This window comes from Lepidochelys kempii, chromosome 2, assembly GCF_965140285.1.
Source record: "Lepidochelys kempii isolate rLepKem1 chromosome 2, rLepKem1.hap1, whole genome shotgun sequence".
NCBI classification, from domain to species: domain Eukaryota; kingdom Metazoa; phylum Chordata; order Testudines; family Cheloniidae; genus Lepidochelys; species Lepidochelys kempii.
The window spans coordinates 174,276,761-174,348,849 of record NC_136381.1 but is presented as its reverse complement, the minus strand read 5'-3'; the positions used below and the strand labels follow the sequence as shown (position 1 = coordinate 174,348,849).

Sequence of the window (72,089 nt, the reverse complement as noted above, 5' to 3'; positions counted from 1 at the left end):
CAAGTTACAAAGTTCCATGAAAGTGCCCTTACGCATGCAAAAGTTTCGCAGCCACTGGGAATCGTCCCAGACCTGCAACACTATGCGGTCCCACCAGTCTGTGCTTGTTTCCCGAGCCCAGAATCGGCGTTCCACAGCATGAACCTGCCCCATTAGCACCATGATGCATGCATTGGCAGGGCCCATGCTTTCAGAGAAATCTGTGTCCATGTCCTGATCACTCACGCGACCGCGCTGACGTCGCCTACTCGCCCGGTATTGCTCTGCCAGGTTCTGGTACTGCATATACTGCTGGATAATGCGTGTGGTGTTTAATGTGCTCCTAATTGCCAAAGTGAGCTGAGCAGCCTCCATGCTTGCCTTGGTATGGCGTCCGCTCAGAAAAAAGGCGCGGAACGATTTTCTGCCGTTGCTCTGATGGAGGGAGGGGCGACTGACGACATGGCTTACAGGTTTGGCTTCAGGGAGCTAAAATCAACAAAGGGGGTGGCTTTACATCAAGGAATATTTCAGGCAGGACTTCACGGAGGGTTCCAATAAGAAATGGTGCACCTAAGTTATTGTTCTTATTGGAACAAGGAGGTTAGTCTGGCCTCTGATTGATACGTGGCCAGATTTACCTCGCTGCACCTTCTTTATGAGTGACTGCAGTGTGACCTAGAGGAATGAGTCCCCTAGACAGGGGAGGGGGGAAGCAAATGAGTACAAAACAAATATGGTCTATTTCTTGTTTCGATACACTCCATCTATCTTTTACACCTTTGGCTGGCAGCAGACAGTGCAGAAGGACTGCATGCCATCCACATCTCAGGGCTGCTCGGCAAAAGATGGTACAATACGACTTCTAGCCATCCTCATTTCTTGCCTGCCTGGCAGAAGACGGTACAATATGACTTGCTAGCAATCCATATCTCCTGCCTGCTCACCATAAGACGGTTCAATAGGACTGACTGCAGGACTAAAGAGAATGACTTGATCAAGTCACTCCAAATTTATTCTCTGCGCCCATGTCTGTCCAGGTGCTCCCGGCTGACGTGGCCAGGAGCACCTCGGACACGACGATGACGGCTACCAGTCGTATTGCACCGTCTGCTGCCACAAGGCAATGGGTTGCTGCTACTGTGTAGCAATGCAGTACCGCATCTGCCAGCACCCAGGAGACATACGGTGACGGTTACCTGAGCGGGCTCCATGCTTGCCCTGGTATGGCGTCTGCACAGGTAGCTCAGGAAAAAGGCGCGAAACGATTGTCTGCCCTTGCTTTCATGGAGGGAGGGAGGGAACGGGGGCCTGAGGATATGTACCCAGAACCACCTGCGGCAATGTTTTAGCCCCATCAGGCATTGGGATCTCAACCTAGAATTCCAATGGGCAGGGGAGACTGCGGGAACTGTGGGATAGCTACCCACAGTGCAACGCTCCGGAAGTCGACTCTAGCCTCGGTACTGGGGAAGCGCTCCGCCGAGTTAATTCACTTAATGCACTTAGAGCATTTTCTGTGGGGACACACACACTCGAATATATAAAACCGATTTCTAAAAAAACGACTTCTATAAATTCGACGTAATATCATAGTGTAGACATACCCTTAGAGCTCAATTCTCACTTAATGTCAATCAGTGTAGCTCCATTGCCTTAAATGAAGCTGTGCCAGTTTACAGTAGCTAAGTACCTGGCTTTAATAAATTAACCTGCAGAACGCATTTGACACAAGATATTGTTAAGAGCAAGAGCTTAGTGGGATTGAAAAAAAAGATTAGATATTTATACAAATAATTAGTTACATATAATGGATATAAACCCACTACTGGGTTTCTTGCACCTCACTCTGAAATATTTGGTATTACAGTATTCAGTGTCATACAAGATACTGAACTAGGTGGACTACTGTTCTGATTCTGTATGGCAATCCCTCAGATTTATTATGTGAGAAAGATTTGAACGATAAATCCCATTAAAAAGTCCCTTCCTCTCCTTAGGACTCAGATAAATCTATAAACAGTTTTATTATTGCAGCAGTTTACAAATTGTTTGTCAGAGAAACACTCTCACAGAACGCGATTAACAATGCATTTTCAGAGATTTCTGGTTTGACTATTTTTATGTGATACATGCCTAATTGTCTTTGCCATGTGACTTATTTTGACTCTATCTTATTAGCATTTAAACATCAGTTTTGCAGAACACTGGATGTTCATCGTTTCATATATTATAAAGCATTTTTTTAAGTATCCTGTGAAATTGTGTTGGGTACAAAATTAAAAGTTGTTCACAACGGTTTTGAAAGTGAAAGAGGAACTAACCATCAGCACTCAGTATTGCTAACTCCAACCATTCAAAATCAGGAGTCAGGTCCCAAAGAATCGTGAGATTGACTTAAAAATCACGAGATTTAAAAATAATAATAAATGTTGGGTCTTTTCATTTGCTTTCGAAGTTTTAAGACTTCAGGAAACATTTGGCTCATGTTTTCAAGCTTTTCTCTGCAACCAGTAGAGCTAAAAGATTACTTTTTTTTAAGATTGTCACCTAATCAATTCACTTCAGGAACTGGGATTCTAAGCAAGATTACCAGAAGCACTCGTTTGCAAAAGCAAATATCACAAATATCACAAGAATCATGGGAGTTGGCAACATGGAGCTCTACTTCCCCAGAGCCATTCCTGCCCCTCTTCTAGGCATGCCTTGAGCAATCTGTATGGGGTAGCTGGTGCAGTTGAACAAGAAAGTCTTGGCCTCCTGAGACAGGCAGGCTGCTTCCAGCCCCTCTGTCTGTACATTATGGGGCTGGCTGTAAGATGTGAGGACTTCCCTGGCTTGAGTGAAGGGATGAGGAGTCTCAAAAGGTGTCAGGAAATCCTGCTCCTGACACTTTCTTGCTCACCATACTTCCATTGGAGGAGAGGGGGTGACTACGGTGGAGGAAACTGATGTAATAGGGAACTGATTAGGTTTAGCAAAAGTAGGAAGGCACAGGGGGTAAGTGAGCCATAACCTAGTGACAGCATACCATACGAGGATGTTTCAACCACCCACCATAAAGGGAAACGGAGATTCCACCTCCCACAGAAAAGTCCCCGACAGAGAATTCAGAAGGAATATAAATACAAAAGCAATGCTTGTTGTTTTATTTAAATTCCCAGAAACCCTGCCAGAAGGAACTTCCCATCCCTTCTCCTCACCCCCATTTTTGGGGAGCAGGAAGGAATAACATAATTATTCACAGAAAATGCAAAATAAACCAGAAGAGCCTGAAAAGTTAACAGAAAACTACTGCAGGCCTGAAATAAAAATCTCTGCCTCATACTAAAAGGAATGGTCAGCTGGCAAATAGATTGCCCTTTAACTTTCCCAGTGAGGACTTTCTATGCATCCCCTCCTCCTGGCATGAGGATTCTGGGAGCTTTTAACACTTCCCAGTTTTTTGCCTTCAACAATGTTCCCAAACCCATGAGCTGCAGATGTAGAAATAAAGAGTGGCAGAATCTGTCCTGAACACTTACTGTAGTTTTGAAGTATGCTTGTGTTTTTAAGGCCCTGATCCTGTGAAGACTTATGCATGTGCTTATTTTTATGCACTTGGGGATTTTGTTCAATATCTTCATAAATGATCTGGAGGATGGTGTGGATTGCACTCTCAGCAAATTTGCGGATGATACTAAACTGGGAGGAGTGGTAGATACGCTGGAGGGGAGGGATAGGATACAGAAGGACCTAGACAAATTGGAGGATTGGGCCAAAAGAAATCTGATGAGGTTCAATAAGGATAAGTGCAGGGTCCTGCACTTAGGACGGAAGAACCCAATGCACAACTACAGACTAGGGACCGAATGGCTAGGCAGCAGTTCTGCGGAAAAGGACCTAGCGGTGACAGTGGACGAGAAGCTGGATATGAGTCAACAGTGTGCCCTTGTTGCCAAGAAGGCCAATGGCATTTTGGGATGTATAAGTAGGGGCATAGCGAGCAGATCGAGGGACGTGATCGTTCCCCTCTATTCGACATTGGTGAGGCCTCATCTGGAGTACTGTGTCCAGTTTTGGGCCCCACACTTCAAGAAGGATGTGGATAAATTGGAGAGAGTCCAGCGAAGGGCAACAAAAATTATTAGGGGACTGGAACACATGAGTTATGAGGAGAGGCTGAGGGAGCTGGGATTGTTTAGCCTGCAGAAGAGAAGAATGAGGGGGGATTTGATAGCTGCTTTCAACTACCTGAAAGGGGGTTCCAAAGAGGATGGCTCTAGACTGTTCTCAATGGTAGCAGATGACAGAACGAGGAGTAATGATCTCAAGTTGCAGTGGGGGAGGTTTAGATTGGATATTAGGAAAAACTTTTTCACTTAGAGGGTGGTGAAACACTGGAATGCGTTACCTAGGGAGGTGGTAGAATCTCCTTCCTTAGAGGTTTTTAAGGTCAGGCTTGACAAAGCCCTGGCTGGGATGATTTAACTGGGAATTGGTCCTGCTTTGAGCAGGGGGTTGGACTAGATGACCTTCTGGGGTCCCTTCCAACCCTGATATTCTATGATTCTATGATTCTATGATAAATCTTGGCTCCCATGGGAGTACTCACAGTGCACAATGTTGAACATGTGCATACATCTTTGCAGATGTAATCTTAATTGTCTTTATAAATGACAGTGGGAATGACAAAAAATAATGTGCAATCTTATTAATGAGGGATAGTTTTCTTCTAATGGCTGCCAGCAGTGGGTGAAGTCCTGGTATTTACTCTGTGCTACCCCAATGACGTTTATGTGTAATGTAGGCTGAGTGTTGAGTTCACCCTTTCAAACAGAAACTTTGGCACCTGCAAAAAGGTGAATGAAAGCTTCTAGAAGTGATTAAAGTGTAACATCTTTCTTTCACATTCCCCAGTTGTTGCTATCATTTCCCTAGTATGGGCTGAATTTGGTCCATGAGTTGTGGGTGTTTCAGTGTGAATATATTATAGTTCTATGTATTTCATCTTTGTTTTGTTTTCATTAAGAACTTAGACAACTTGTGTACTCCTATGTTTGCTTTGGATTTTTTTCAAAAAATCTCAGTTGTCTTGTGATAACGTAACCTTAAAATAAGTGTGTCCATGAAAAGAAATTGTTTAGGTTTGTTTTAGGTTGGTATTGGAGGCACTGCATCACACCCCCCACCCCCTTACTGCAAATATTGTAGGTAGGAAGAAAATGTGTTTTCTTGCCGCAAGCTGTGTGTACAGAAATCTGTCTGTTTGCCTTGTGAATATGAAGTCATTGTCAAACATCAAACTACATTGAGCAGGAGGAAGTGTCTTCCACACAGGAGGAAGCCAAAAAGGCACATTAATATTGCATGAATCAAAAAGGCCACAGAAAATAGAAAACATCATCCTTCTCCAAATGTTATTTGATTACATGTCTGGCTGCAAGTTATTCTCCTCGTTTACATGGTTCCAACAGTAAACTAATACAAGCACAAGAAAACTAACTTCTCTACAATGCTGCACTAGGGATCTGCAACCCAAGTGAAAAATCCAAATGTTTGGAATAGTATTCACAGAAATTTCCAGAATATTCAGGTGCCGCACTCAACGCCTCACCCCCTACACTCAGCTGTTCCTTTTGTTTTCCAGAAATTTACTATTGATGATGTGGGTGAAGGGATTGGAGTCATTCATGGGCTTTCCTATCCTTTGTTCCAGAGATAGGCAATCAGTGGTTCTCCAGAGATCCCCACTGGCTGCTTCTTCTAGAAGCCATAGAGGATGCATGATGTGGCACCTTGAGTATGGCCACTGGAGATCCCTGAAGATTTGTGGAGAACAGAAGCAGGCTGGTTGACCACTGCCCCTCCAAATCCCTCAGACAGGGATGGAGGCAGCCTGCCTCCAGCAAACTACAGCAGAGAGAGCAGGAAAGGCAGAGGTGAAAGTAAGCCGGTACGCCCCGGTATGGCATATCGGCAAGAGCCGTTGCACCGTACTGGGGCAGCCTGGCTTCCCCAGGAGGCAGTTTAAAGGGCCTGGGGCTCCCAGCAGTGGCTGGAGCCCCAGGCCCTTTAAATTGCCTCCAGAGCCCCGCCGCCAGGGGCTATTTAAAGGACTGGGGCGGTAGAAGCAGGGGAGCCGCAGGCCCCTTAAATAGCCCTCAGAGCCCTGGAGTAATGGGGGATCCAGGAGCTATTTAAAGGGCTGGGGCTCCAGCTGCCTCTGACGTCCCAGTCCTTTAAATAGCCACTGGAGCCCCGCCCCTTCCCCAGGTCTCTGACAGCTAATTAAAGGACCAGGGCAGTAGAAGTAGTGGAGCCCCGAGCCCTTTAAATAGTCCCGGGAGCCCTGGGTTGCTGCTGCTACCCCAGTGGGGGAGGGGGGAGGAGAAGCGGGGGCACTTACCTTACAGGGTGGGCTGGGGCTGGCTCTGACCCCCTCAGCCCTGCCCCTTCTGGGGCCAAAGCTGGCCCCAGCGTACCGGTAAGTCAGTCGCCTTACTGTCACCCCTGAGGAAAGGCTCTTGCCTTGCTAGTGAGACACTGCACTTACTGTTCAGGTGTCTCAAGCTCATGTTACTTAGAGAACGGATGGGGTTTCCCTAGGTATAAGCCATGGCCTATGTAGGGAATCATAAAATTGGAAGGGACCTCGAGAGGTCATCTAGTCCAGGCCCCTGCACTCAAGGCATGACTATATTATCTAGACCAGGGGTTCTCAAACTGGGGGTCATGACCCCTCACGGGGTCGTAAGGTTATTATGTGGGGGGTCACGAGCTATCAGCATCCAGCTCCAAACCCTGCTTTGCCTCCAGCATTTATAACAGGGTTAAATATAAAAAAATGTGTTTTTAATTTATAAGGGGGGGGTTGCACTCATAGATCTGCTGTGTGAAAGGGGTCACCAATACTAAAGTTTGAGAACCACTATTCTAGACCATTCCTGACAGGTGTTTGTCTAACCTGCTCTTAAAAATCTCCAATGATGGAGATTCCACAACCTCCCTCAGCAATTTATTCCAGTGCTTAACCACCCTGACAGTAAGGAAGATTTTCCTAATGTCCAACCTAAACCTCTCTTCCTGCAATTTAAGCCCATTGCTTCTTGTCTTCTCCTCAGAGGTTAAGAACAATTTTTCTCCCTCCTCCTTGTAACAACCTTTTATGTACTTGAAGCATGAGCTGTTAGAGTTGGAGGAAATGATGAGGTGAGAATCGGCTGGTAAGTAAAATCAAATGTGTGTTGTGGCTCCAGAATGCTGTACAAAACCCCTTGATTTCAAAACGACCATGACAATCACTAATTAGCCACTGGGCAAACCTCTTCGATCCTGACTTGGATGTATTACCAGACACAAACCCATATACATCATCTGTTTGTAGCTAGTTTACAATTACATATGCATGGCGATTATTAGATTGCCATAGGGGCAACAGGACCCCTTGTTAAAGAAACTCTACAGAAGAAAAATGTGGTGCCATCTATTGGTGAAAGGCAGAAATGGAAAGGAATGTGTATTAAAATCCATCTGCAAAATGATGAAGGGATTGCTGGGTTTTTAGGTGGAATTTCAAATGAAAATCTTTGACAATAGGTTATTTTTTGTTCACTTCACCTTAGTATTGGTTTAGGAGTGTATTGTTGCTACACAAACTGTTCATCGTATTTGATAAAAGCCTGAAAGAAAATTGAGTCCTTCAAATGGAAAGCAACTAGTAATACGTGTGAGGCTCCCCAAGGGTAGCCAGGGTTGTAAGGGTCCTCACCACCCTCTGTGATTGGTGTGAGGAAGTCTTGGCTGTGCCTTCTGTGGATCAGCTCCTGGAAACTATCAGTGTCTAGCAACACAGGCTCTACTTCCCAGGCAGGCAACCAGGCATATATTTTTTAACAATGAGGGTAGTTAACCATGGGAACAATTTACCAAGGGATCATGGTAGATTCTTCATCATTGACAAATCAAGACTGAGTTTTTTCTTCTGAAAGATATGCACCTGGAATTATTTTGGGAACGTTCTGTGACCTGTACTATATATAGATGGTGACAATGGTCTCTTTTCGCCTATGAATCCTTACACAACATCCATATATATGTTTTGCAATGATATTGATGACCAGTGTGACACTGGGTTTTATTTGAGATATCACATGACATCCTTTAGTGAACTAGAAAGTACATAACAGAGTCAGGAGATTCCTGAAACCCCTGTGAACACCTATATGCCCCTTTCCAGTTAGCACTAAAAAGTTGCTGAGTTACAATACTACACCAAAGTATAGAGCAAGTTCTATTTTTTTAAATTAATTTTTTTTATTTTACTTTTCTGTTCTTCTCCAGAATAGCAACTACTGAAGTAAGAGACTGAGCTGCAAGTTGGAGCTGCGCTGAACAAAGTTAGATCAGATTGGGCTTGCCGAGGAAAAGCGGGACCTGACCAGAATTGTTCTAAGAGAAGAGGAAACAGAGCGGTGTCACCCAAAGCAGAGCAACAAGACCAGAATTGAGCCAGATTTGATATATTTAACCATGAAGAATGGTCAGTAATGATCTTCGGGATATATATATTAATAAGCAAGTAGTGGTGTCTCTCTAAGTTCTTAAATCAGTGCTAATTATAACAGTATCTGGACACTTCTCACAAGCAAGTTATTTCAAGGATACCAAGAATCACATGGCATGTTGCCTCCTACGTCCTCATATAATGGACCTTGCTTCTTTGGTAGACAGAATTTTAACCAAGAATGAGGAGTATTAAGTGGTTTAGGTACATGTAATGAAATGGAAGGAATGAGGGTAGGGCTCAGAGGATGTGAGAATAACCAAGTTGCTGAATAAACTTTTCAGAGTATTCATGTTAAAAGATTGCAAACATGTCCTGATAAATATATCACCAATAGACTTAGCGATAGGGAGACTGTAATGGGGTGTCTAGCCCACACAGGACTGACAGGGGCTAGGACGGCCAATTAACTCCACAGGCTGCACCTGCGGGAGGAGGCATGGAGTTGGGAACTAATTGAAAATAGGCTCACCTGAGCAGGAATGGATGGGGGTTATAAAGCCAGGTAGCTGGCAACAGAAAGGGGTTGCTGCTGGGAAAGGGCAGTCACTCCCTGGGAAGAGGGAGGAAAGTTAGGAGCTGGTACATCCAGAGAGAGGAGCGGAATCAGAATGGTAGGAAGCAGTCCATGGAAGGATCAGCGAGGGCTGGGAGATGAAAGCCAGGGCCGGCTCCAGGCACCAGCATTCCAAGCAGGTGCTTGGGGCGGCACTGTGAAAGGGGCGGAAGTCCATGTGCCATCAAGGCGGTGTCTTGTCTTTCCGTGGCAGCGGCAATTCGGCAGCAGCCTATTTCCTCAGGCTGCCGCAGCGGCAATTCAGCTGCAGCTTTAGTCTGCAGGCTGCCACAGCGGCAAATCAGCGCCATCCTGCTTGGGGCAGCAAAAACGGTAGAGTCGGCCCCCACGAAAGCCAAGAATTTCTGGATTGAGGATCCCTGCACTGGAATCTGGCGTAGAGGACAGGCCCAGTTTCCTCTACCAGCCCCTGAGAAGGCAGCGAACTTCAAGACTGCCTAAGTCACGGTGGGAGTAAGAGAGCATTTGAAGGACTGTACCTGGAAGGGAGAATGCTGAGTGACCTACACTGAAGGCTAAGTCACAAAGAAGACACTGCATTTCCTGGAGTGAGAGAGGGGTTGCAGACCAGAGAGAGATTCGGAGCAATAGCATTCCAACCATGGAAGGGGACATCGAGCTTGAGAGCTAATCCCCAGAGTGACCAGGAAGAGGTGCCAGACCAGTGGTGAGTGAAATCCCTCGTGACAGAGACAAAGAAAGTACTATAACTAAATCACTGCGCCTAATAGTTTACAACCCAGAATATTAAGTGAGCTCTGTGAAGAGCTGGTAATGTGTTAGCAATTGTCAGACACTAACATTCGCACAGTATGCTGGATGCCACACCACAGCACATTTCAACCTCTATTATATTTTCCATCATTCAGGTACAGTGTCAGAAGCTGAAAGGAGAATAACCAGCAGTCTAGGTTGCTGCGATGTGAGGCTGACACAAACATGACAGTAAACTCAAAAGGGATTGGATTTTACTCATTCAATACCACTTGTGTACATGTTTAAACAGTTTTATTCATCTCAAATAACTTGTCTTGGCAATAAGTCAATCCTGCATGAACACAAAGAGAAAAATAATAACAGATAAACTTTTCCAAAGCCCTCCTTTGCCATCAACTATTTTTTCGTTATACTTAGTTATTTTAAAACATATAATAAAAAGTGGAATGCAGTTTGAAATCCCTATCAACCTTTAAATCATCTTGCCTTGCTTTTTAGCTGCTAGTCATGTGTGTTGAATACATAGCTACAAATGGGCAGAGGCCTTTTTAATCATGTGAAGGAAAAAAAACAACATCTGAGATATACAATAGGTCAATATTTTTCAACTTAAGTGTGCTTAAAAATAGAATTCCCTTTATTGTGCCCAGCATGTATCTATTGCTAATTGTTGGCATCTCTTACAGCACACAGCTATCCCTTTATAAGAAGGCTGGGTTAAAGAACAATGGCAAGAAACTGTGATATTTTACTCCAATCCTTTGAGGGGCTTAATGCATTCCAGTCCCACTGCCCATTAGAACACTCTCAGCACCTTTCAGGATTGGCCTTTTGTGACACCAAGGGTCAGATTGTCAACTAGTGTAAATTGACATAGCTCCACTGTTTTTGGTTGACCTGCACTGAGTCACACCAGCTGAGGTTCTGGCCCAAGTCTGCAAAGGACTGTTAGGTGATTTGAGCCCTGCAGAGCTGTATTTACAGAGGAAGGTCAGTATATTGACCTTGAACAACAGTAAAGCTCCCACTGATGTCATTAGAGTTGCACAACATGAATGAAGGGCAGGGGCTGTCTGGTCACAATAATAAATCATTTAACTATATTTAGGGCTCTTTTAATCTGTCATTCTTGATTCTGCAGCTTCTCTTTGCCAAGGCTGAGCACTCTGGCACCTGTGGGGTCTGATCCTACTTAATGTCTTATCAATTCTGTGTTACTTGCACCAGCGAGCTCATAATTAGGCCTGCCACTCCACCTCTGCTGCCCCCCCGCCCCCGCCCACCTTTTGCCTCCCCTGTGTGGAGGCCCATGTAACACGATCGTGATTATGTCAAGCATTAAATATGACTGAATTTTATGACAATATTTGAACTCTGTGATCTATTAAAATGAGCAATCCACAAAGCCCCAGAAACTATGACACAAGTACACTACCGGCAAAAAACCCAAGGGGATTCATTAGTGATGCTCGTGCCACTCCAGAGGCAACAATAGATACTCCAGAAACAATGCTGACATATCCATGGTTAAGAGAAACAGCAGAAGCAATGACAATTAAGGAGAAATTGCATCTTTGTTTCCATTAACCATCTTCAATACCCATTGAAGTAACACCCACCAGTAATGCTCAGCTTCTTTTAAGCAAAGTATAAAAATACATTACAACCCTGAGAATGACCTATAGCACAGAAAAGCAAAATATAAAACTGAACAGTCAAAAGCTAAAGCAAAACAACGAATATTCAGGAACAATCATGGACCACTCCACAGAGAGAGGAGTGGGTGATTATAATCCCCAAGGGTTTCAGAGTAACAGCCGTGTTAGTCTGTATTCACAAAAAGAAAAGGAGTACTTGTGGCACTTTAGAGACTAACCAATTTATTTGAGCATAAGCTTTTGTGAGCTACAGCTCACTTCATCGGATGCATACTGTGGAAAGTGTAGAAGATCTTTTTATACACACAAAGCATGAAAAAATACCTCCCCCCACCCCACTCTCCTGCTGGTAATAGCTTATCTAAAGTGATCATTCTCCTTACAATGTGTATGATAACCAAGTTGGGCCATTTCCAGCACAAATCCAGGTTTCTCCCCCCCCACACACACAAACCCACTCTCCTGCTGGTAATAGCTTATCTAAAGTGACCAAAGTGGTCACTTTAGATAAGCTATTACCAGCAGGAGAGTGGGTTTGTGTGGGGGGGGGGAGGGGGAGGGAGCGGGGCGAGGGGAGAAAACACAAAAGCTTATGCTCAAATAAATTGGTTAGTCTCTAAGGTGCCACAAGTACTCCTTTCCCCAAGGGTTTGGGGTTCATCTTATTTATACAGAAGATTGCTTCTCATATGTTTCTTAGTGCCTCAGGCTGGCCCTCTGTGCAAGGGTGTATTTCATTCACAGAAAATAACTATAGGAGCCTGGGGTCATATGTAACTTCTTAGGGGGGTTGGGGCATTGAACTAGGAGTACTGTACAGTAAAAGATATCCTGGGGTCATATGTAACTTGATAGGTTGCTTTAAAAAGTTATGATACATGGAATAGCATACCTTTCTAATGGGAGGTGGAGTTTAATAAAGAAAACTACATATACAATCAAACTGGCTTTCATATAGCTTGAGTCCTAGCTTTGTCGCTTGAGTCCTAGCTTTGTCTCTCATATTCACCACTGGGTTATGACCAGATGGGGTGGGGGCAACAGCTTTAATAAACTGGAATTTTTGGGTTGGGCAAAAAATTGACAACTCTCTCTACCAGCAGGCAACACTTTATATATATTTGTGTGATTTGCTTTCAGCCGGGGCTTCTAGCACAAGTTCTTGCAGTGGGGGACCAAAATCATATTCCTCACCACATATTCATAAAAGTTGGCAGCACTATAATTGTCACATACACCAGGGGATGGACAAGGTGAGTTCAGAAATGAGAAGACAGATCAGAACACACAATATAATCTTCTTTTAAAATCTCATGATTTTATGGGGCAGGAGGTCTGACTCCTGATGTTTGAATTTTGGTGGTTGTCAGTACTGTGTGAGAAGGGGTATAAGAATTCGTTCCCATACAAAATTATCCATAATAGGCCATTTCTTCTCCAATTTTGGATGAGTAACAGAAATTAACTGTAACCCTGTAACCGTTCATACCGCTTACTATAATAGTTATCAGTTATATTGCTAAAGTAGTCCAAGTAGGAAACAATGCATCATTTTTGGCTCAGATTATTTTTTTTAAAAGAGAACTGATCTCTGAGATTTGTTGCTCTTCTATGTAGCAACTTCAAAAGAATGTATATCTGAACATCTAGACAATATCTCCTATAGACCACATGCATTTAATTGTAATGTAAAAATTATTAACTTGGGTCAAGTAATTTCACAATTTGATGACTTCTTTCCCTCTCTCCAGCATTTTATGTCTAATTATTTTAGTTTTTCCTGGGCTATCTATTCAGTGTTCCATTTTTAATTCATGAAATTTTAATTTTTCATGAATTTTTCCTAAGTACCTCTCTAAATATCCCATACTATCTAAAATTACATTTTCCTTAAAACAGATGTTAATGACCATGAGCCACAGACTCAGATATTAAAAATGACAATGCTAAGTCTTTTAGTCTGTCCATTTTTCCAAAGCATTTCCTACATTTTATTTTCTAGTGCTTTGTCCAGTAGTTTTAAGTTTCTCAAGTGATGGCATCTTCCTCCAAGAAAAGTACATAGAAAGATAGGATACTGCTAGAAGATCAGGATTATAAAGTCCATGTCCCTGATTCTTTTATCCTTTATACTTGTTTTTATATCAAATCAATACCTGATCGACAATGGTGTAAAAGTAGACTCAGAACCCATATTACCAGTTACCCTATTTCAAAATTATTCAATATAAATTAGGGATGTCAAGTGATTAAGGAAATTAATCGCGATTAATCGTGTGATTAAAAAAATTAATTGTGATTAATTGAGCAATTAATCGTGTTGTTAAACAACATAGAATACCATTTATTTTAAATATTTTGGATGTTTACTACATTTTAAAATATATTAATTTCAATTACAACACAAAATACAAAGTGTACAGTGCTCACTTTATATTTATTTTTATTACTAATATTTGCACTGTAAAAAATAAAAATAATTGTATTTTTCAATTCACCTCATACAAGTATTGTAGTGCAAACTCTTTATCATGAAAGTTGAACTTACAAAGGTAGAATTATGTACAAAAAAACTGCATTCATAAATAAAACAATGTAAAATTTTAGAGCCTACAAGACCACTCAATCCTACTTCTTGGTCAGCCAATCATTCAGACAAAGAAGGCTGGTTACAATTTTCAGTAGATAATGCTGCCCTCTTCTTATTTACAGTGTCACCTGAAAGTGAGAACAGGTGTTTGCATGGCACTGGTTGTAGCTGGCATTGCAAGATATTTACGTGCCAGATGCGCTAAAGATTCATATGTGCCTTCATGCTTCAACTACCATTCCAGAGGCCATGCGTCCATGCTGATGATGGGCTCTGCTTGATAAGAATCCAAAGCAATGAGGGCCAACGCATGTTCATTTTCATTATCTGAGTCAGATGCCACCAGCAGAAGGTTGATTTTCTTTTTTGGTGGTTCGGTTTCTGTAGCTTCTGCATCGGAGTTTTGCTCTTTTAAGACTTCTGAAAGCATGCTCCTCAACTTGTCCCACTCAGATTTTGGAAGGCACTTCAGAGTCTTAAACCTTGGATTGAGTGCTGTAGCTATCTTTAGAAATAGCACATTGATATCTTCTTTGTGTTTTGTGAAATCTGCAGTGAAAGTGTTCTTAAAATGAACAGGTGTGGTTTGAGCATTGGCCTGCTACACGCAGGGTTGTGAGTTCAATCCTTGAGGGGGCCATTGTAGGCTCTAAAGTTCTACAATATTTTGGGTTTTTTTAGTGCAGTTACGTAACAAAAAAACCCTACATTTGTAAGTTGTACTTTAATGACAGTGAGATTGTATTACAGTACTTGTATGAGGTGAATTGAAAAATATTATTTCTTTTGTTTACAAATATTTGCACTGTAGAAATTATCATCAAAAATAATATAAACTATGTATGCTGTGTTGTAATTGAAATCAGTATATATGAAAATGTAGAAAAACATCAAAAATATTTAATAAATGTCAATTGGTACCCTATTGTTTAACAGTGCTATTAAAGCTGCAATTAATCACGATTAATTTTTTGAGTTAATCATTTGAGTTAACTGTGATTAATCGACAGCCCTAGAATTTTTGTTTCTTCAAGAAACAAAATTCACCAAAACTGGAAATTAGCAGCAGGGTTGGATTTCAGTATCATTATAAAATATGTATATGTCAAGAACACAAAAATTATTTATCAGGAATGAGATGAGTCTCTCTTATTTTTAGAATCATCTGTCATTTTAGCGTACTTTATAGAGAACTCTTTTGAAGTGAAATATCTAGTGGCTGGATTCTTCTAAAAATCTATTCTTGAGCTTTGCAGAATATTAAAAATAATATTATACTCTTACCTAAAGAGTGTGGTTGTTTTTAGAGTGCTGCTTAATTCAAACTCAATACTGTGCATACTTTGAATAAGCAGGTATCTTTTGCAAAATATTAGTAAGCATTTGTACATAACATCAGTCTCACAATAAATTCAGACATTTCATACTTAATACTTATTTAATTATTTTGGGCTGATTGTATTTCAAAAACATAAGCTCTCTGCTATCTGGGAGAAACCTGTAATGACACTTGGCCGAGATATCTTCAGATAAACTGAAAAGCCTCTCCTCTGGAACACTGCTCCGCTCCAAGATAAGACATCATGATTAGGAAACCTGATTGCATAGTTTCCACTGTTCTATAGACCTGACAGTGCAAAGAATGCAGGGTTTTGTCAGGTGCAACAAACTTGGTATTTATAGACCTCGTGGTTACTGGGACAGAAACAATAAATGATTTTTTTCCACTGAGCAGCTCACTGGACCTGCACTATTCATGTGATTTTTTAAATTGGGGGCTAGATATGTATTTCACTATCTTATTCACTGAGTTCAGTATTTGGAATTCTTCAGCAAGGCTCTGAGTGGCCACTTTGGCTTTGCAGAGGATTATTGTGGAGCTGAATGGGTACAGTTCAAAATGAGACTCTAGCCCACAATTGACTGTGTGACCTTTCACCACTTCAGTTATTCTGAACTGCTCAGTAGTAGACTAAGCTTTTTCATTCTTTCCTGAGGTTGCTATGTCTGCCAGATACCATTCTTCACTGCTCAGGTTGAACAGCAGTGTTCTGAGTGTTCTGCAGCTATAAGGATAAAAGAAATGCCAACTTAATTTGTGCATACCTATCTGGTTAGCTTTTCAAGGAGCGAGAGTGTTGAAATGAGTCTTGGCAAGATGGGATGGAACTAGAAAGGTGACACTTGACTCCTTGGCATAGAACATACCTTAAACTCTTTTTATCTGACTGGTACTTTAACATACAGTAAATCAAGTGCTCATGATGGCTTGAATGAGCTAGGAGACAGAGATGCTGTGCAGTTCAGAAATGGTGGGAAAGAAATGTGTAAAATGGCTTGCCCAAGTCAAATTCTCCATAGACAATTATTTTCACAGCATCCCCACAACAGGAGTGTAACAGGCCTTTGAGACTTGTGAGGGAATATTCTTGGCCTGGAAGTAGCCTATTCCAGCTTTTGCCTCTTGAAACATACCTCAGGGGCAAGGGAATTGGATCACTGAGAGAGAGGAGGTTGTCTTCAGGAGATAGTCTGAGGCCATGGGAAATCCATACCTCTACGGCTCAAGATTCCATTTAATAGCATAGGGCTGATCTCCCTCAGTGGTGAGGTATTAGGCTGGCTCAGAGTAGTTTCCAGCAGGCTTTTCTCAGGAATTCAGGCATTCACTGGCTCCCAAACTGTAATCCTTGGAGATAAGAGATCATATAAATCCTGCCCTGTCTTCCTATGAGTAGAGAACTGAAAAGAAACAGGTTGTGTTTCTGAACCCACTTTCTTTGTTGTCTTTTGGAATGGTTTTGAAGCAGAACCCTCTAAAGAGGCTCTAAAACAATTTCCAAGAAAACACTGTAATTACTTTGTATTGCCTTGTTCAGTGAACTGAAACAAAGCCCCAGGCTACAGGAGGGTTTTCCTTTATAGATAAACTCCATGTGTGTGGTGTTTACTTTTTGTTTGACCTGCCACCATACCTAATACACTAGTGCAGGTTGTGGACATAACAACCCACGTTGTAAAGGTATTTACTGCTGCAAACTTTGGTTATGTTTGTGCTATTACCTAAGGGAAGAGCATGGTATCCATTTCTTGCCATATTTTGCAGCATGTTAAAAAAAAATTAAAAATAGTGGCACCATTGTGTTTTCAATAGAAAAAAATTCAGAGATGATCTCCTCTCCTTCTACCTGAAGGAGGCAATATGCAATGTTGCTGAGTTTCCTTGGCACCATTGAAAACAAACCCAACATGTACTCCCTAAAATTGTTACATTGCAATTTAAAAATAGATTTTTGAATGCTGTCAAACGTAGCAGCTTTTAAGTGTCCTCACAATCCCATGTTAAGAGAGACCTAGTTTGTTTTCTCGTCAGCCCATGCAACTCATTCAAGGAGAGAATGCTTTTTAATGTCCCAAAATACAATGCTCTACTCTATGCAGCCAAGTAGACAGAGGCACATAGCAGCAGTGGGTGTAAATTGGCATAGCTCTGACGTTGGTAGAGCTATGACAGTTTATACCAACTGAGGATCTGCCCACAGTATTTCAGATGATGCTCATACTGTATCACAGAATAAGCAGACCATGTCTCCATGAGAGAAAGCTGCAAGACAGAACATCTCAATGATGTATTTGTAAAGATGAGATTGCTTTATTCAGATAAAAACCAAGGGCTTAGTCGTGGCTTTGTTACAAGCCCAGAGTAAGGGGCCATGTGGTGTTCTGTGCCCCAGGAGTAACCCAAAAGGGAGGGAGACTATGACACACTTATACCCCTTTACACCTTTGCTTTAGTGCACAGGATGGGACATGATCTGGTCCCAGTAAGATACACTGTAGCAAACATGTCAGTATGTGGAATGCTTCACAAACAAAGAAAGGCCAAAAGTATGGTGGACGAGTGATTCTATCTTTTGTTGTATTATAGAGGGTAAGCTCAATTTTGATCTATAACCACCATTGATGAATACCGTCATAAATGGTGTTAGCAAATTATATTGTTCCCTCTATCTTAAGCACGTTTGTTGCTTTCCACATACTCAGGTGTTTGTCCTTAAGTGTTTCTCAGCTGTTAAATTTGCTCTATCAGCAATTGCTGCATCTTAAAAACACTGTGGCTAGATGGATTTTTTTCTTTATTAAGCTGATCTTTTTAAATAAATAATTTCTAGTAATAGTAGAATAACCGTATAATTATTTAATTTCTTTTTTAAAAAAGTCAAAGGAAAGGGAGAAAAACAGTGGGGAAGAGTCATGGATTTTATTTGAATACTCTGTCTCTGCACATGTACAGAGCTGGGTAGGCTAATATAGTTACAAAGGCCTACAGCTATCTAAAGGAGGGAGTGTGGTAGTTACTAAACATTCTCAGCAGTTGTTTCTGAAGCAGTTCAGAAAGCTTCCATTAAAGTCAAGTAGTCTGGCAGGTTTCACCATCTGAGAAGTGAGTCAGTTGGAGCTCGGTGGAAAAAGACTAAAAATATGGGAGTTGGAGACAGCTTTGTGGTTTCAGTAACTGCTTGACAGGACCAAGAGATGTGTCTGCTGTGAAGGATGTTTCACAATTCCTGTAGCACTCTGAATATGGCCTGCAGATTCCCTCTCTTCCTGGAGACCACCAAGACATTTAACTGTTAGCTCATTGACTGGAATTTGCTATGGGCTCAAGGACCTTCTGATTCCTTTGCTGATACTTCCTCAGCACTCCCTTTGCCTGTGATAGCCGCAGTCTTCATATTAAAAATATAACATCCATACTGGAAAAAATATACTTCTTCCATTCCCCAGAACAAAATTAAAAACAATAATTCTCAGATGTATTATTTTTCTATTACCATGACACCTGGAGCCCCTGATCAGTGTCGGGTCTTCATTGTACTAGATGTTGTACAAATAGTGTGATAGTCTCTGCTCTTAAGTTCTTACATAGACAAAACGGAAAAAGTGTGGGAGGAAGAGACTGGGAAGTGAGGTACAGAGAAATGTAATGGTTTGCCCAAGGTAACCCAGGAATTCTGTGGCAAAGCTAGGGATTGAACCCTGCTCATGAATCCCATTTCCTATATTACCCTTACTCCCATCTCCAAATTACTGAACAATGCAGAAAACTTTACAAATTATCCCCCCATGTCACTATATATTTGTGTGGGCCTGTGGCAGGGTGTCCTCAAAATGTCAGCTGAACATGTCAGAAAAGATAAGAGGGGACACATCTCTTCTAGATACACACTTACCTAAAGAATGTTCCAGCATGGAATGCCATGAGCTAAGGGCTTAAGGAATGCATACCTCATGGGGTTTCCTCCCCGATCATCTACCCTTCATAGTTACACAAATCTGAACTTTCTCCCTAAACTGCCTGACAGAATATACTTTCTAGTTCCCCCTCCTGGATTGTTACACAAAGCAGAATGTAAAGTACAAGTCAACATTTACAGCAGGAGCAGCAGTGACTGTTGCTATTAAGGTTGCATAGGAATTTCCATTTTAACCTCTCATTTCCAGTCACTGAAAAGTTTCTCAGATGATCAACTTTTGTGTTGAAATTTTCGAGGTAAAAAAAATTGGGTGGGGGGGGGAAGAGTATGAGCAGCCTTTGAGTAAAAAGAAAGTGTATCATTTTACCCCCCCATCCTCCCAAAACAAATAGCATGCCCCTTTTTAACGCTTATGTAGCAAACATAGAACAAACAACTGTCATGAGTCTAAGGAACTGCATGCACTGTAAATGCAAGTGCGTTTTACAATGAACTTTTCATTCAATTCATAAATTGTGCAACTAAGAAATGCATCTCTGAGCATAGGTATGAAACTAACTTTGCTACATGGTGGAAAATGTACTGAAGGGGCTGGGAGGGTCTACTGTTCAATATTTAAACATGTACAGGGACCGTGCCAATGGCTTCACACCCCCTATGGAACTTGTAAGGTGTGAATGGACTAGGGAAGGCTGCCTCACTCTTTGTACAGTGCACAGTGTTAGGATATAGATATTCAGGCCTGTCTGTAAAGGCCTAGACTCTAAGAATTTAGGTGTATTCTTATCACTTGGCTAGTTATAGAGATTTAAAGGAAAGAATCAAAATCACTGTCCGCTGGTGTAAGGGCCTTCTCTTACTGTGACAGTCTGAGGCCCTGTTCTTAGGCCAAGGCCTTTGGCTAAGCAACAGAGGCAGCCATAAGCTCGGAAGCGACCGGTCACATCCTCACATTCCAAACTAGTCACATTGAAAGAAGGTGCTATTGGGCTGTTGGGAATACAATCCTGTCCTGATAGTGCCTATCACCTCCAGAGAAAGGGAAGTGCCTAGAAAATGTAAAAGGAAACTTAGTTTGATAGCATCCTGTCTGGCAAGAACTCACTTATCAATAGCTGGGATGTGAAATCCTCATTGTTCTATCACTGTGGTCCCCATTTCCCTATTGTTTGTCTGTATAATCTCTGTCTGGTTCTGTGATTGTTCCTGTCTGCTGTATAATTAATTTTGCTGGGTGTAAACTAATTAAGGTGGTGGGATATAATTGGTTACATAATCATGTTACAATATGTTAGGATTGGTTAGTTAAATTTCAGGAAAATGATTGGTTAAGGTATAGCTAAGCCAAACTCAAGTTTTACTGTATAGTCTGCAGTCAATCAGGAAGTGAGTGAGTGGGTGGGTGGGTTGGTTGGTGTGGGGGGGATAGGAACAGGGAATGGGGGTGGGGAAATTGGAATCATGTTTTGCTAAAGGGGGAAATGGGAACAGGGACACAGGTGTAAGGCTCTGTGTTGTCAGAGCTGGGAAGGAGGATACTAAGGAAGGAAACTGGAATCATGCTTGCTGGAAGTTCACCCCAATAAACATTGAATTGTTTGCACCTTTGGACTTTGGGTATTGTTGCTCTCTGTTCATGCGAGAAGGACCAGGGAAGTAAGTGGGTGAAGGAATAAGCCCCCTAACACACAGGTGTTAGGGAAGGTTGATGCATGCATAGGAAGATATATTCAAGGATTGATCCAAGGACCCTTGACTGCAGGAGTCCTTGCTTCAACCACTGCAGACCTTGCAAGGTATGTAGAAGGTAGAGAAGGCTGTTGTGTGCTTTATAGTTTTGCAAAGGGGCTTTCTGCTCTAATGCACTTTGGAAATTCCATAGCTCCTAGCAGTGTGTAGCTAAAGAGTCCCAGATCATAGAACTTACATACACTGTTACAAATGTATTGTAAGCCTCTAGAACTTTGACATCTTGGATAATGAAGCCCTGTATTCTCATGTTCTTTCTTCCATCTTTTTTCACCTAAGAAACTTCATAAAAAATCTAAATTCAGAGAATGTTCAAATTTGGGTGCATGACGTGAAGCACCTAAATCCCTATTTAAGTACCTAAATAAATATGGCCTGCTGATTTAGAAAAACGCTGAGAGCCCAGCAGCTCCCACTGACTTCTGAAAATCAGGCCATTAATTTAGGTGCCCAAATATGGATTTAGGTTGATAACTATCATTTGAAAATGTTTGCCAAATGGGTATTGACATAATAATTTATACCTAGAGAGGAGAATCTGTGTTATAAAACACCTGCCAAAAAATAAATGTGTGCTAGATCATTATTTCAATGAAATTTATGTTAAGTATAAAATAAATTTAAAATATGACTATCCAAAAGCCTGTGCTTTTGATTTCTGATTTTCAGAAATCAGTGTGAGCTGCTGTGCTTTTGGATGGGCGTAATTCATAAAGTCATGTGTCTGTATACCAGTATATATGGGAACAGACCCCAAATCCAAATGATGATAGAACCTGGTGATATTCTAAACAAAAAGAACTCTTAGCCTTGCTTGTAGTAGTTTCCATTGCTTCATACTGACTCAACAGACATTCTAGGCCTCACACATGCAGACAGACAGACAATTCTGGGATCTTATTATGAAGGTAAGTCACACAGATTGTAGAAAAAGTGAAAGATATTGGTGTAAGCTCTCTGGAACAGGGATTTTTCTATTTCTGCAATGTCAAGCGCATGATGATGGGCTGTACAAGAAGCAAATAATAAGACTACAAAGCCTGAACAAATGTCCATAGAAATCAATGGGAATCTTTCAATGGACTTTGGATCAGAACCAAATTGTATATTTGATTAATAACGGGTTGGGAATACTGATGTCACATTATCTAGTAGAAACAACAATGTTTAGTAGCAGCAGTATTGACCTTGTTTAGCAGCAGCAGTACTCATTTAATAGCTGCACCTTTTACCACAAGAACCTTTCCCATGCAAGCCACGGGGGAAAGTAATTACATTTAATGGTGGTTTCCAAACAAAGATATATGGTAAGTCATAGGAAATAGTCAGCGGCCTAAATCATTTGTGGATAAATTATCCACAGGCCAAAGGTTAAAGTACTGTAACTCAAATATAAATTAAAACTAAAGCCTAAAGAGCAGTGCAAGGCTTAGGTTCCTGGAGGCTAGCATAGGGATTGTGTAAGGCTTCTTTGTATCTATGTGCTTAGGAACTCACCTGACACATCTAATTAGCTGCAGCTGCTGATCCCATCAGATGCGCTGCATTTGGTGAATGAAGCCTGTCGCTGTAAGCCCTCCACAAACAGTCTGCTTTCAGACATTTACGACATTTTGAAAAGAGCAGCACAAGGAAAATGTGATTACACCTCTCCCACAATATCCACCTTATCCTGTCCTGACAGGGAGGCGGTGATGGGGTGTGAAAACACTGTACCAGTGACAAAGGAGTAAAAAAGTTCCTGTGGGTAAGGCAGTTTCTGCCCCCTGGCCCTGTCAGTTATGTGGCGGTGGAATAGGGGTTTAAAAGCAGAAAGTGCCAATCAGTTGGTGGGCAGCTCTGGTAGAGAGTAGACTATAGGTCCCCAAAGTAACCCCCTGGAGAGGATCAAGGAAACTGCCCTCTGATTCCATGTCCCTACAAGGAGGTAGTAGGCTCTGATATACCAGCCCAGGCAGGTTAGGTCCAGCGGGTCCCACAGTGATTGATACTGCATGCCTTCCCCACCTTTATGCTAACAGGCCTTGGGGAGTAGGAGTCAGATGGTCCCATCCCCTCCAAACATACACACCGTTTGGTGAGGTTTAGTATTGAGGAGACATGTGGATCGAGGCACCCCCCACAAGCTTTGCAGCACTCAGATAGCAGGAGGCACCTCTGATCAACCTGCGGATGATCACAGAGGCACTAAACACCTCTGCTCTAAATTCTATTCCCCGTATTGCGTTAGAAATAACTGCAGAGTTCAGTGTTTAAAATGGTATGAGGAATGGCAATGAAACAATAAAATATTGACCCACTAGCAAGTTCCAGAATATGAAGACAGCAAAGAAAATGAATGGAAGAGCCTTCAGATGCTCTTTTTTAAAATGATAGAAAGATTATTGGTCTTGTGAGAAAATATCAAAGTTGTGTTTTTATTTTTACTCGTGCTCTTTTAAGCCAGAGGCAGGTATAGGCACATAACTTCCTGCTAAATAGATGGTCTTGTTTCATCTTTTAATCATTAGTAGTAAACAATAATTGAACAGTAATTTGATGGTGATGGGTCAATGGAAATAAAATTTTACTTTGAGTCATGCCTTGTCCGCTTTTGACTTTATTAAGTACCTTTTAATTGTGCTCTTGATAATTCTGTGGCACATCCCCAGTGCATTCCTTTTATTGGAATTTCAAGAATTCCTCTTCAAATTTGATATTTATCTCACTAAATATTGTCCCTCAGTATGCAAAGTAGAACAAACTGTGTTGGGCTTTTTCTTCCCAAGTACTTCCTACTGATGCCATCCTAGCAGAAAAGAAGTTTTAGTACTGTTGTTGTTTAATATAAAGATCATTAATGGAACTATGAGGTTTTTATGTTTTCTGTTTCAGATTTCTCTCACTCATATGGTTTGAAATGCAGAATCCTTTCTAGCAGAGAAAGCGATGGAAAGCAGCAGCAGCAGCAAGTTTAAAGCAACTGAAGACTGTACTCAGGAGATGCTGTGATAATCAAAAAAGGTTCACTTGAAAGGTAAACCTCAGAAATTCAGCCTACTTTATAAATGCTTTTCCTACATCTGGAATTTGTTCTTCATTGCACAACAGAAATGGTTATCTGAGGATATTAGAAATTATGGTTATTAGTTCTCTCTTTCATGTATTGAAAACTTTAAATAAGCTGTCTCTACTTAGTCACTTTGGATGCTGCAGATCACTCACGATATTTTTTATATACTTCAATAAATGCTACTGTATAATTCTCATTGATGCATTTACAGGGAAATGCTTCCTTTTTTTATTTGATATGGCTGTGAGTAGAAAATAAATGCATTTGATTTGATAAGGCTAGAGGAATATTCCCAGAATCCTAGTCTTTTCAGGGGCATTGAAAGAGTAGGAATAATTCACTATTCCACCAAGTACAGTAAACATTTTACTTTTGACATTGCTATTGGTCCATTCTCCTGTAATGTACACGTAGACCTTGTCCGGACTAGGATTTAAAGGTGAGATTTTAGAACTGTGACATTCTGCTCAGTTCACCCCAAACTGTAAGCCACTGTGTCACCCCTCTGCTTAAGCAAGTGAGAGCTTTGAGACTGTCACATGCAAGATAAGGTGTACGCTGGCAATCAGTGAACCCCTGTTCTCCCAGAGATGACTCTCTGTAGTATCCAGTCCCTCTCACTGGACACTTACAGAAATTAAGTTCGCTGCCTTCAAAGAGACGGTGCACACATCAGTGTTTCAGGTTAGCTGAAGACTCACATTTCACTTTAATACAAAGCACTAAGATAGTTTTGTAATAAAACAAGAGTAAGTTTATTAATGAATAACAGAGATTTAAATGATAGTAAGCATGAGAAAAAGAGATAGGCATGGTTACAAACAAAACAAAACAAAACACGCTTTCTAGTGACTAAAACTTATTTTTAGCAAGTTACAATTTTTGCCTAAGCTGCTTTCATACCCAGATCAAGTTACCAGCATCTCCTGCTGCATAGTGTAGGGCATCCAACTTTCATAGGATTCTAGGGTGCTGAACCTTACTTCTCCTACATGATGGATAATTGTTGTCTTTTTTTTTTCTCCCTTTATATTACCCAAAGTAGTTTGTCTCTTCCTCAAGCCCCAGGCAGGTTTCCTGGGTGCAGACTCTGTCCCCCAGCATGATCACTAAACTGTCTTCTCTCTGGCCTTTGTTTATCTTATATGTAAATGGGCTCTCATTGTCTTCTTCATGTAAACCAACTGGTCACACAGGAAAATCAGTATTCTTCTCTCTCGGACAGCCTACGTTTAGGTACTTTGTTTTTGTAGTTTTTTGTCAAAATATGCCCCCATTCATGAAATCTGGCTCAAAATGGGTTAGGATCACATTCCTTATACAGTCTTTAATCAGGCAAAACTCTCATTAACATCAATGGACGTTTTGAGTGAGCAATTAACACAGGGTTTATGTGAATAATGCTGATAATAGTTGCTTTTCTGCTATCAGTAACTTAAGCCGAGGCTCTGATGCCTTAAGTCACATTGCATGGCACCTTATTCCACAAGTAGTTTTACTGATTAGGCTAGAAATCTGAGCAAGAGTATGTATCTTCTGTTGTATTGTCTTTAACTTCTTCCCCCCCACCCACTGACTCATCCTTTGTATTATTCTTTGTGGTTCACTGTATCTCTCTATAAAGCAGAATATATATTTTATTGAAGACAGACCACAGATACGCAGACATGGGAAGGAAACTCAGTATAAGTTTTATAAAATTTTTTTATCTGTTGCAAGAATTATCCCTGGCAGCTTCCCCGCACCTCCCCCACTTCCCCTGCTCCAGTCTATATAATAACCTGTCCTCCATGAGTGTAAATGTGGCACCAATGCCCTGTGCTGAATGCCACGCTTGCTAAAGTCCATGGAACTACATCACCCTCCAGTGGTTGCAGTCTATGGAACAGATCATTGAGATCAGAATCTGGCCCATAAGCTGAAATGCATCCACAGAACCATAAATATCTCATAGGTTTCTGCTAGCAAATAAACAAATAAATAAAATAAGAGAGGGGGAAGGGAATTCCACATACAATGAGGAATACTGACTTTGTTGGTCTTTGTGAAGAAACATTATACCACGAGCAGCTGTAATTATGTTGTGGAGTCATTTTTAATGCTTCCTATCTGCAGCATCATTTTTGGAACGGATGTGTATAGCACACATTTAGATGAATAGCTTAGTTGAGAGCAGACATCTTTTCAACTAAATGTGAAACTGCTGACAGCCATGCTAGCAATCCATGGAATGGAATTTGATAGTTTTTCAAAAGAAGGGAGAAGAGCACAATCCATTCTGGATTTGATTAACTCATAACACTCCATTGCCCTCAGCTTTCCTATAGAACTTACATTCTAGTTTGTCTCTTCCTTTTTGATGGAGGGAATGTCCTCTTAGTCCTAGATTTTCAAAAACAGGTGCCTAAAGTTAGGTTCCTAAGTCCCTATTTAGGCACCTAATTAAGTGGCCTCATTTTCAAAAGTGCTCTGCATCTAGTAGTATCCACTGACTACAGCCTACACTGTGATTTCTTATAGCATGTGTCCTCTAAAGTAACCCAGTTTAACCATACTCATTATACATATGAAATGTTCAAAAGTGCTTAAGTGACTTAGGCTCCTCAGTCCCAAAGATTTCAATAGAATTTAGGCCCCTAAATTACTTATATGCTTTTGAAAAAATTGCCTCAGTCTGTATTAGGCCTTATGGTGCCCTGTGAGTGAAATGACAAGATAAGGTGCCACACTTCCACACTGGCAAACACTATATTGTCTGACTTCCCAATTGCAGAACCTTATCCTACATTGTACAATCCATACTCTCACATAGTCACATTGATGTTATTAGGATCTTCCTCACAGTATTGATGTTCCACAATCTCTCCAGTACTTGCCAGGCGTTTCCCCAAGCACACAGCTTTACCTGTCTCCTCCAGTGGTTTTATTCTGCTTATTCAATAGCCGTTTGGCCTTAACTGGTTTCAGCCATGTCTTGTTAAGGCACAAAGGATGATCTTGTAGTGTACTGCTCAGTGGTGGCTCTGGCTCTTCCCTTGCTCTTCGTGTCTCCTTCAGTTAGACTATCACCACTGTGGTACCAGCCCTGAGCAGCCTTTGCATTCCCTGAACACCAAGGCTCCCATTGTGCCTGTCTTGTATGTAGGAAAGGCTTCCTGTGCCCTCTACCCCGTGGTGTGTCCATGCAGGATCATTCACAAAGATACAGCAAAATAGGTGATCAGATCCTATTGAATTTCCAAGGAAGTTGGGTGTCAGCTCCCTTAAGCTCCTTTGAAAATCCCTGCCTTAATGACTACCTTGAGAGTAGCTGTTTGAAAACATCTGTGTTTTTTTCCAGTCATGACAGGTATTAAGACCTGGCATATGAAGGAGGCTGCTAGTGATTAAAGGCATAACTTTTCACTGTTTTTCAGCCTTAGTGCATGCTGTGGCGAATGAGGGAGATCTGTATTATTTTTTACAAATATCATATGTACCTCAGTTTCCTTGCTTAGGCTGCTAGGGTGAAAACAAGCAGGAAACAAAACAGTGACTACAATCATCCCTTCTAGCCTTGGAGTCTGTGAAAAATCCTGGGGAAGCTATTAATTGGGAAATGCCCCCATGTCTGGCTAGGCCAGCAGGTTTATTTTTCCCCAAGCTAAAGCCTATTATCAGAGGGACACTAACCCATTAAAGACTCCTGCCTAAAGAGGAAGGAGAGGGGAGTGGGCAATAGTTGCTGGAGGTGAGACTTAGATAGAGAAACACTAAGGTAATGCAGGAGCAGTCTGCTTCTCCCAACTCAGAAACGGAGATAGCTGGGCTAAGAGGAGCTTACTAAAACTTTCAGGGGAAGGATAAAGTTTAGGTGGGACCAGATACATGTAGACTTTTGTTGTTTAACCCTTTCCTATGCTTGCTATGTACCCTTGGATGAATAAACAATACATTTATTTTTGAAGAGCCTCTTTTGGGCCACTTAAGTCAATTCCGGTCCCAGGTTGCTATGGGAAAGTTTTGTGCAGATGTTGGATACAGTAAGGTCTTACATGTTATCATTGGGAAACAGGGGGGCTGAAATATAGGGATCTAGTCTAAGAGTGATAGGACTGCATGCTTCCACCCTGTCAGCAAAACCTGGCACCAGAAGGGTGCACTTGAGGAACTAAAAGAGGGTTAAAACATAGATTGCCATGTAACTAGGATACATGCACTTTCCCTCTGGGAGTCCAAATTAGTGAAGAGTCAGGTACATGGCTCTGTCTTTCATTGCGCTCCTTAATGACACTGTGCTATACAGTGCATTTGTAATGGATGACTCAAGGTTTGAATAATTCATAGTAATTCTAGGAGACATATGCATGCAAATTCAAGGTAAGTCTATGCCTATTCAGCTTTACTGTTTACTTTTCTTGGAGCAGACAGATTGCTTTGACAATTTCACCTTTCTCACATCCTTTTTTTATCACTAGCAAGCTCATCAGACATAAACAATCCATGTGGATATGTTTAGTTTCTGGGTTTACCTGCAAAAAGACTACAAATATAACATTGAGATTTTGTTATATTTTCTGGAAGATGAAAACTATCAGTACAGCAACACTGCTCATGCTTACACATCAATAACTACTGTTTCACAAAGCAATTTATTTTAATATTGCATTGATCACACAAAATATATCTCATGATACACTCTCACATTGCACAGTGGTTTCAGTATTGGATATGTGATAGACCCAGGCCAGTTGGGTATAGCAGAGTAGTCCTGTTGATATCTGCCAGCCCAAAAAACTACTAAAGGACCTCCCCCAAGCCTAAGGGGAGGATCCATAGGTCCGGGATACCAAATAATTGTGTGGGACAAATAAGGAGATAACAAGAACGGGAGTGAGGTCACAGGGCTAAACAAAGGGAACTGGTTGGGGACACTGAGCAGAGAAGCCCAGACAGCGCCCACTGCTCCTTGAAGGTGTCAAGGAAACCAGCGGACGCCGCCTAGAGGAACTCTGCCCAGATGCATGAATGGACTGAGGAACGGAAATAGGCCCCACAGTCGCAGTAAACCCCATCGGCCAACCTCCTCTCCCTGGTTTTGTAGATGGCCATTTTGGCCAGGGCTAGGAAGATGTTTACAAGGAGGTCTGGCGACTTCATGGGGCCACGGATAGGGAATGCGTAGATAAACAGGTGAGGGGAAAAGTGCAACCAAAACCATAATAGTATATCCAAGAGGAGCTGGAATAGGGGCTGCTATCTGGTGCACTCCAGGTACACATGCGCCAAGGTCCCCCTTACTCCACAAATGGGGCAGGTGTCTGGGAGGGGAGTGAACCATACCAAGTACATGCCCACGCTCACAGCTCCATGAAGGATCCGCCAGCTGACATCCCCAGTAGGCCTTGGGACCAAGGTGGAATATAGGCCGGCTCAGTGGGGCTCCTCACCCTCCAGAGGTGGCAAGAAGTCCCACCACTTTGTGTTGGGGCAGGACGTGAGGGTGAGGACGTGAAGAGTGTGGAGCATGAGCATGTAGAGGTGTTTTCTTGGCACAGTCCAGAACCAAACTAGCTGCAAGTCGTGCAGCTGTCTCACGGTAAAGTGGTGGGATGGCCTGGCAGGTCCACGGGGCAGGGGCCCGATGAAAAGGTCTGGAGGCCCTGGGGTGGAGGGTGGGTGTGGCGTGCCCTCTCGCAGGACCTAGTCGAGGAAAACCCGAGCAGTGGGCGGTAAAGTGGCCTTCACCTCCTGAAGTAAGTGCCAGGGAGTACAAGGTCTGGAGAGCCCCATGCACTGAGTGAGCATCAGGGGATCCAGCCAGTTTCCCCAGTCATAGTCCAGGAGGTCTCTGACACTGGTGACTTCTGCCAGGACCAACCTCTGATGCATGGAGGAGGACTCTGCCACCTGCACATGGAGCTGGGGGTTGTATAGCAGGGGCTCCGGGAGGAGATCCACCCCCTTGGCAGCCACCACGGACCTGGTGGCCGAAACCAGTTTTCAGGTCTGGAGGAGGTCCTGGTAGAAGACCAGCAGCCCAGAGAGGTCTCTCGAAAGACCCCTCACATGGAAATAAAGGAGCTGCCAGTTGTATCGGAGCCCTTGGAAGCAGCGCAGGAAGGCGTGCATCAGTACGCTCCACGCCGGACTACCTGCACCATAAAGGAGCTTCTGCAGGGCCTGGAGGTGTAAGACATGGGCCTGAGTGCACAGGCACTTCAGGCCCTGTCCTCTCTCCTCCAGGGGCAGTTGGAGGACCCCTGCAGAGACCCAGTGCAGTCCTGGCCAGAAGAACTCCAGAACCAATGTCCGGAGGTTGGCCAGGAAATCCGCAGCTGGGACCAGGGTGTTGAGCTAGTGCCAGAGCATGGACAGGACTAGTTGATTAAGCACCAGCGCTCTCCCTCAAAGGGAGAGGCACCGGAGTAGTCCTGACCATCTCCAGAGCTGCTCTACCACCGTGCCCTCTAAACCTTGCCAGTTCTCCGGCAGAGACGGATGTGTGGCAGAAAGGTAAACACCAAGATAGAGCAGCGGACCTGCGCTCCACTGGATGGCCTGAAGCGCAGGTGGGAGGGAGTTCGCCTGCCACCAGTCCCCGATCACCAGCCCGATCATCTTGACCCCATTGACCTGGGCAGAGGAGGCCGCCGAGTAGAGGGCCTGGCAAGCCTCCACCCTCACCAAGTCACCTGGGACCTGGACCACGAGAAGCACATCGTCGGCGTACGCTGACAGGACCAGCCACAGCACCAGCTCCCGCGCACCAATCCCGTCAGCCTCCAGCAGAGGAGACAGAGGAAGGGCTCGATCACCAGAGCGTATAGCTGGCCCAAGAGAGGACACCCCTGCTGTACTCCCTGCCCGAAGCTGACTGGCTTAGTCAGGGTCCAGCTGAGCCTGACCAGACACTCTGCAGAGGTGTACAGCACCTGGAGAAAATCCACAAACTGGGGTCCGAAGTCAAATGCTCACAGAGTGCCCAGGAGATACCTGTGGGCCACCCTGTTGAACACCTTCTCCTGATCCAGGGACAGAAGGGCAAATGACAGACCATCCCAATACCCGAGCTCCAAGAGATCCCAGACGAAATACAGATTATCAAAGATGGTACGGCCCGGGACGGTGTAGGTCTGGTCGGGGTGGACCACATCCGCCAGCACGGACCCCAGCCACAGCGAGATGGCCTTTGCTACGACTTTGTAGTCCGTGCTGAGGAGCGAGACAGGACACCAATCCCAAAGGTCACGGTGATCTCCCTTCTTTGGGAGCAAGGTGAGCACGGCTCGCCTGCACAACACGGGGAGGACCCCGCTCTCCAAGGACTCGGCCTAGATGGTGTCAAGGTCCAGGCCAAGGACATCCCAGAACACATTGTAGAACTCCACAGTCAGCCCGTCCATGCCCAGAGATTTATTGGTGGGCGTGCAGTGGAGGGCTTCTGAGAACTGCCACCAGTCCGCAATCTCCACAGGTACCATTGCGGAGAGTGGACCAGATGATACGTCTGAGGGGAGAAAGCAGAAGGAGACTCCGCTGGTTGGAAGGCATGAGATGCACTGTCCTGAGGTTGGGGGTTCCACGACCACTACTTCCAAGAGAAGGAAGCGGGTGGTGGTGGCTGGGGACTCTCTCCTCTGGGGTACTGAGTCATCTATCTGCCGCCCTGACCGGGAAAACCGAGAAGTCTGCTGCTTGCCAGGGGCTAAGATTCGTGATGTGACGGAGAGACTGCCGAGACTCATCAAGCCCTCGGATCGCTACCCCTTCCTGCTTCTCCACGTGGGCACCAATGATACTGCCAAGAATGACCTTGAGCGGATCACTGCAGACTACGTGGCTCTGGGAAGAAGGATAAAGGAGTTTGAGGTGCAAGTGGTGTTCTCGTCCATCCTCCCCGTGGAAGGAAAAGGCCTGGGTAGGGACCGTCGAATCGTGGAAGTCAACAAATGGCTACGCAGGTGGTGTCGGAGAGAAGGTTTTGGATTCTTTGACCATGGGATGGTGTTCCATGAAGGAGGAGTGCTGGGCAGAGACGGGCTCCACCTTATGAAGAGAGGGAAGAGCATCTTTGCGAGCAGGCTGGCTAACCTAGTGAGGAGGGCTTTAAACTAGGTTCACGGGGGAAGGAGACCAAAGCCCTGAGGTAAGTGGGAAAGCGGGATACCTGGAGGAAGCACAGGCAGGAACGTCTGTGAGGGGAGGGCTCCTGCCTCATACTGAGAATGAGGGGCGATCAGCAGGTTATCTCAAGTGCTTATATACAAACGCACAAAGCCTTGGAAACAAGCAGGGAGAACTGGAGGTCCTGGTGATGTCAAGGAATTATGATGTGATTGGAATAACAGACACTTGGTGGGATAACTCACATGACTGGAGTACTGTCATGGATGGTTATAAACTGTTCAGGAAGGACAGGCAGGGCAGAAAAGGTGGGGGAGTAGCACTGTATGTAAGGGAGCAGTATGACTGCTCAGAGCTCCGGTACGAAACTGCAGAAAAACCTGAGTGTCTCTGGATTAAGTTTAGAAGTGTGAGCAACAAGAGTGATGTAGTGGTGGGAGTCTGCTATAGACCACTGGACCAGGGGGATGAGGTGGATGAGGCTTTCTTCCGGCAACTCGCAGAAGCTACTAGATCACATGCCCTGGTTCTCATGGGTGACTTTAATTTTCCTGATATCTGCTGGGAGAGCAATAGAGCGGTGCATAGACAATCCAGGAAGTTTTTGGAAAATGTAGGGGACAATTTCCTGGTGCAAGTGCTAGAGGACCCAACTAGGGGGGAGCTTTTCTTGACCTGCTGCTCACAAACCAGGAAGAATTAGTCGGGGAAGCAAAAGTGGATGGGAATTTGGGAGGCAGTGACCATGAGTTGGTTGAGTTCAGGATCCTGACACAGGGAAGAAAGGTAAGCAGCAGGATATGGACCCTGGACTTCAGGAAAGCAGACTTTGACTCCCTCAGGGAACGGATGGGTAGGATCCTCTGGGGGACTAACATGAAGGGGAAAGGAGTCCAGGAGAGCTGGCTGTATTTCAAAGAATCCCTGTTGAGGTTACAGGGACAAACCATCCCGATGTGTCGAAAGAATAGTAAATATGGCAGGCGACCAGCTTGGCCTAACGGTGAAATCCTAGCGGATCTTAAATATAAAAAAGAAGCTTACAAGAAGTGGAAGGTTGGACATATGGCCAGGGAAGAGTATAAAAATATTGCTCGGGCATGTAGGAATGAAATCAGGAGGGCCAAATCGCACCTGGAGCTGCAGCTAGCAAGAGATGTCAAGAGTAACAAGAAGGGTTTCTTCAGGTATGTTGGCAACAAGAAGAAAGCCAAGGAAAGTGTGGGCCCCTTACTGAATGAGGGAGGCAACCTAGTGACAGAGGATGTGGAAAAAGTTAATGTATTCAATGCTTTTTTTTGCCTCTGTCTTCACTAACAATGTCAGCTCCCAGACTGCTGCGCTGGGCATCACAGCATGGGGAGTAGATGGCCAGCCCTCTGTGGAGAAAGAGGTGGTTAGGGACTATTTAGAAAAGCTGGATATGCACAAGTCCATGGGGCCGACGCGTTGCATCCGAGAGTGCTAAAGGAACTGGCGGCTGTGATTGCAGAGCCATTGGCCATTATCTTTGAAAACTCGTGGCGAACGGGGGAAGTCCCAGATGACTGGAAAAAGGCTAATGTAGTGCCAATCTTTAAAAAAGGGAAGAAGGAGGATCCTGGGAACTACAGGCCAGTCAGCCTCACCTCAGTCCCCAGAAAAATCATGGAGCAGGTCCTCAAAGAATCAATCCTGAAGCACTTACATGAGAGGAAAGTGATCAGGAACAGTCAGCATGGATTCACCAAGGGAAGGTCATGCCTGACTAATCTAATCGCCTTCTATGATGAGATTACTGGTTCTGTGGATGAAGGGAAAGCAGTGGATGTATTGTTTCTTGACTTTAGCAAAGCTTTTGACACTGTCTCCCACAGTATTTTTGTCAGCAAGTTAAAGAAGTATGGGCCGGATGAATGCACTATAAGGTGGGTAGAAAGTTGGCTAGATTGTCGGGTGCAACCGGTAGTGATCAATGGCTCCATGTCTAGTTTGCAGCCGGTGTCAAGTGGAGTGCCCCAGGGGTCGGTCCTGGGGCCGGTTTTGTTCAATATCTTCATAAATGATCTGGAGGATGGTGTGGATTGCACTCTCAGCAAATTTGCGGATGATACTAAACTAGGAGGAGTGGTAGATATGCTGGAGGGCAGGGATAGGATACAGAGGGACCTAGACAAATTGGAGGATTGGGCCAAAAGAAATCTGATGAGGTTCAATAAGGATAAGTGCAGGGTCCTGCACTTAGGACGGAAGAACCCAATGCACCGCTACAGACTAGGGACCGAATGGCTAGGCAGCAGTTCTGCGGAAAAGGACCTAGGGGTGACAGTGGACGAGAAGCTGGATATGAGTCAGCAGTGTGCCCTTGTTGCCAAGAAGGCCAATGGCATTTCGGGATGTATAAGTAGGGGCATAGCGAGCAGATCGAGGGACGTGATCGTTCCCCTCTATTCCACATTGGTGAGGCCTCATCTGGAGTACTGTGTCCAGTTTTGGACCACACACTACAAGAAGGATGTGGACAAATTGGAGAGAGTCCAGCGAAGGGCAACAAAAATTATTAGGGGTCTGGAACACATGACTTATGAGGAGAGGCTGAGGGAACTGGGATTGCTTAGTCTGCAGAACAGAAGAATGAGGGGGGATTTGATAGCTGCTTTCAACTACCTGAGAGGTGGTTCCAGAGAGGATGGTTCTAGACTATTCTCAGTGGTAGAAGAGGACAGGACAAGGAATAATGGTCTCAAGTTGCAGTGGGGGAGGTTTAGGTTGGATATTAGGAAAAACTTTTTCACTAGGAGGGAGATGAAACATTGGAATGTGTTACCTAGGGAGGTGGTAGAATCTCCTTCCTTAGAAGTTTTTAAGGTCAGGCTTGACAAAGCCCTGGCTGGGATGATTTAATTGGGGATTGGTCCTGCTTTGAGCAGGGGGTTGGACTAGATGACCTCCTGAGATCCCTTCCAACCCTGATATTCTATGAACTCGACCAGAGTGAGAGGCAGCTCTAGCCGGTCTCGGTCGCCCGCACTGACTGTCGGGAGTCCGTCCCAGAGCACTCTGCAAGCATCAGGATCAGTCGAATCGGGGAGAAAAGGCCCTTGTAGAAGGCCCTAGGCCTCCTGCACATCTCCGGATCTGTGAGGGGGGTGCCATCCTCTGCCAGGAGGCAGGTGACATGCTTCTTGGCCCCCCTCTTTTTCTCCAGGGCATAGAAGAAGTGGGAGCCGCGATCCATCTCCTGAAGGAGGTGGATGCGGGATCGAACAAAGGCACCCCGAGCCCGATGGTCCTCCAGGGCCTGGAGCTCCTCCCGCTTCTCCCAGCATGCCCCGCAGAGGGATGGATCCTCAAAGCTGGCAACCAGACACCTCTCCAGCTCTAAGATCTCTCGTTCCAACTGCTCTATCCCTCCGTCGGCTGGAGTGGGTGTAGTCGCAGCAGAAGAGCCGGGTGCGCACCTTCCCCATGTCCCACCACTGCCGCATGGAGGGAAAGACACGCCTCTGCCCTCGCCAAGCCAGCCAAAATTCCCGGAAGGATGCCACGAAGCCCACATCCTCCAACAAACTGTTATTAAAGTGCCAATAGGCCAGCCCCGTCCTCTCTGTGCAGAGAGAGGCCGTCACAGTCACTAGGTGGTGATTTGAGAATGGGGCCAGCCGGATGCTGGAGGAGTGGGCCCGTGAAAGGTGACAGCGTGAGAAGTTAATGTGGTCCAACAGGGAGTGGCACCAGGGCGTGACGGTCAACAATCTCCTGGAGGAAGTATGGGGCAGCCGGGCACTGCTTGGTCCCCAAGTGGTCCCGCTCCTCAAGGGCGGTGTTAAAGTCCCTGCCCAGGACCAGGCATTTGTGAGGATCCAAAGAGCCGAGGAAGGCAGATGTCTGATGATAAAAGTGCAGTCTCTCCGGGCCCAATGTCAGAGCATAGACATTGACAAGGTTGACCACCAGCCCCTCCATGCGGACCCAGAGGTGCAGCAGGCGTCCCGGCACAGCCTCGGCGACCCCCAGCACCTCAGGCCGTAGGTCAGGGGAGAACAGGGTAGCCGCTCCATCCATGTGAACTGTGAGGTGGCTAAAATAGACCCTGTCCCCCAACTCCAGCTGCCAACTTGCTTTGGCGGCTGGATCCTTATGGGTCTCCTGCAGGAAAACCACAGAGTGCACCCCCTCCTGAAGGATGGAGAGCACCTGGCACCTGCGGAGACACATCCTACAGCCCCGGGTGTTTAATGGTGTGAAGATGATGCGTGCCACGAGGAGGGCTGGGGGACATCCTCGCCAGCAAGGATGTTCATGGCCTTTATGGGGCTGCACAGCAAACCGTGACCTACCCCACAGGTGAGCAAAGAGTCACAGAAACCACAGGCCCACTGGTAGGCCAAAGCGGCTGGCCTCCCAATCCCTTTACCCTCCCCCAGAACAGCCCTTATGGCCTGGAGGATCTGATAAAAGTCCCCCCAGAGCTGCACCTTGTTCCGGGATGCACTGCCATCCTGGAGAAACTCTCACAGCTCCTCTCGCAGCCTATCAGGGGGCGGGGTTACAGGCTCCTGGCCGTCCTCTAGTGGGGCCCCTGTCAAAGCCCTGTGGCCTAGCGAGACGGGCAGGTGGGGGCGGACCCCCAGTGTGGCACCCGATGTGCCGGTGCCACGCAGACCGCCTCAGACCCAGGCTCAGTAGGGGGCGGTGGAGAGAAAATAGCAGCCTCTAGGGGTCAGGACAGGGGAACACAAAAGCTGCTCCCTGGGGGTTGTCTTCCGGGAAGGGGAAGGAGGCGGCCCCAGGGGCAGCAATAGTAGCACAAGAGGTGGTGGGGATGGGGACGGGTCGGCATCGGGGTCAGGGCAGGGGTCAGGAGCAGGGTCGGGGAGAGGGGCAGAAGTGGGATCGTGGGCCCCAGCAGCCGAACCGCTGGGGAGCGGAACCTCTTGGCTGGGCTCAGGGGTCTGGGGAGTGGGAAGGGGGCCCTTGACTATACAGGGCTCGCGCTCCAAGGCAGGTGTTGTGGTCACGGCATCGATAGGTGGGGAAGCAGCAGCGGGGCCCCCACTTGGGAAGGAGGTCAGCTGCCCCGCATCAATGAGGGATGCTCCTGGTGACTCAGGTCCCGGCGGCGTGGCACTGGGTGTCGCCTCAGTAGGCTCAGTGGCCGTTAGCAGGGGGCTATCTGCAGCAGGGCTGGTGGAAGAGTCCAGGGGTTCCTCTGAGGCAGAAGCAGCGGTTAGGGGGATGGAGCATGGGGAGAGGGGGGCTGGGGTGAGGTCACCCAGATCGAGACCTGCTGGCTGAGGGTCATCCTCCCCCTGAGTGACTGGGGTCAGACCCAGGGCCTCGATCGCCTCAAAGATGGAGGGGAAATCACCACCCCGGAGATCGCCTTGCTGGTGCCCGAATTGACGCTCACCTTGGAGCATGCAGGGAGTGCATGCAGGGAACAGAAAGGGTCCATCGGGGAGGTGCCCCCAGGGAGGGACTCAGGAGGAGGGGCAGTGCTACCCTCCATTGCTGCCTCATCATCCCCAGCTGGCTCTAGCAGATGGCATGCACCTGGGGGCAACACAGAAGGCTCGGTGTTGGTGGCCCCCTTCCTGGTCTTTCGGGGGGCCTCTGCGTCAGAAGGAAGAAGCAGAGCTCTTGCCTTCTGCTTGCCCCGCTTCTCCTGTACTTGGACCCAGCCCTCCATGGCATCATCTGTGGGCTAGCCAGAAGGGGTCGGGTCAGGGGACAAGGGCGATGGCACGGGAACACGGGGAGGTAGCGGTGGGGTGGTACGAGGGGGGGGGAAGATTCCCCCTGGGGCACGCCCTCTCCCACGCCCAGCGGTAATCCCACCACACCCTCCTTCATAGGCAGGGCTCTCCTGCTCAGCTGGGCGCACTGGGGAAGGCAAGGCCTGCATGCTTATCTGGGTGCAATGGTGGGGCTATCCCCATGGAGGGCCTAGCCTTTTTGGAGGGGCCCTTACCCTTCTTTTTGCCCTGGCCTATCCCACCGGCTGTGGGAACTCCCCCAGAATCAGAGGGGGCAAGGGAAATAGCAGCAGTGGAGTTCACCCCGTTGTCCGCTGCTGCTGGTGCCCCAGCAGGGGGCGATAGCAAGTGGTTTGGCAGCGGCGGTTGAGGTGGGAGCCACAGGGGATGATGGGGGGGCAAGTGGAGGAGGGACAGTGGGGACTGGTCAAGGGGTCTCACCCGCCTTGTCCCCCGTCCTAATGAGCAGGAATGGAGGAGAAACACTGGAAGGGGAGTAGGGAAAAGGAAAGCAGGTCAACCACTCCTCCCCACTAGGCTGCAGGCAGGGGAGGAGGGCGCCAGAAGTGGGGGGGGGGGGGGCTGATGGTGGGGCTATCAAGGATTCGGCGGGGTTCAGTCACCAACACAGGATGGGATTTCAGCTCCTCTAGTTGCACTAGGGGAGGAGAAGGTGACAATAGCATTGGGAGGTGCAGTGAGACAGGGGTTCAAACTGAAACAGGGGAGGGGGACAAGCGCCTGGGAGGGGGCAGGGTGCATGGAGCAAAGGCCTAGTAAGGGTGGGGGACCCCAGTGGCAGTGGGGAGCAACCAGGCTGGGGGAAGGACAGGGAAACCAAGGGGCTAGCTTCAGAGGCTGGGGCAGGGCAAACAAACAAAACTGCAGAGGGAAAGGGGTGGCAAAGGGCTACAAGGGGAGAGGGGGAGACAGCTACAGGGAAGTGGGGGTGTCAGTCCAATGTAGGGGGCATGTGCACCCATGTGTACTTGCAAAAAAAAAGTCAGTGGTTGCTGGCTGCTGCTTCAGGCCCAAATGGTAGAAACAGGACATGGCAAGCCAAGCAAGCACCTGAGTCCTTGAGGCAAGAGCTGAGGCAGATGGTAAGTGTTGACTGAGGGTGGTGGAGGGGGCAGCGATGGTGGTGGGGAGGGGACACAGATGGACCAGGGGGCAGGCTCCACAGCCCACCCCGTGTCCCCACAAACACAGTCAAGACCCCACCACAAGAGCACAGTTCAAGAGTTACTCAGTCCTTGAAGGCCCCCTCTACAGTGGTCTGCAGAGGTTCTGCGTGCTCCCCCAGCAGCTGATGGTCCCCTTCTTCCTCCTCAAGGCTCCAGCAGCTCCCAGACAGAAACAGCAGCTCCAGCAGGCAGCCTGGTGACCAGGCAGGAAGGACCCTCGCAGGTGGTGGTGGTGGTGGTGGTGATGTCCACAGCAGCAGTACCAATAGCTGGGGCCCCTCACTTCCCTCTTCTGGGGAGCAGGCCAGCAGGTCCCACCCACAAGGGACTGCAGCAGGAGCAGCAACAACTGGGGCAGTGGGAGGGTGGTCTAGCAACCAGGTAGCAGAGAAGGGTGGGGGTTGTCTGGCCCAGCCAGGGGAGTAGCTGGAGGAGCAAGAGCAGCAGCACCCACTGGAGAACCCAGGAGGGACCACTGGACCCAGGAACCAAATGAATATGGGGCACAACTAATGAAAAAACAGGGTTTGGGGTGATGGTCACAGGTTCAAAACACGGGTACAGGATGGGGACACTAAGCAGAGGACTCCGGCCAGCACCCACTGGTCCTCAGAGATGTCTAGGGAGCCAGCAGACGCTGCCCAGTGGAACTCTGCCCAGAGACGTGAGACCAGGGAGGAACAGAAATAAGCCCCACAGTCGCAGAGCACCCCCTTGTCCAACATCTTCCTCCTGGTGTTATAGATGATGACTTTAGTTAGAGCCAGGAGGAGGTTGACAAGGAGGTCTCGCGACTTTGTGGGGCCTCACATAGGGTGTGTGAAAATGAACAGGTGTAGGGGAAAGTGCATCCAGAACCTTAACAAGAGGTTCTGGAGGAGTTGGAATAGGGGTTGCAACCTGATGCATTTGATGTAGGCATGCGCCAGGCTCTCCCTCATGCCGCAGAAGGAACAGGCCTCAGGTATGGGGGTGAACCGTGCCAGATGCACACCCGTGCTCAAGGCTCCATGAAGGACCTGCCAACCGCTGTCCCCAGCAGGCCGTGGGACCAAGGTGGAATAGAGGTTGGCCCATCGGGGCTCATCACCCTCCACAGGTGTAAATAGTCCTGCCACTTGGTGTTGGGGTGGGACGAGAGGGCGAGGAAATGTAATGTGTGGAGCATGAGCATGTACAGTTGGTCCCTGGGCACAGTTCGGAAGCAAACCGGCTGCAGGGTGCACCACAGAAAGATGAGAGAAGGGGGCGACAAGGCAGCACCCACCTCCTGGAGTACATGAAGGGGGGGGTTGGAAGGGTGGAGAGCCCCATGCACCGAGCAAGCACATGGGGATCCATCCAGTCCCCCCTGTTGTAGTCCAGGAGGTCTCCAATCCTGGTGATTTCTGCCAGGACCAATCTCCGGCGCACCGAGGGAGACTCCGCCACCTACACACGTAGATGGTGGTTGTGTAGCAGGGGCTCTGCGAGGAGGTCCATGCCCCTCGGTGGCCACAACTGACCTGGTTGCTGAAAAGAGCTTCCAGGTCTGAAGGAGGTCCTGGTAGAGGCCTGGCAGCTCTGAGAGGTCTTGCGGAAGACCCCTCGGGTGAAGAAAAAAGCTGCCGGTTATATTGGAGCCACCAGACTACCTGCACCATAAAGGAGTCTCTGCAGGGCCTGGAGGTGAAAGACATGGACCTGGCTATGAAGGCAGACCAGGCCCTGTCCTCCCTCCTCCAGGGGAAGACTCAGAACTCCTGCAGAGACCCAGTGCAGTCCTGGCCAGAAAAACTCCAGGGCTGTCCTCTGGAGCCTGGCCAGGATCCCCGGGGCCGAGCTCAGGGTGTCGAGCTGGTGCCAGAGCATGGACAGGACTAGCTGGTTCAGCACCAGCGCCCTCCCTTGCAGGGAGAGACACCGGAGCAGTCCAGTCCATCTCCGCAGCCGCTCACCCACCATGGCCTCCAAACCCTGCCAGTTCTCTGGCGGAGAAGGATACATGGAAAAAAGGTAAACGCTGGATGGCTTGAAGCGTGGGTGGGAGGGAGCTCACCTGCCACCCGTCCCCGACCACTAGGCCAGAACTCTTGACCCAGTTGACCTGAGCAGAGGAGGCTGCCGAGTAAACGGCCTGGCAGGCCTCCACCCGCACCAGGTCACCCAGGTCCTGGACCACGAGGAGCACGTCATTGGCATACGCCAACAGGACCAGCCACAGCTCCGGCTCCCAAAGCACCAAAGGTCTGGTCGGGATGGACCATGTTTGCCAGCAAGGACCCCAGCCGAAGCGAGATGGCCTTCGCTACGACCTTGTAGTCCGTGCTGAGGAGTGAGATGGGACACCAGTTCCATAAATCGCTGAGATCCCCCTTCTTCATAAATAAGGCAAGCACAGCTCACCTGCATAAGAGAGGGAGGACCCCGCTTTTCAAGGACTTGGCCCAGATGGTGACGAGGTCTGAGCCAAGGATGTCCCAGAACACGCAGTAGAACTCCACTGTCAGCCTGTCCATGCCTGGAGATTTGTTGGTGGGCATGAGACAGAGGGGATCCAAGAACTTGGCCAGAGAGAGATGCAGCTCCAGCTAGTCTCGGTTGCCTGCACTGACCATCGGGAGTTCGGTCCAGAGCAGCCCTACAGGCTTTGGTGTCAGTTGGATCTGGGGAGAAAAGGCTGGTGCCAAGATCCATCTCCCGAAGGAGACGGATGCGGGATCTAACAAAGGCACCCCGGGCCCAATGATCTTCGAGGGCCCGGAGCTCCTCCTGCTTCTCCCAGTACGCTGCGCAGAGGGGTGGATCCTTGAGGCCGGAGGCCAGACGCCTCTCTAGCTCTAAGACCTCCCGCTACAACTGCCCTATCACCACATCCTTCTGCCGGCTGGTGCCGCGGGTGTAGTCTCAGCAGAAGAGCCACGCGTGTACCTTCCCCACATCCCACCACCGCCGAGCCGAAGGAAAGGTGCGTCGCTGCCTCCGCAAGGCCAGCCAGAACTCCCGGAAGGTTGCCACAAAGTCCACATCCTCCAGCAAGCTGTTATCGAAATGCCAATAGGCCGGCCCCGGCATCTCTGAACTGAGAGAGGCCGTCACCAAGTGGTGATCTGTGAATGGGGCCAGCTGGATGCTGGAGGTGTGGGCCCGTGCCAGGTGGAAATGTGAGAAATAAATTCGGTCTGACCAGGAGCGGTGTGACCAATCATCTTCCACCCGGACATAGGTGAAGGTGGTATCGTCGTCCGGGTGGTGGATGCGCCAGACGTTGACTAGGGAGCGATGGTCCACGATCTCCCTGAGGATGCCCGCGCCGGCCTGGGAACTCTCGAGTCCTGAGCAGTCCCACTCCTCGAGGGTGATGTTCAAGTCCCCACACAGAACCAGGAACTTGTGAGGATCCAAGGTGCCAAGGAAGGCCGACGCCTGCCCTTAAAATTGCAGCCAGTCTGGGCCCGCATTTGGGGCGTAAACATTGACTAGGTTTAAGGTCAGCCCCTCCACACAGGCCCGGATGCCGTGCCTTCTGGTCAGCGGGGGGAAGGACCCCCAGGGATGGTACCAGAGACAGTGGTCAGGGCATTTGCACGGTGGCACGTGGGGGGGCAGCTCTGGGCATATGCTCTGGGGGCCTGAGATGGAGAACCCCCAGAGCTGGTGGAAGGAATAGCAGGGGAAGGAGTGGCCATGGCTGGTGTAGGGACCGCAGCAGGGAGGGCGGCCCCACCCACAGGAGATTTTGTTTTCCAGGCAGGACCCTTGCCCTTCTTGTTCCCCTGGCCCTTTTTGCTCGTTGAAGGGGGGGGGCATGGCAGCGGCGGAGTTCAGACCAGTGGTGGCCAAGAGGTCAGCCACAGGGGCAGGCAGGGATGGTGGCAAAGGGGGTGCCATGGGGTCAGCAGGGTCCTCCTTCATGGTAGGAAGAGGCAGGAGGAGGCCCTAGTATGGGGGCAGAGCGATGGGCAACCACTCCTCTCCGCTAAGTGACACGCAGGGGAGGAGTGTCCAGCGGGAGAGGCAGGGGGGTGGAGAAAGAGGGAATGGGGCTAACCACTCCTCCCTGCTAGGCTATATGCAGGGAAGGAAGGTACTAGCATGGGACGGGGAGAGGAAAGAAGACTGCAGGGGACGCTGGGAGGAAGGGAAGAAGCAACTGCTCCTCCCCACTAGGCTGCAGGCAGGCAAACAGGGGGGAAAAAAACTTCTGGGGGTTCTGGTAGGGAGGGAGGGAAAAACTGGGTTGTGACGGGAGTAGTGGGCAGGCCCCCAGCCCAATGAGACTGGGGCAGGGGGGCCAAGTTCAAGGGCGGAGTGCACACACAAGCGCTTGTGAGGCTCACTCCAGTCCTTGCTTTCTGCTAGGTACAGTCCCAGATGGTGATGAGGGGAGGAGCAAATGGCCCCGTCAAGGGGTGAGCAGCAGGTGTCGGTGGTTAGCTGAGTTGGTGGAGGGGGTAGCAGCAGTGGTGGTGGAAAGTGGGGAGCAGCTAGGTTAGGGGGAGGGCTCCATGCCTCTCCCCTAACCCCCTACAGCAGCAAAGGCCACCACCACCCCAGGAGCACAGGTGTTAGAGTCACTCAGTTCAATAACACCAACCAACCCCTCCACAGCATCCTGCAGCAGTCTTCCTCCTCCTCAACGAGGCAGCAGGCTCAGTAGTTTGCAGCTGCATGCAGCCAGCAGCCAGCCAGGTGAGGACCCAGGCAGGGAGGGTTGTGTGTCCTCATTTCTCCCTCCAGAGGGATGGAGATGGGGATGGAAGGGGGCAGGCCGGCATGGTAGCAGTAACAGTCCCCCAGGGAGGGGAGCTCCCAGCAGCAGCAGTCCTTCAGGGAGGAATGGAGGGGAGCTCTAGCTAGTAGCAGCAGTCCAAGGAAGGGAGAGCTCTAGACAGCAGGGTAGCCAGAGCAAAACTGATTAGTCCCTGTAGTGATGCAAGGGGGCTCCCCCTGCAGCAGCCTCATGTCTTCCTCCAGGCCAGAGGGCTATAGAAGAGGAGTCATGGGTAACAGAGCTATTAGAGAAGCAGCAGGTTTCTGGTCCCTGACTGACCAGAACAGGGGCTGCTCCAGGTTAGGGTAGACACATGACTCCAATTAGCCTACAAAGAGTCAGGTGAGGCCATTAGGCTAATGAGAAACCTGACTTCAATTAACCTGCAAAGAGTCAGGTGAGGCCATTAAGCTAATGTGAACTCTAATTAAGGCTCCTCTGACACTATAAAAGGACTCACTCCGATCAGGCTGAGGAGTCAGAGTAAAGGAAGTGTGGCTGAAGGGCTGGGTAATGAAGATACCCACAAGCCACTGAAAAGGGAACCCTAAGGTAAGGGTGAAGGCATTAAGAGAGAGAAGTGGGAGAGCTGTGGGGGAAGGGGCCCAGGGAAATGTAGCAACTCTGTGATAGTGAAAAGTTGGCTGCCAACAGCTGCTGCCATTAGGGTCCCTGAGCTGGAGCCCAGAGTAGAGGGTAGGCCTGGGTTCCCCCCACCCTAACTCTATAGAAACATCTTCTGGGAAGGGAAGACCGGCCCCCTGTCAGGACAGGAGGCTAAACTGTGCAGGAATAAGCCCATAGGGACAACAGAGACTGTGGGAGTTCTCTCACCAATCTCCTTGCTGGCTTATGATGAAAAGGGCTCAGTAGACTGTAACCCTGGCTTTAGAGATAAAAGGGCTATATGGAGGGTCACAGTGAGCCTCTGAGGCTAGCATAAACCGCCTGGAAGCATGGGACCCACAGGGACAGGGTTGGATCTCTGCCACAGATGATATTGTAAAATCTTACAGCACAAAGATGTGAGAGAATGTATTGATGACTGACTAGAAGAAGAGTGAAAAACAAGTAATAATGAGCACTTGGGTTGGGGGAATTGTCTTTATGAACAACTTTATGAAAAGCAGGAGTCCAGGGGTATGGTCTACACAGCATTTTGGAGCAAGCCTCCTAGCCTTGGCCAACAGACTTGGGCTAGGGAGGTTCATGCTAGTGACCTCAACAAAGCTGTTTAGACAGTGCTTTGAAGTTGTGGCTCAGGCTGGAGCTTGAGCTCTGAAGCCTGCCCCTTTCCTACGTTTTGGAGCCTCAGCTCCAGCCTGAGCTACAGCTTCAAAACATTGTCTATACAGATATGCTTAGAGCACTAGTGTGAACTTCACTAGCCTGAGTCTTTTGACCCAGGCTGAGAAGTCTACTCCGGCTTGGTCTAAAATGCTGTGTAGACATACCTTTAGAGGCTTGATCCAAAGCCCATTGAAATGAATGAGTGTCTTTCCTTTGGCTTCCATGGGTTTTGGATTTGGGCCTTAGAAAAAGATGCCCTTCAGCTATGCAGAACCATTGAAGTGAATGGAAGAACATAGTGTTCCAGGCAGTTGTTGTAAGGGCATCAAAGAATTGCCATTTAACAAAGGAGGAGAAAGTTACACCCTTGTGGTGCCCTAATTTATACTTAAACTGGTTGACCCTGAATCAGAGAGCCACAACCAACTCCCTGCAGTCCCCATCTCTTCATTCCATGCAAGTAGAGAATCAAATACCTGATTCCATATGTAAGTACATCAATGAACAGTCTGATTGTCAGAAGTGCTGAGTGTTTGCAGATTCCATTGAACACAATGGGAAGTGAGTGGCCCTAAAAATCAGGCTACTTATCTGGGAGCCTAAATATGGATTTGGGCACCTAACTTTAGGCACCCACCTGTGAAAATTTTAACACTTTTCAATAGCTATTAAAGTGTGTATAGCCTAGTTTAGGCACATTTTAAACATATAATTAATGTGTTTACGTATGTTTTATTTTGGTTACAGGTTACATAGTTCTTTAATCTCTGATATAATGTATTCAGCATCACCATTGAAGAATGAATTGTTGCTGTTGGTGATGTAGTATTGTAAATTACATTTTATGTATTTTTCTAATGGAACAGGATCCTTCGGTGAAGAGCAATATTTATTAATGGTTTCCCAAGGTTTTCAAACACTAGCTATTTCCTGGTGCTTTCAAAACTCATTGCATTTGTTCTGAAATTCTTATGTAAAAGCCAAATAATTTTGAGTGTCTTGAGTTTCATCTTTATTTTTGTTTGCCAACTGGTATTTTGATAAATTTGTAATGCATTTTTATTGACCAGAAGGGATGTCTGGCAGTTAGTAAGATGCATGACAAGAGATTCATTTTTGAGTCAGAGTAATGTAAATGTTGTAAATTTAATTCACCATTCTTGACATCAAACTTGTTCATAGATAATGGATGTGTTGAGTTAAATAACATGAATCTGCCTAAGGCAGAGTCTTTTTGTACCAAGTGGTGAGGAGAGTATGATTATTCTCAGAATTGTTATATCTGTGGTAATATTCTCCTGAATAAAATGTTGTAGTTTTCTTATGGATCCAGTCCTGAAAGTCCTTACTTGTATGGTGTAAGTATAAGTTTTGATGGCTGAACCGTTGTAGATTACTGATTAACTCAATAACGTGTCTCAGTACAGGGTGGTTTTGTAGATAGTGCCTGACACTTTATAGTTAGGCTTGAAACTAGTTTCCCATTCCAACCTTTGTTTGAAATACCATTACTCCTCCCACCCACCCCCAAATAAATAAATAAAGACCAATACTCCTGAAATTTCAATTGCCATATTTCATTACTGGATAGCCTTGTTTTAGGAAGTTTAGAAAAAAAAGGAGAAAAGATTTTTAAAATGATGGGGACAGTTTCTTGGCTAGTGTAAATTAATGTATCCCCACTGATATTAATGGGGAGAGATCAATTCCCAACTGATGGGAATCTAGAATATGGTGTGTAAATACTTTCCCTGTTAGCTATTTTTTAAAAATGCCTGGGGTTTGGGTCATCATATTTACAAAATGAGTTGCCTGTAATCTACAAATTTGTTGGGTTTTTTGGGGGGTGGGGACTTTAGATGTGCTTGGAGTAAAAAGTTATATAAAAACTTGAAACAGGGCCTAAATCTACATTAGGGTAGGCAGGGAAAGGGTAAGCTCTGGCTCCTGTGCAGCAGGAATATTAAACTAGGGAAATGGTTGAGGAAGTTTTATTTCTTCCTTTAATCCTAGCCAAGAGCAGGAATAGGGTCAGGAAGTACCCAGGCTAGGGAACAAATAGGAACTAGCTAACTGACCATTGTGCTTACAGAAAGACTCCACTTTAACAGCTGATAATCTGCTTTGCTGGTTTCTCTCTCTCCCAGATGGCCTGTCTGCTTAAGAACCCAAAGAGTTTCACAAGTTACCCTGTGTTCTATCAGTTTCCTTATGCAAAGTCAAAAATCATTACAATTGATGTAGTCTACCATATATGCCTGCAATATTTTTTTTCAGGTAGCCCCTGGGACCCTAAGTGTCCTAGATTCCACTTACTCCTCCCTCCCTAGTCACTCTGTGATACATCCACTCCTCCCTTAGGACAGTGGGCCCTGGGGTCTTTGTGCTCTTTGGGTTGAAAGCAGGTGTCAGTCCTTAGCTTGCCAGTCACTAGACTTAAACTGGATTGTAGGTACGTGTTGCCTCCCCTTACCATCTGGGTGAATAAATGAATAGAGAGACCCTATGGCCGTAAGAATTTAAAAGGAAAAATGGACTAGCCAAAATTAAAAAGAAGCAACCGTTTATTAGGGAAAGGGAGAAGTTTAAAGTAAGGAAAGAGTAAAAAGGAAAAGAACCAAGAATCAATAGGAACCGATAATGAATAATAACAATAGCCCTGTAATAATTAAATAAAATCAAAACCTCATGCACAGAATCCAGCAAAAACTAGGTATAACTCCAGATTCTGTCTACAGGTCCCCGATTGTCAGTGTGCACAGAATTCTTTGTGTTGGAGCTCTGTCGGGCCAACTGAATAAAGCTATGGCCTTGTCTACACTACACAGCTAAATTGGCACCACTGCAATCAATGCAGCGGTGATGATTTAGTGGGGGGTTTGGTGAAGACACGATAAGTTGGGGGGAGAGTTTAATTAACTTAATTAACCCATCAACTTAATTAATCTACTTCAACGAGAGGCAGAAGCTATGTCAATTGGAGAGCATCTCCCATTAACATAGCACAGTGTAAACACTGCTCTAAGTTGATGTAAGTTATGTCACGTACATAACTTAACTAGCGCAGGTCGATCTAAATTACAGCATTAGTATGTGTAAGCCCCAGATCTAGATGGTTCCAAGGGAAGGAACTCTCTGCTCCCTCTTTAGGGGAAAAGCCAGCTCTAGCCAGCCTCATTGATGTGAAATATAATGTAGCTTACTCATAGTTCCACATACTGAGTTTTCTTGATTTTTTTCTACATTCTAATTGTATAAATACTGTGAGATTATTACTGTATCTGTGCTCATGAAAGGGTATAGGAATTGTGCAAGACATGTCCTGGAGAGTGGGTCATCCTGACTTGACAAGTACTCTGATTTGGGAATGGGATTCAGGCTCCTCTACAGAGAGTAGAGGGCTCTGTCCAACAGGCCACTGACTCTAACCCAGGGACTCTGTCCAAGTGTAGATTCCCCACCTGGAGCGCCTGAAACCTGTAGGGAGTGATTCTATGGGACTAGACTGGACCAATGGTGATAGCACAGACCTGATTTCATATGAGACCAGACCACTGGCAACAGCACAGAGTTAACTTCGCAGTGAGGTCAAGCTGGGCTGGGGAAATTAGTACAGAGCTGACTTAACAGCAGGCACAGAGCTGGCTTCACAGAGGAGTTTGCCTGGACAAGCACAATGAGGCCCAACTGAACGAGCAGCAGGTCAGAGTTCACTTCACAGTACTCTAACAGGCGGTGGTATTGTAGAGCTAAAACTTCACAATGGGACCTGACCAGACCAGTAGTGACATACCTATTCCAGTTTTGTGACATCAGCTATCTGCAAATTGAAGCAGGACCTGGTGGTCCAGTCTTCTCTGGACTGAAGCAGAGAGGGAGGGGCAAGCCAACTCCTGACATCCCTGACTACTACTGATTGTCTAACTGGACCTGTGGGCAAGGTGGGGATTGCTTTGTAACTAACAGTTCTGGGCCTCAACAAGCCAGACTGTTGAATTTGGACTGGCATCTAATGTTCACTGCTGAAGCTGGATATCTGCCAAGGCTATTGGTGAACTTCTTGCTCTGAAAATGTCATAAGAAGGAGTTGAAAGAGCAGCAAAGGGTCCAGCAGAAAAGTCATCAGCTCATCAGTTTTGCTACCTTAGCCAAATCTGTGTAGTTGCCCTTTCTATTAGAGGGTGGTTCGACCAGCCCTAGGATTGCCACCCATATGGGTTTTCCCCATATGGTCTAGTTTTTGGTTTCTCTGTTCTAATACTATAAATTAGGGTTGCCAGGTGCCCAGTTTTTGACTTGAAGCTCTAGTCAAAAAGAGGACCTAGCAGTGTCCAGTCAGTCCATGTACTGACTGGACACCAAAAGTCTGGTTACTGTGGGGCAGAGGAATTGCTGGGTCAATAACTTACACCAGCTTCTGCTCAGCTGAGGCCACCTCTAAACTGCAGGCAGGCTCCTTGTCAGTCTGCAGCAGCTCCCTTCCCAACCCCTGAGCAGAGGGAGACCAGCTGGGGTGGGGAGGGAGGTGGAGACAACACAGCAAGCAACAGGGGGATGGGAGGAGAGAAGCAAGCAGGGGTGGGGCCTTATGGGAATAGGCGGGATGGAGGCAGAGCCTTGGGGGAAGAGGCAGGGCACAGCCTTTGGGTTCCAGTTACCAGCAATGATAAAGGTGGCAACCCTAACCAGCCTAGAAAGTAGTTCAGTTGCCCGGCCCCTTCACTTGTTGGATTTTTGTTGAGATATTCAACAGAGTTTCTAGTTAGTGTCAACTGTGATAGTTGTCCACATCACAAACACTAGGGATTGTGTGGAGATCACTTGCTTATTTCATAAATGCTTCTGAACAGTACTCACATGGTAACAACTTTCAGTGATGACTAAGCGGCCTCATATTCAGAACATGGATAGTGCTTATTGTCTTATTACTTAGAAAATGTTACACTATTTTGGAATTCATAACATGTGCTATGTTATAAATTTCAGTACAGATAAAGTTAAAATAATACAATAAATATAAGAGTGCTCTGTAGTAGACTTCCTGAAAATAAAATACACTGGAAAGTATATTTTGTATGTAACATAAAATTACAGTTACTCTAGTTTAGTCCCTATAGCAAATTACTAATGTATTTCTGCAGACACTGTAATGTTGTTGTTAAAGCAGCAATTACTGTGCATCACTGATTAAGCTGTTTTAGCCAGTGCAAGGGTAGCATAGAGATTTGCCATTTTTCCTCCCTCCCCCCTTCAGCACTCTGCTTAATATTTTCTGTAAGGGCTAATTTTAAGAAGCTATACACTTTCATGAGCTATCACTTTGAACACTTGTACCACTTCATGGTCAGTTGCTACTGTCCTCTCTTCTATTTTGCAATATATAGATGCTTAAGTCTCTAAATATCTCTAAAACTACTTCAAAATATCTGATTAGCAAGCTAGTTTGGCTATTTATAGTCATAGCCAACTTCTGATAGATCTGGTCATTTGATCATACCCAGTAAAACCATTTTTGCTTAAAAGAAATCATTCTTAGGCAGGGAACAAACTTGAGAAACTTCAGCCTGAAAGGCAGAAGAATGACAAAGTTAGCAGCAGCTGAAAATAACACCTTAGAATGGAAAACATTTGTTCTACTTTAACTGTAGATGTTTCCAGGGGTGGCCAAACAGTGGCTCATGAGCCACATGTGGCTCTTTCGCATTTAAAGTTCGGCTCTTGGAGCCCCCACCTTCTTTGCCTACCAGATTGTTTGGGGGAGCCCGGGGTTTCTGCCCAGCAGGGAGTGGGGTCTTAGAGCTTCAGCTCCACAGGAGGAGCCTGCCAGGGATCGGGGCTTCAGTGGGAGTGGGGCTGAAGTCCTGAGCCCCACTGGTGTGCCCCATGGAAGTGAAGCCCTGAGACCCCTTGACCCCACAGAAGAAGCTCCTAGTCCCACCACCCTGCTGCAGGGCTGAAGGCCTGAGCCCCAGCTCTCAACTTCTGAGGATTGTTGTACGCGGCTTGGAGAGTCAGTAAGTTTGGCCACCCCTGGTCTGTACTGTGAGAGAGGAATGGGAGTCCCCTGATCCCATACGCATCCTCGCTCTAGCTCTCGTCAAGGTAGCACAAGTATAAATAGCAGTATAGCCACTGTAGCATGGGTAGCAGCGGAAGAAGTACAGCTTAGCTGTGCCAAGTATATACCCACCTGTTTCAGGCAGGTTTGTACTTGGCCAAGCTAAGCTTAGTCTCTGCTGCCACTGCCCATGCTGCCATGGCAACACTATTATTTATACACTCAGTCAGAGCTAGCGTGAGTATGTGTAGGCGAGTGGGGGAATCACACACCTAGCTTGTAGTGTAGACCTAGCCATAGCATAAACATATCAAGTGGGGTTTGAAGCATGTGATATTTCAAGGTTCTGTTCCAATAACTTTTTTGTAATTTTCTCAAAGAAATTGTGGTTGAAACTTTTTAATTTTGGTTTCAGCACAAAGGGGAATGTTGTGGAAAAGTTTGATCAAAATAGCTTTTAAGGATTTTCCAATTATACATGTATGAAATGAATATATTTTCCCTATATATTCCAATAATCTAGATATGACTCAACACTGTCTGGATATGAGCCAACAGTGGGCCCTTGTTGCCAAGAAGGCTAACGGCATTATGGGCTGTATAAGTAGGAGCATTGCCAGCAGATCGAGGGATGTGATCATTCACCTCTATTCGGCATTGGTGAGGCCTCATCTGGAGTACTGTGTCCAGTTTTGAGCCCCACACTACAAGAAGGATGTGGAAAAATTGGAGAGAGTCCAGCGGAGGGCAATAAAAATGATTCGGGGGCTGGTGCACATGACTAATGAGGAGAGGCTGAGGGAACTGGGATTGTTTAGCCTGCGGGAAGAGAAGAATGAGGGGGGATTTGATAGCTGCTTTCAACTATCTGAAAGGGGGTTCCAAAGAGGGTGGATCTAGACTATTCTCAGTGGTAGCAGATGACAGAACAAGGAGTAATGGTCTCAAGTTGCAGTGGGTGAAGTTTAGGCTGGATATTAGGAAAAACTTTTTCACTAGGAGGGTGATGAAGCACTGGAATGCGTTACCTAGGGAGGTGGTGGAATCTCCATCCTTAGAGTTTTTCAAGGTCAGGTTTGACAAAGCCCTGGCTGGGATGATTTAATTGGGGATTGGTCCTGCTTTGAGCAGGGGGTTGGACTAGATGACCTCCTGAGGTCCCTTCCAACCCTGATAGTCTATGATAAATCATGATTTGTTTTATTGCCCCCACTGGGATTTTAAAAGCTAAGGCCCTGATCCTCCAAAGAATTACACCTATGCCTAAATTTATGCACTGGTTGTGATGGGTTCGGTCACAGAGACCCCTTGGGACTGTTCCCTGATGTGCTGAGGCTACCTCTGAGCCCATTTTCTCTGCCAGTTTGGGCCTCCTGAACCCTGCCTTGTTGAGCCAGACACACAAGTCTGCTGGAACACAGACACCGGGTCTGAACCATGCCCCCATAGCTGCAGACTTAACTGAAAACAGCTTAGGAAGTGCCCCTGTCTCCAGTACCTAGACACTCAGCTCCCAATGGGATCCAAACTTCAAATAAATCCATTTTACTGTGTACTAAGCTTATACAGGGTAAACTCATAAATTGTCCACCCTCTATTACACTAATAGAGAGAGAGACACAGCCGTTTGCTCCGCTAGGTATTAATCGCTTACTCTGGGTTAATTAATAAATAAAAGTGATTTTATTAAGTATAAAGAACAGGATTTAAGTGGTTTCAAGTAATAACAGACAGAACAAGGTAAGTTACTAAGTAAAATCAAAACACACAAGGCTAACTTAATACACTAAGGATCTAGTTACAAATACTAACTTCTCACCCTGGATGTTATCTCAGGTACAATCTTTTTCAGACCAGTGTTGTAGTTTATGGCCTGGGTCCAGCAATCACTCACACCCCGGTAGTTACAGTCCTTTGTTCCAGTTTATTTCAGGCATCTCTTTGGGGTGGAGAGGCCATCTCTTGAGCCTGCTGAAGACCAAAATGGAGAGGCTTCCAGGGCCTTTTATATTCTTTCTCTCTCTCTCTCATGGGCAGAAACTCCTTTGTACTTCTGTGCAAAATCACAGCAACAAGATGGAATTTGTAGCCACCTGGGCAAGTCCCATGTCCATGAACAATTCCGCATTTTGCAAGCCAATGCCATTGTTTACATGTTAGTTTGAACATTCCCAGGAAAGCTCAGATGTGGATTTATTGTCTCCCAAAGTTCATTGTTAGTTTAGTACTCCCAATTACTTCAATAGTCCCTTCACAATATGTTGGCCAAACCTCCCTTATGTGTTTCCTACAGCAAACACTTCAAATACAAGCAGAGAACCAATGCTCATACCTTCAGATATAAAAATGATACATATATAAATAGGATGAATAAATTCAATAGATTATAACCTTAGCAAAGATATGTTACATGGCATATCTAGCATAAAGCATTTTTCAGTTATGTCATATTTACACTCATAAGCATATTTCCATAAACCTATAGAGTGTGATCATCACACTGGTGTTCCCTTTGAACTCTACTGCCAGGACAACTTGTATGCATAAAGTTAAGCCCCCGTGTACGTTTTTGCAGGAGTGGGGTCTAAGTTTGAAGAAAATTAGCTCCACAGTTTTAAATTTATGATTTCTTAATGTTGGAAATGTCACTTATACATACAGTAATTTTTCTATATTTTTTTTTAAATATATAAAAGGATGCCATGGCTCTCCTCTGGCCTGCCCCAATTAAATCCCTACCTGCTGGCCTCCAGCACAGTGCAAAGACAATTTCCTGGATCTGGTATGCAGATCTCTCTATTTGGCTGCTTCTCCTCAGGTTTCCAAGAACAGCCCTTATATGTGGCTAACATGCAGTGGCCTTTGCACTAGACCATCATAACATGGGTACATTTCATCTCGGGAGAATATGGGCTGGCTCCATTGGAGCACCAAGCTTCACTTGTTAAAGCTGTGGGAATGCAGGGGAAATGTGGCTTTCTGCAGTCTTCCTGTCTCTCCAATCTTGGGGGTATCAAGAGACCAGTTCAGCCCATGACACAGATTAGAGCAGCCTCAGGGTCACTCTAGACCAAGTCTACACTTGCTGCATGTAGGGTAGGTGTAGCTGAATGGTGCAGTGAAAAGCAGTCTGCAGCCACACTGATGGCAGCGAAAGACTGGCAGGAGGGAGGCAGCAGGGAAAAGCTGCTCCATATTGCCAGAGCCTTTCCTGCTGCCAGAGCCTTTCACTCCAGCAGGAAGGAGTGGAACACTACACTACCGAAAAGAGCAGTGCAGACCAGGGAGGAACAGCTTGAGTGTGTAGAGAGCCATGTACGGCTCATACCCTAAGCTTCTGGTGTGGCTGTACTCTACACGCCTAAGCTGCACCTCACTGTCTAAACTACTATTTATACCCATGTTAACTAGGTGTTCTATGTCTGTACTTTACATGCTGCCATAAGTATAGATGTAGCCTCATTGACGCAGGCTGGAATGTCTCCTGAGGGGGTGGTCTTCAGGCCCCAAACTTGGCACAGAAGGAAGCTGGTGATGCATACCCAGGTATGCCAGTTTTACATCACATGGGGTTTCTCCTATAGAAGGGGAATCCCTAGCTCCAATGTTAGGGCAGGTTTCTGTCCTCTTGTCAGCACAGGAATGATAGCCCAAAGGGTGCACGTTAATGGTGGTTTTGCAGCATATGCAAGTACCCATTTGAGCAGAGAGTGGCCTGGATTCCCTGCACATACCCAAATTTGACTAATGCACCTCCACATTTGCATTTTATTTTATTATCATTATTTTTCTACTGGTACTTACAAAAGTCATAGTCTCTTTCCTAACAACCAGCAGTAAGAGACTGCCACGTCTCTAAATGTCGAGTAAAGTTTCATTTGCAAACATTGTGTCAGTGCAGTGTTTGCTAATTAATATTTTGTTTATTGCTTCTTGTCATAATTCCTTGCTGTGCTTAACAGAAAAGGCAATATCAAATTTCCCATCAAAGGAAATTTCTGTGTAAGGGTCAAAACCATTTGTTTACTCACAGCTGAGATATTCTGCACTTTATCTCTGAGGCACTGGTGCCAGTAGTATCCCAAGGAGATTTGGCATAGTTCACGTATATCACACACAGAATCTGCCCCACACACTGTTTCATCCTCCTTAAAAATAACTAATTTCCTGTTTTTTCCAAATGAATTCAGAGGCTAAAGAAAGAAATCTTGAATTATCCATCTGGGACTTATAGTATACTCTAAAACAAAAACAAAAAAAAATCATGAAATTGCTATTATACAATTGAGAAGTTGTTGGCAAGTCCAAGCACTTCATTGTAAATTAAAACCAGGAAAGTCCCTGACTCTCATGCTCACTGCTACAACCCAGCATTTTGTACTTTTTTTTTTTTCATTCTGTTGTATAAATTACTCTCATCTAGACATAAAGGATCTGTTTTTCTTTTGTGGGTTTCTTATTCCATTTGGAATTGATGTAATAACTTATTTTTTGATATTGATTTATTTGGATTTTGTGCCTTGACTTCAACAACAGTCTTGGAGTTGGTTATTTTTTCCCTGGTTTTACTACTTACACAATTCATTAGAAAAGGCCAGCTTGTCCACCCTAGGCATGATGTACCCAACTTGGAATGACAGAATCCTGCTTGAAAGATAACCACAATAGGTGTTTGGAACCTTCCTGAAATTCCATCAACTATGTATCTTTGCAAAAGGTTTTTTTATTTTTCTATTACTTTTCTTATGCTGTAGTAAAAAACATAGAGATTTATGCTGCAGTTTCCAAAGGAGCTTAAGGGAGCAAGGTGCCTAAATCCTCTGGACTCTTAACTGCCCTTTGTGATTTTGAAAATCTCTCTTAATCTGAAATCTGTTTGAGTTAGATTGCTCCTGGTATGTAAGGAATCTTTTCTTTCCTTCCCACTTTGTGTCCCTCCCCAGCTACTCTGCATGAGGGTTAAAAATAATCATGTGACCTGTGCCCCAAGGTACAATGCCCCCTTGGAGTCTTCTCCGGGTGATGTGACTCCATATTACCCAATTCTCAGGCTGTGATTAAATGGATGGAAGACTGGTTTTGTGGCTAAGGCAAAACCTGGTGATGATGATGGAATCTCATTGAGTTTAGAGGGACCAAGAATGGCCCTACTTATAACTTCTACAGGTACAGTAACAAATTACATTAGTTGAAATATTTAAGACAGAAGTTTGTCCTCATAATCATCAGCATTCATGCTCTCGACAGTGTTTTTCAGGGAGGATGGAGAAAGAGGGGGGGAAAAAGGAGTTGCCCTAAAATATAGGGGGAACCTTTGAGAAAGATTATTGGTTAGTGATAAGAATTGTTTGTGATCTAGCTCTTAACTTTTTTCTTTTTTTAATAATTATTGCATTAAAGCCCAAGAAGAAAAGTAATGCATCCATTGTTTTAGTTTTATTCTTCTTTTTGAAGAGAGAATTTGGGAAACCTGAGGATGGCGATTGGGTCTTCTAATTAATAATCACACTTGGCACTTGATATTTTCTAAAATCCTTATAGAACCCCTGAATTTTATAGATGATGGAAGTGAGGCAGAAAGGGTGGGAGTCAAAATGTTCAGACCTGGGGCCCTAATTCACATGAAGTCAATGAGAATGGTTGAAAATATTTGAAAATCAGGACTCTTAAGTGTCTATGTTAACAAATGCACATTTGAAATTGTTGATCTGACTGATTTGCCTCAGTGCCAAACTAGTGATGCCAGGAATGAAAGCAGAATTCTGGACTCCTACCCTCAAACTCAATCTGTGAAATAACACTTCCCACTGAGGATCCTGATCCAAAGCCCATTGGAGTCAATGGGAGACTTCAGTGGGCTTTGCCTCAAGCCTTAGAAGAACAACAATAAATTAGAAAGGCAGAAAATAAGACACAGACTCCACTACAAGTGAGGGAGAAGAACTCCTACCGTCCTTCTCCAGCACCATGAGATCCCTTAGAATAGATCTTCATAATATAAAATAGACAAACGCAAGGACTGGTGCTGTTGCAATCATGCCTGAAGCAACAGCAACTGATGTATGGAGACAGTGAATCATTTCAGCAATGTTAGGGTCTGCATTTTCTCTCACCATTCACCTCTAAAACAGAAGAAGGATCTAGTTATGCTGTTTGAGTTGTTAGCAATGTCACCATTTGTTGAAAGGGAAACAGAAGGAAGAAGTGATTTTTCAATTAGTTACTAAAATTGTTCATGTTTTTGCTATGGGATTAAGTGGCCCTTTATGGTAGGGGTTGTCACCTAGACCATGTTTGTACAACATCTAGAACAATGGGGCCATGATCTTGTAGCCCTGTAAGCAGTAGTGACATACGTATGTATAACAATAATATACATACTATGAAACTCAGTGATTTTTCTTTTGCAGAAGTTTGTGCAAACTTTTTATTTTATTTCAGTCCTCTTGGTTTCAACCCATCACCTTAAAATGAAACTCATTCCAAACCAGCTTCCTGGATTTGCATTGAAGCCATGGAAAATCCACACATTTTGCAGGAGTGTTATAAAGAATTAAAAATGGGTTCATGTTTGCTTAACTGGATCTCTGTTAATTCAAAATAATACCAATACGTGCTCAAAACTGCCCATCACTGCTTTATATAGAACCTTTGATCAAAGAAAGAGTGAGTGACAGATGGGAGATATCTAGGGAACTGGACTTTCTGCAACTGAAAAACACAAGAAGACAGAAATACATACCAAATAGTTATGAAAAATTAAAAAAAATAATTGTATTGTCATTACAGCATTATCCTTTTTATAACGTGCTTCACTTGAGACTCTTTTTGTTTTCTAGATGCACCTGGGGTGCTATAAAATAATAAAAATTAATAGTTTTGTTTGTAATTATCTTCATTACAACACTCAATGTTCGGCTCAATATAAAAAAAAGCTCCATATACACGTTAAGAAGAGAGACAACTTTATAAAATCTAATTGGCTAATCAGCAGTCCTTAACACACACACTTTACTCTAGACAAATAATATTAGTACTTATACAGAACTGTTTAGCCCTAAAGTTCAAAGTGCTTTACAACGCTGGGTAACCAGCTTCATCTCCTTTTTACAGAAGAAGAAACAGAAGCACAGGGAGGTGAAATGTCTGCCCTAGTTCATACAGCAAGTCCCAGGAGCAGAGCTAGGAGTAGAACCTAGAGTTCCTTATTACCTGTTTAATGCCCTATCCACATTGAAAGTTGAGAAATATGCACCTAAAGTCAGATATTGAATTTATAAAAAAAAAAAAGCACTGGGGTGTTTGGGGCCAGTGTTCTGGTTCAGGTAGGTTCTTGTCCCCCTCTTCTCTTCTCCCTCCCCCCCCCCCCCAACCCCGGCAAAAACAAAGTGTATCAAAGACAGATTTAGGCATCTAATTCCCTCCAGTTCAGCAGCTCTCATATTGTGTCGCATGAGCCAATGGCAATTCCTACAGAATTGCTTGGTAGCTTGCGGAGAGCTGGCTGGTCTCACAGTATTGGCTTTCCTTTTTGTTTCCAGTTGCTAATTTTTATTTAAATAAGCAAAAGATGCATTAAGGGTTGGTTGGTGTTTTTTTGCAGGCGTTCCTGTGGGGAGAAGGGGAGATGTTATGTGATCATGTATGGGAAGGAAGGTGGTCCTTCTATGCGTGAGTGGGATTGGCAGGGTCAGGAAGCAATCTCTTTGTGGAGAATATGGTCTTCTCTAAAACACATGAAAACCTCTGATTTGTTGTGTCTTGTCTTACTATCAGTGTATCTACCAAATGTATCTGTCTTTATAAATCTAGTTGTTAAATTGTATGAATCCTGAATTGTATGACAAAAACCAGGAAAGGAAACTATTATAAAGGAAAACAAGTTGGAGAAAAAAGTATACCCATAACCAACATCACTGGAATGGTCAATGTTTTTTAGGGAGCCTAAGTCACAAGGGTAGTTCTCATCAGACAATAAGAACTGAGTCTTTGGGCTAGAATGATTAATTATAGGTCCTTATTTGACCACAGACCTATCAGGCAGGCTCACATCTTGTGCAAGACAATACTATCTGCATTTACAATATTGCTGCCCATACACTATATGGCTCACATGCCACCTAGTGGCAAATCTTGCAATTTTAGTATTTCTTCATTCTTTACTACTGTCCCAGTAAATAATTTATTTGCACATAATGTCCTGGAAGAAGAGTGTCTGAAATATTTTTTTTTTATATATACAGTTGGTCTTCGGAACTGAAGAACTAATAGCCCTAGAAGAAAAGATGTAGTATGCAGGGCTGTTGTAGCTGTGTTGGTCCCAGTATATTAGAGCGACAAGGTGGGTGAGGTAATATCTTCTGTTGGTGAGAGCGAGCATGCAGAGTATTTTTAATTCCATAGCACCACATTATTGCATATCTGCTTTTGTATGGCTATGAGTTGCAATACTAAATGAAGTGCCAGGCTCTGCATTCTTATTATATGCCAATACTTATTCTTACACAAGAACGATCTTCCACTACATAGGCAAATATTATGAAAGAAAAACCCTGTATCCTGAAGTACAGACAAAAAGAACAGGAGAATTTAAGTCATAATATGTCTGACCATTTTTTCTAAGTCTCAATAGAGATTTATTTTAATTGTATTTTTCTCAGCATAATTGACACTAACCAAGGATAGATTATTAATGCCCCTTACTGACACTGATTAATTATAAGTAATGTATAGTCAGAAAAAAATAAAAGGGCTTCAAGGGAGACCCATTATTCAAATCCTGGACCCTAGTTATTGTGGCTCAGATTCTGATACTCCTCCTCTCATTTAGCACCTTACTGCACAAGAAGTTTCACAAAGTCAATAGGGTTGCTGGTAGATAGACGTACTGTTCTAGGACACAGGTATCAGAATCTGGCTGTGGGTCAACAGTGTTTTGAGTACAATGTGTGGCACAGTTGGCTTCAAAGGGAAGGAAGTAGTTCAGATCACTCACAGCACTGAGCGGTCTGGACTTTTTAGTGTTGTTTGTTATGATTATTCATCATTTCATGTATACAATACCCGGTGTGCTCTAAGGGCTTGGCAAATAAGGTCTCTGCCTCAAAGAGCTTAGAGTCAACATAGACAAGATAATTTAAATAGGTACCAGTAGTTCGTAGGCTCCAAAGGAAAACCTGTTCTCTACTGAAATCAGAACCACTTATTACATGGTGTGATATATGAATCGGGGGCAGGGGCGAGGGGGAGTAGCTCCCTTTGATGGACAGCCAGCCAGCCAGTTAGCTGTAAAATCCCTCTTGGTCTGTTCTCTGCTTGCTTTACCTGTAAAGGGTTAACAAGCCCACAGGTAAAAGAAAAGGAGTGAGCACCTGACCAAAAGAGCCAATGGGAAGGTAGAACTTTTTAAAATTGGGAAAGAAACGTTCCCTTTGTCTGTTGGTCTCTGGGCTGCAGGGACGGAGCAGCAATGCTGTAAGCAGTTTAAGCCAGGTATGATTATAGATTATCAATTCATACCTCGAACCTACTTATCTGAAGTCTCAGATATGTAAGTAAAATTAGGGAGTGTCTAAAGAAAAGATTAGGGTTATTTCTTTTATTTCTTATTGGCTTGTGGACTCCTCTGTACTAACCCCAGATGCTTTTGTTTGCTTGTAACCTATAAGCTGAACCCCCAAGAAAGATATTTCAGGTGCTTGATTTTTGGAATTGCTCTTTTAAAATCTAGCAGAAGCCTAAGTTCCAAATGTATTTTCTTTCTTTTTTTTTGTTTTTAATATAATTTACCTTTTTTAAGAACAGGATTGGAGTTTTGGTGTCCTAAGAGATTTGTGAATATGCTGTTTGACTAGCTGGTGGCAAGAACTAATTTCCTTTTTGTTTTCTTTCTCAGCTCTTCCCTGGAGGTGGGGAGTGAAAGGGCTTGACGGTACCCCACAGGGAGGAATTCCCAAGTGCTCCTTCCTGGCTTCAAGAGGGTTTTTTGCATTTGGGCAGTAGCAGCATTTACCAAGCCAGGGTCAGAGAAAAGCTGTAACCTTGGGAGTTTAATACTTACCACTCTGGGCTTGTATTAATTTTTAGAATCCTTGTGGGCCCCCACTTTCTGCACTTGGAGTGACAGAGTGGGGATTCAGCCTTGACACATGGAGATTCAAAGTTTAGGCTGTAGAATAATGAAAAGTGGGAGGGAAGAGAAGCATGCACTGGATTTTATCTTTTTGGATCCAGCCTCTCTCTCTTTTTTTTTTTTAAGCTATTTGCTAGTAAACATGTCTTTTCTGTCTTGTCCAGTGGCTCTCTTGTTGAGCTGTCTATTCATGGAGTAACTTCAGAACTGGGTATTTGTAGTAAAGCGAGCGTTTGTCAGAGATGACTCACAAAGTACTAAGATTTCATTATAGAAGTATGTAAGAAAAAATAGTATCCACTGGAAAGCAACCAGTCAACCAAGTGTGTGTGAGTACAAATTTTACACAGTAAAAAGAGGTTTGATTCTCATTTCACTTATGGTGGCATATACCAAAAGTAACTCCATTTTTGTCAATGGAGTTACTTTTGGTAACACAAGTGAGAGGTGAATCAGAATTTCAGAGACATTTACAAACATTGTTTCTAATCCTGACTCATGAGAGTAGTTCTTCTTGTAAGTAATCCCATTTAAGTCAATGACTACTTGCATGAGTAAGGATTATTGATAGAAGCAGGTGCTTAGTGGGAGAAATTATTTTTGAACATTTTGGTGACTCAGAAACCAAATTTTGCTTTCCCATGGTCACTTTTTAATTTACTGTTTGCAGAAAAATTCACATTCACAAACAAATATCAAGCTTGCACTCAAAATTCATTGTAGAAATTAATTGAATTCATTATGGGCCAAAGTAGGAGACTTCTGGCTTTTCGTAGTCAATTTGCTCAAAAAAAGAGTTCCTTCTTTGCAGCAGATCCACATTGTCTGATCAGACATGGAAGGCTGTCACAACAGACCTGGCTGATTGTGCACTGGATTGAACTGTTCCAGGTAACTGGATAGTGCCTAAACTTGTCTTTTTTGCAAGTTTGTCTGCTCTCTCTCCTTCTTATGATGTGTGCTGGTGACCAGTAAATACAATAACAAATAAAGCAATAGCTAATTAAAACAATGGTGGGACAAAGTTGTTGAAATGTTCCCAGGATTCCTGGGAACGCCTTGTTATGGACATTATAGGCATCTGACTCCATCTTTACTAAATTTAGACCAGATGCAGGCCACACTCTAGCTGCCTAGTGGAATCCTCAGGTTGTGCAGAGGTACCACAGCAGCTTAAATGTCATTTGTCACCTTAGTGCAGGAGGTGTGACCAGGACATAGGAATGCACTAGTGATCCCTGTCTGCTGAAATGTCCTCTTGGGCAACGGGACATAATTTAGAACAGCCTTAAGGTTGCTCTAACTTACATCAGTGACCGGCCGAGTTCTACAACGAGGGGAGCTAGGCCTTCAAGGGGAAGGAAGGGCCCTGGCTCTACACCAACAGTAGTTGGCCAGACCCCAGCATCTGTCTGCACATGTACATTCATGCTTCTGTTACTAATCAATTTGTGTGATGAATGTGATAGAAAATTGGAGACCAGCGAATTCAACAAATGCACTTGATAAATATATGAAATATCCTTGCACATGGATGGAATATACTCAACACAATAAACTCAAACTGTGTTTGCAAAACTCAAGGCAATTTAAAGAGATGAGCATGGTTGTGACTGTGTCTTTCACAACTATGACTGTGCAAAACCCATGGCCTGAGATCTGGCATAGACAGTTGAATAGCCCAGACAAGAACTGAGCTGCACCCTTCCTAGCTATGACTGTACATGCTACATGCAATCAATATATGTGAATGTGGTGAGACAAAATGGATTTTGAATGCAAATTGAGCCTATACTATTTGTTTTTTTTTTTTTTTTTTGTAAGCCAGGCCTGACTCAACCAGTATAAAAAGAGAGATGAGAATCAGGCTCTATAAGAGTACAGTGATCGATTACACAGAAGTCAAAGCAAACAGTGAATTCAAACACCAAGCAAAGTTCATGAACAATTATAGGATGAAATTTGTATTTAAAAAACAAAAACAAACTCTAAATAATTATATATGTAAGAATCAATTTGTGAATGAAACAGAGTGGCATGTGTTGAATAAATTGTTCAGACAGTTTTCCCAGTGATAGTTGTTGGATGGAGCCTGTCCATTACATTATGATGTAAGTAGCAGACTGGTTGGAAGAAGGGGGGCAGGGAATATTGAAGATCTTTGACAAATTTGTTTTTGTTTTGTTTTTGTGTTTGTTTTTCTTGAACAAATTAGAAATTCATGTGACTATCTCTACTAGGTAGATTACCAATTTGTAAAACAGTTTGAAACTGAGGCGCAAAATTAGATGCTGGTTTAGAGTGCCACCATGCAATTTATGTAATCACTTGAATCCTAAGTAATCTCTATTTTTGCAAACATAAATTGGATTTAAGTAGTGCATAGGCCTTGGTAGTTAGCCTAGGACAGGGCTAATTTCACAGGATGAATTTCACACTAAGTGATTAGCTCAAAGTCAAATAAGGAGTTACTGGCAGAGTTAAGAATAAAATCCAGGAATCTGCTTGTGATGCTGACAGACCAGTGTCAGCTCATGCCAAGGCCTCACTGAACCAATCTGGCTGGAAACCAATCTGGCTCATCTGTGTAGTAGCATTGTTAAAATTGATCATAAGTTTACAAGACTGTTTAGTGATTGGGCTTCATGAAATGTTTGTGAGGTGCTACATGCATTAATCTCACCTATAATATCTGTATCTCATGTTATATGGTAATATTTAAGTGTTAGCTTTGTAACTGTGAAAATGTTTGCTATGAAACTAGAAATCCCACAGTCAGCAGAGAAGCATTACCACTTATGAAATACCAGTTTACCACAAGAGGTGTCCTCTTCTGCCCAACAAAAGAGAGCCAGATGAACCACTGTGGAACATCAGTGGACAAGACTATTGATTGCTCCCACCACACCCATGAAGAGGGGATAGGACAAGGGTTTGTGCATATCACAGGTTGAATTCTGGGGGAAGGGAATAAAAATCCCTGACCAGAAGGAACTGTATCACTACGCTGCTTTGAATTTGAAGAGGGCAGTATTTCTAAGCATAAGCAAAGGATCCCCAAGCTGCTTAGCTTTGGTTAGCCCTAAAAGACACATAGAGCTTGCACATTACACCAGCTTCTTTTACTTTTTGAAATCTACGACTCTTAACTCAATTGTATGTGTGTTTACCTGCTTTAACCCTGCAAATAACTCTCATTTATTTTTCCTAGTTAATAAAGCTTTAGTTAATTTTATTATACGATTGGCTACAGGCATTGTCTTTGGTGAGAGATCTAGGGTGCACTTGATGGGGTAAGTGATTGGCCCTTTGGGACTGGGAGCAACCTGAATATTGTGACCTTTTGTGTAAGGGGCCATCTGTCACAAAGGCAGGCTTGCCTGGGTGGCAATGTAGATTGTAGTGACCAAGAGGACTGTCTGTGGCTCCATCTTAAGACTGTTATAGCGCTTAAGGAGTTCAGACTTGACACTTGGTTGGTGAAATGTAATTATAGAACACACAACCAATTTGGGGTTTGTGCCCTGGTTTGTAAGTCTGCCCAGAGATTGGCACTCACAGTTGTGAGCCAATTCAGACCGCTCGACACTGCTCTCCCCTGATCTAACCATGAGACAAACTAACACACTTTGATATACTATACATTATCTATTTAACACAGAATAATATGAATTCATTATCAAAATTTCTGCTCCAAAACTCTTTTTTAATATAAATCCTTGGCTTCCAAATAAATTTAAGTCTGTTACAATTATTCTCATTGCAATAATCTTCAATCCTTCCTGACATGAAACTTGAATTGAAGTGAATTTACTGGGCTACAAAAATGCAGGATTATCACTATGGGTCTGATTCACTGAAGCAATTGAGAAAGCACTTTGCTGAATTGGGCCCTGTATCAGCTTTCTGTACGAAACATGCAACTAAAATGTCATCCTCCAAGCCTGGCAAAATATCTTGATTTCAGTATGGCTTTTGACACAGTCCCACATGACAGTCTCATAAGCAACTAGGGAAATGTGGTCTAGATTAAATTGCTATAAGGTGGGTGCAAAACTGGTTGAAAGTCTGTACTCAGAGTAGTTGTCAATGGTTCACTGCCAAACTGGGGGGATGTAGCTAGTGGGGTCTGGCAGGGGTCTGTCTTGAGTCTGATACTTTCAAGATCATCATTAGTGACTTGAATAATGAAGTGGAGAACATGCTTATAAAATGTGTGGATGACCCCAAGCTGGAAGGAGAGGTACAGGCACTTTAGAGGACAGGATTAGAATTCAAAACTACCTTGACAAATCGGATAATTGGTCTGAAATCAACAGTATGAAATGCAGTAAAGACAAGTGCAAAGAACTACACTTAAGGAAAAATCAAATGCACAATTACAAAATAGGGAATAACTGGCTCCTCAGTAGTACTGCTAAAGAGGATCTGGGGGTTGTAGTGGATCACAATTTTATATAGTCAACAATATAATGCAATTGCTAAAAAGTCTGATGTTCTGGGGTATATTAACAAGAGTGTCATATGTAAGACACGGGAGGTAATTGTTCCACTGGATTCAGCACTGGTGTGGCCTCAGCTGAAGTACTATGTCCAGTTCTGGACATCACACTTTAAGAAAGGTATGAATGGACAAATTGGAAAGAGTCCAGGGAGAGCAACAGAAATGATAAGATTTGAAAAACCTGACTTCTGAGAAAAGGCATTTTAAAAAAAAGACTGAAGGGGAGACCTGATAATAGTCCTCAAATATTTTAAGGGCTGTTACAAAGAGGATGGTGTTCAACTGTTTGCCATGTCCTACTGAATGTAGGACAAGAACTGGTGGGCTTAATCTTCAGCAAGGAAGATTTAGATTAGATATTAGGGAAAAACTTCCTAATTACAAGGGTAGTTACACACTGGAATAAGCTTCTAAGGAAGGTTGTGGAATCAACACAGGTTTGTAAGGACAGATTAGACAAACCCCAGTCAGAGATGATCTAGTGTCCTTGATCCTATCTCAGTTCAGCAGGCTGGACTAAATGACCTCTCAAAAGTGGTGTACCATCTGTGTATGCAATGAACACATTACATGCCCCGGGACCAGCTGTGCCTGAAGGATGATTCTCTGTGGCTTCCAAATGCTTGTGGAGGATATCATTGTGTAGCACAAAATGGGGTCTTCTGCACAGTGTGACCTCTCATGCACCGTACATGCAAGGTAACACTGCGTAGATCATTAGTTCTAAACTTGCAGGCTGCTTGCAGCCCAGTAAGCACAGAGCTGTGGCCCATGTGACATCTTCAGGGCCATACAGTTAGTATTGGATGGGGCCCATGATGTTAAATAGGTTTAGAACCATGGGTGTAGACAGTGCTATTTTGCATGCAAGTGTAGAATGGTATGCCAGACTAAAAATGTTACTGTAGCCAGCATACCAGAAAGTGGCAATTTCAGGTGAGAATAGGTTAAATGTTTAGCTAATTAAATTAGCTTGCTTTAATTTCCAGAGGGATGTAGAAAAGCATGTTTTCACATTCAGTGGAGTACCTTTGCTCTGTGTGTGGGTTTTTTTTTTTTTTTTTTTTTTTTTTAACAACTCACAACCCTCCATGCATGACGTTTTTGTTACAAAAAGAGATTAAACAGAAAAAAGAACACATTGCTTTTTTGTGACATATATCCTTCAAAAGAATCTGTTGGGTACATAATTTAAAATGGACAGATGTCTTTTTAATGATTATATATATATATATATATATATATATATATATTTTAAAAATCAAACCTGCATACTCCAATGCTCAATAGTTTGTCTTTTTAATCTGACTGTAATATCTGTAAAAATAACATTTTGACATTTAAAGATTTTTTTACACCAAATATCAAACCTATTCACTTCTAGTTTACTGTAAAGAAAGTCTGATTAGAAAGTTTGCGTTTTCACTTAACTTTAACTGCTGTCCTCTGCTACTTACTTTTCAGTTCCCTACAGTGAGCTCAGACCTCAACAGGGCTCCATATGAGTACAGAGGTCTCCCCACACAGAGCTCATTGCAGGATTGAGATCATAGTGCATAATTGTGGCTCTAGTAAAGGTAGTAGCAGGACTTCATCATTCCTGGAGCGATTTGTGCCTAAGGAAGGGGATGGGGTATCCTGCTCCCCTTGGTAGAAGGAATATACTTCAAGGGGAAACAAGGGCATGGATCTGTCCTCCCAAACCCCTTTGAATGCAGCATCTGTGCTTGGGGGAGTGCAGGGGCTGTTTCCCTGATAGAAGAAAAAAAATCCCTGAATTTCTCCAAGGGCAGGGACTGCAACTGTGTCTGCTTCATACATGGGCTGTGCAAGATTGGGAGAAAGTTCTTTGCACCTCACACTTGTGAAAGGGGTGGCCACAATCTGGTCCTAAATTGGGACCCACTGCTGTTGCAGTCAAAGGTACAAAGCTTCCCTTTTATTTCAATGGGAGCAAGCTGAATCTTTAGTCTTCAGCCACAGGCCTGCTCCCCAATTTAGTTTCAGACTAAATGCAGCTAGAGCACCAAGTAAAAAAAAAACAGGGTAAAAATATCTGTTGGTTGGATAGAGAAATGAAGTCCTGTAGTTCTTTGAATTGAAAGGTGACTATTTTACTAAGTGGATCTGGCAGGACAAACTAAGCCCCTTGCATGACTGCATCCCTTTAGTTATTCAGCTACTGTTTCACTGTAGTATTTGTGGAACACAAGTTGTTTGACTGACTCTGTGGGTTTAAATGGAAGCTTTGAAAGAAGTCAAGAGTTCTTTAGATAAGTTATTTCTTTTACAAAGAGTCATTTGTCCAGCTTCTTCTCTTCCCATTTAGATAATATGTTTGAGCATTATATGTGTATTCATAAAATAGTAAGCTTCCTACATGAGTTATGTGCATAGATTAATTCCTACTTTCTAAAAGCTAGTTCCCATTTTGATGATGATTACCCTTGATTTCACTGATTAGGGAGCCTTTGGCTTTAAGTATCTGAGTGAAAATTATTATGACTTTTATTTTCACAGGCAGGAAACAATTTCTCACATTTTCCACTCAACAGCAATTAAAGTGTTTCAGCTTATGAGGGTGTCAGTTACAGCCAATATTAAGCTGACTGATCTCATCTGGAACTGTAGTAGTTGCTCTGTCCTTCGATAATGGACATATTTTCTTTGCACATTTCTGGTTTAGAAAGCTTGCTGTTTTATGGAGCTGCATGTAGTGTACATTCAGACATAACAATCCAAAGAGGAGTCATGTGGGTTGGCTTGATCAGTCTTTTGTAATAGAATTTTACAGTACTTATTCTACCTGCTCTGAGAAGAACTTCAACCAAAGATCTCCTGACCCCTTTCAAAATTGTCTCATAGACCTGATCAGTCATCTTAGTGTACATGCAATGTGCCTCAGATGGCACATGACCAGGATTCATCACCAAATTTGGTCTGCTGGTTGGATCATTTAACTTCCCCGCCTCAGGCTGGATACTGACAGGGAATGCAACATGAATGCTGACCCCTCTGGGCCTAAAGAGACCTGATGGCCAAAATGTTTCTTTCTGGACCTGATAGTAAATACCTTGGAGCTACACTCCTTCACATAAGTAAAGGGGCGATGTATGAGAAGGAAACATGTGGAGTAGGTATGCATGAGAAGGAAAATGGCTTTATCTCAGATGAAATTGGCTTATACCACAATTGGGAATGAACAGCATCTTAGATACAGATAATATACTAATATTTATAGAGATCAGATGTACTGTGTGTATGAGTAATAGGTATATATATTTCAAATTATAAATAGATATGGAGATGGTTGCTGGGTACTTATTCATGCTCTTGAAGACCTAAGATCTGTATTCATATCAAAGGATTGCAAGTAATACCCTGGCAGCAGGCACATAAACAAGACATCCTACCCATAGACTATTTGTTTGCACAATCCCCCATTCCCTTTCATTTCAAACTACTTTGTGGGAATTAGAGTGATACTTCCTTAATCAGTAAGTGTTGCCCCAGCTCTGCCCTCCACAACAGTGATCCTGTTCAGAAAGTTACTCATGGGGTATCAAACTGGAAGCTGGCCTCCAAGCTGATGCACCATAATGACGATTGCAAGCCATTATGTGCAGTGGAGCAATCACCTACCTCAGATTTTCAAGCCTACCCCCAACCTGCCAATACCCTTCCTACAGCCAGATACATGAGCACTTGATTGCTTGCTACATCTGGAGTGCAAAGTAGATTTAAGAATTGGTAGGTTTTGTTTCCTTGCTCATGGCAGTAAACCCTGACCATTTTTCAAAGTGCCAGGTCAGGCCTGATTTGGTTTTTAAAAACATTCTAGAAAGATGCACAGCTCGTGCAGTTTAGATGAAATACATCTGATTGCAAGGTCATCTGTACCACTCAAGCCCTGTTAGGAGTCTGTGTGTCAGTGAGGGTGGCCATGGACACAGCAGTCATGCACTGGGAAGGTCTCTACACCATCCTAGTAGGACTTCACATTTCCTTTGAATAAGTCAGTGAGGAAGGGAGAACAGTAGTGATGGAGAGGGACTGTGTTGCATCTCAACGGCGTCAGAACCTAGCTCTTTTAAATGTATAGTATAAAGCTGAACTTTTTCTTTTTATCATTCTATAGAAAGCGGAGTTTGCATTAGTTCAGTCCCTTTTCTATTCAAGAGAAACTAACCACTCATTCAGCCTGCTTTTAGGTGGGAGTTGAATTCAATCATACAGACCATTTACTCCAGCTTTATGTGGGAAGAGCAGAATCTCACCCATAGTGCCTTACTTTGCTCTTGATCTACGTACGGTGGTCTCATGAGCAGGAACTTTATCTTGAGCAATGTGTGCATGTGTGTCTAAATCAAACGGCTAGCATTTTTTAATAATCTACCGCAGTCTTTTAAATATTATCTCCATGAAGTGACAGCTTGATTTCAGGGGAAGGACATGCATGAGTAGAGGCCCAATAATTGGGCTCTATAACAAGGTATAATTAGCTTGTACAGAATTTATATCAAGCTGATAAATTGATGACCACTCCTTCATGCACCCTTTCCCCCGAGATCACCAACAAATGGTACATTCAGCATACATTTTAGTCTAATGTGCTATGGTGCGGAGGTTCTAAGGAAGGTCTACAATCAGTGAATGAACACATTCTATGTGGCATATGGTACAGTAGCTCCAAAGTGAGCCTTAGGCTTCCAGGCTGATCAGACCAGATTGAGAAACTCTGCTTTAGCTCATGCACTGCTCAGAAGCTTCACTGATGCCCAAACAGGCATTATGCCTTCTTAGCCCATGCTGACTTCCTAAAGATCACGTAAACCTTACTTAACAGTCCAACTATTAAAAATGGTTGTCAATCTTTGCCAAGGCCATCGAATTAAAAAGTAAATTTGGAGTTTTTAGGCTAAGATGTATTTGTCAGAGACTACAAGCTATAAGAGGGAAAAAGTTAAGAAATGTAATAGCTGCAACCATGAGAAATTAAGACAGACATGACAAAGTCGGGACAGGCATCACTGTGGGTTTTGGTTTGTCTGTGTGTACTTGTTCATATTTATTCTATATTCCAGGATTCAGGCACTACTACACTAGGTGATATACAGACATGTAATAAGATGTAATAATTTATAATGGAGAATTACTATAGCTTCACATGTACCAATAAAGCAAAGTGCTTCACCATAATAATTAGATGGAAAAAAAAATCTGTAATATGGTTCAAGAGGGGTCTTGACCCTAGTAATATTATACTATAGAGTAAATGATATTTTATAGCATTTTTGTCGTCCTAGATCTGTATGCTCTTTATGATGGAGGCGGATAACTATGGTTGATTAGTATTGTAATTGAGATGGATGTGTGGACAATGTTAAAATGAAGGAAATATTTATTCAAATACTTAAATGGCTTCTTACGCTTCAGTCACTCTAATGCACTACTTTGCTAACCTCCCTCTAATCCCTTCCAGAATGTACTGTGTAAATAATGAGACTACATAGTTGGTAACACAAATTATTTCAAATTAATCACTGTTTTAAAACTACCACTTATAACATTTGCTAATCCTCTAGCAAAGAGATTCCCAACTGTGGTCTGTAGACCACTGTCAGTTTGCAGAGAACTGGCTGGTCAAATTCAGTTGGCTCTCTCCCTTATATCCAGCTGCTAATTTTCATGTGCAGTCTCCCTATTAAGATATGATCAATGCTATGAGAACATTTAATGATCCCTGCTGTAGCCCTTATGTTGACGGTTAGGCACTAGTTAACAGAGTGCTTTGTTCTACAGGTATCAAAATAAAAAGCTCCAGACTTGCATTCATTTCAAATATCCCTTAACATTAGTTAGGGGTATTTCCCACATAATTACAACTTTTTCTGATAGCCTTACTATAAATAAGCTTGTGTCCTTGTTTTCCAACAGAGAGCCTTTTTTCATGTGCTTGTAAATTGGCTATGAAATGTTCCAAACCGAATGTAGTAAATCCTATTTTGGCACAGGGCTTTTATTTTTAACATATTTTTCAAGAAAATCTATCCAATGCTTTTATACTTAGATAATTATGAACACAGACGTTTATTTATTTTAGATGCTTGGAAAATAACTAATGGCTTCAGGATTTTTTTTCTTTTGTTTTAAAGACCCAATAATGCTTTCTTTGTATACCCAAAACTCTCATTTA

The 72,089-nt window shown here is 44.5% G+C and overlaps 1 long non-coding RNA gene across 1 annotated transcript; it reads left to right on the top strand.

Annotated features, from left to right (window-relative positions):
- The first annotated feature begins 44,390 nt into the window (after positions 1-44,390).
- Positions 44,391-65,060, top strand: LOC140907263 (uncharacterized). Its single transcript, XR_012157428.2, has 3 exons — positions 44,391-44,461; positions 59,501-59,598; positions 61,153-65,060. It is a non-coding gene; the product is annotated as an uncharacterized LOC140907263 (long non-coding RNA).
- Positions 65,061-72,089: the final 7,029 nt, after the last annotated feature.